This window comes from Rhinopithecus roxellana, chromosome 2 (genome assembly GCF_007565055.1).
Source record: "Rhinopithecus roxellana isolate Shanxi Qingling chromosome 2, ASM756505v1, whole genome shotgun sequence".
Lineage (NCBI taxonomy): Eukaryota > Metazoa > Chordata > Mammalia > Primates > Cercopithecidae > Rhinopithecus > Rhinopithecus roxellana.
This window is the reverse complement of record NC_044550.1, coordinates 181,469,833-181,541,921: the sequence shown is the minus strand read 5'-3', so window position 1 is coordinate 181,541,921 and position 72,089 is coordinate 181,469,833. Positions and strand designations below refer to the sequence as shown.

The 72,089-nt window shown below is 37.6% G+C and overlaps 1 protein-coding gene across 1 annotated transcript; it reads right to left on the bottom strand.

Annotated features, from left to right (window-relative positions):
• Positions 1 to 33,853: 33,853 nt before the first annotated feature.
• Positions 33,854 to 58,780, bottom strand: LOC104664126 (UDP-glucuronosyltransferase 2B20). The gene is made up of 6 exons (XM_010365559.1): positions 58,020 to 58,780; positions 56,182 to 56,330; positions 53,359 to 53,490; positions 44,433 to 44,520; positions 43,276 to 43,495; positions 33,854 to 34,572 (listed from the first exon to the last, which is right to left on the bottom strand). The coding sequence occupies exons 1-6, from the start codon at positions 58,741 to 58,743 to the stop codon at positions 34,293 to 34,295; spliced, it is 1,593 nt and encodes a 530-aa protein (XP_010363861.1). The 5' UTR covers positions 58,744 to 58,780; the 3' UTR covers positions 33,854 to 34,292.
• Between the last annotated feature and the right edge of the window lie 13,309 nt (positions 58,781 to 72,089).

Sequence of the window (72,089 nt, the reverse complement as noted above, 5' to 3'; positions counted from 1 at the left end):
TGTGGTGATTACTCAAAAAACTAAAAGCAGAACTACCAGTTGACCCAGCAATCCTATTACTGGATATATGCCCAAATGAATATAAATCATTCTACCATAAATACACATGTACATGTTATGCCCAGACCGTTTATTCCCCGAAGAAGACCACCAGAGTCCAGAGTCAAAGTCAAGTGGCAAGGATCTTTAATGCAAGTTTGAACTTGGTCCCCCCGTTCTACAACATACAAGAGGGCCTTGAACAATGCGTGCACTTGCTTTTTATAGCCTAATGTAAACAGGACTTGTAAAGTTGCAGAGGAATGAGGGAATTCTCTAGGTTACAGCATTACAATTGGTTAACATTTTAAGTTTATACATTTAGCAGTTTTCTATTGGTCCCCGCGCTTTCACAAATGGCTGTGTCTTTATCAGGGACTTTCCAGGTGGTGTCTTTCTAAAGTTGAGATATATGGTAGTCTTTGAGTTGAAAGATATATGGTGGGGAGACATATGGTGGGATGTGCTCAGGAAGTTGAGAGACATATGGAGGGGAGACATATGGTGGGATGTGTTTATACGGGGCTCAGGAAGTTGAGAGATATATGGCAAGCACTGGTAATTAGAACAGAAAAAGAACAAGACAGGGACTTTCACAATGCTTGTCTATACAACGTCTGGAATCTATAGATAACATAATCGGTTAGGTCCGGGGTCAACTTTTAACTAGGCTCAAGGCGCTGCCTGGGCTGTCTGCCTGTGGATTTCATTTGATCTCTTTCATACATTTATGTTCGTTGTAGCACTGTTCACAATAGCAGAGACAAGGAACCAACCTAAATGCTCATCGGTGGTAGATTGGATAAAGAATATGTGGTACATATATACCATGGAATTCTATGCAGCCATAAAAAAGAATGAGATCATGTCCTTTGCAGGAACATGGAAAGAGCTGGAGATCATCATCTTTAGCAAACTAACACAGGAACAGAGAGCCAAATGCCACATGTACTCATTTATGAGGGGGAGCTAACTGATGAGAATGCATGGATGCAAAGAGACAACAGACACTAGGGTCTACTTGAGGGTGGAGGGTTGGGGGGAGGAATAGGATCAGAAAAAAATAACTGTTGGGTCCTAGACTTTGTATCTGGGTAATGAAATAATCTGTTCAACAAACTCCCATGACAGGAGATTGCCTATATAAGAAGGCTGCACTTTTACCCCTGAATCTAAACTAAAAGTTTTTTAAAAAAGAATCTGTGTGTGTATGTATGAGCAATAAAGCTTTTAAATCACCTGGATGCAGGCAGGCAGAGTCCAAAAAGAGAGTCAGTGAAGGGAGATAAGGGAGGGGCTGTTTTATAGGATTTGGGTAGGTAAAAGAGAATTACAGTCAAAGGGGGGTTGTTCTCTGTCGGGCAGGAGTGGGGGTCACACAGTGCTCAGTGAGGGAGTTTTTTGAGCCAGGATGATCCAGGAAAAGGAATTTCACAAGATAATATCATTGCTTAAGGCAAGGACCAGCCATTTTCACTTCTTTTGTGGTGGAATGTCATCAGTTAAGGCGAGGCAGGGCATTTGCACTTCTTTTGTGATTCTTCAGTTACTTCAGGCCATCTGCGGGTATTCATGCAAGTCACAGGGGATGTGATAGCTTGGCTTGGGCTCAGAGGCCTGACATTCATGCCTTCTTATATTAATAAGAAAAATAAAACAAAATAGTGTTGAAGTGTTGGGGCAGGGAAAATTTTTTGGGGGAGTGGTATGGAGAGATAATGGGTAATGTTTCTCAGGGCTGCTTCAAATGGGATTAGGGGTGGTGTGGGAACTTACAGTGGGAGAGATTAAGCTGAAGGAAGATTTTGTGGTAAGGGGTGAGATTGTGGAGTCGTTAGAAGAAACGTTTGTCATATTGAATGGTTGGTGATGGCCTGGATGTGGTTTTGTATGAATTGAAAAACTAAACAGAAGACACAAGGTAAGAGAAGGAGAAAAAACAAGGTAAGAGAGAGAAAAAAAAAAAATGAAGGACTAAGAATTGGGAGGACCTAGGACATCTAATTAGAGAGTGCCCAAGGAGGTTCAGCATAGCCTTGTCAGCAAGGATTAGTTATTTACTTTAAGAGGGAATTTAGAGTGGCAGTTTGGGATAGGACTAGGAGATATCAGTTGTGATGGCTTGGAGAAACAGTGTAAACCGGCAGTGTAAACATGAGCAGGGCATTTATGAGTAGTTGAGAACGGTGAATAGGAGTATGACTAGACAGAAGACAGTAGGGATGAAAGTTTTTTGAGGTGCAGTCTAAGTTGGTCTGTGTCTGGAATGAGACTGGGACTTAATAAAAGGGGTGTCCATACAGGAGCTCAAATGGGCTAGAACCTGTAGCGTTCCGAGGACAGGACTGAATTCTGAGAAGGGAAAGTGGTAAAAGTATTGTCTAGTCCTTTTTAAGTTGGTGACTGAGCTTGGTAAGGTGTGTTTTTAAAAGGCTATTAGTCTATTCTACCTTTCCTGAAGATTGAGGACGGTAAAGGATATAAAGGTTTCACTGATTACCAAGAGTCTGAAAAACTGCTTGGGTGATTTGATTAGTAAAGGCTGGTCTGTTATCAGACTAGATAGAGTTAGGAAGTCCAAACCATGGAATTATGTCTGACAGAAGGGAAGAAATGATTGCGGTGGCCTTCTCAGACTCTGTGGGAAAGGCCTCTACTTATCCAGTGGAAGTGTCTACCTAGACCAAGAGGTATTTTAGTTTCCTGACTGGAAGCATGTGAGTAAAGTCAATTTGCCTGTCCTTGGCGGGGGGGGGGGGGGGGGGGGCAAAACCTCCAGCTTGATGTGTAAGGAAGGGAGGGAGCCTGAACAATCCCTGAAGGGTAGTAGAATAACAGATGGAACACTGAGAAGTGATCTCCTTGAGGATAGATTTCCATGATGGAAAGGAAATGAGAGGTTCTAAGAGGTGGACTAGCAGCTTGTAACCTACATGGAAGAGGTTATGAAATGATGACAGAATAGAATGGGCCTGTGAGGTTGGAAAGAGATATTCTCCTTGGTCTAAGAAACATTTACCTTGTGTGGGAAGAGATTGATAGGTGGAAGTTTCAGCGGGGGAGTAGGTGGCAGTGTCCGATATGAAGGAGAAAAACTACCATGAGGGATAGAAGTTGGAATGATAGCTGCTTTTTTATCTAACTTGTCAGCATAAGCATTGTCCTGAGCGATGGTTGGGGGAAGAAAATAGATTTTGGAAGTTATGAGAACTGTAGAGAGTTGAGCATAGTTTGTGATTTTTAGGGCCTCTAACAGTATTAAAGCAGTGGCAGCTGCTGCATGCTGACATGAGGGCTAGGCTGAAACAGTAAGGTCAAGTTGTTTGGACAGAAAGGCTACAGGATGCAGTCCCAGCTCGTGTGTAAGAATTCTGCCTGCATTAACCATGCTTAGGAAGGAAAGGAGTTGTTTTGTAGAAGGGATTCGGGTTTGGGAGACTAGCCGGACATGATCAGCAGAGAGAGTAAGGTGTATTTATGATAATTATGTTGAGATAGATAACAAATCAGGAAGAAATTTGGGCTTGACTGAAGTAATAGGGGCTGTCTGTGAGGCCTTGCAGAAGCACAGCCTAGGTAATTTGCTGACCCTGATGGGTGTCAGGGTCAGTCCAAGTGATAGTGAAGAGAGGATGGGATGAAGGGTGTAAAGGAATAGTAAAGAAAGTATGTTTGAGATCCAGAACAGAATAATGGGTTGTGGAGGGAAGTATTGAGGATAGGAGAGTATATGAGTTTGGCACTATGGGGTGGATAGACAAGACAATTTGGTTGATAAGGTGTAGATCTTGAACTAACCTGTAAGCCTTGTCTGGTTTTAGGACAGGTAAAATGGAGGAATTGTAATGGGAGTTTACAGGCTTTAAAAGTCCATGCTGTAGCAGGTGAGTGATAACAGGTTTTAATCCTTTTAAAGCATGCTGCGGGATGGGATATTGGCATTGAGTGGAGTAAGGGTGATTAGGTTTTAATGAGATGGTAAAGGGTGCATGATCGGTCACCAAGGAGGAAGTAGAGGTATCCTATACTTGTGGGTTAAGGTGGGGGGATACAAAGGGAGGATGTGAAGGAGGCTTTGGACTGGGGGAAAAGGCAGCAATGAGGTGTGGCTCTAGCCTAGGAATAGTCAGGGAAGCAGATAATTTAGTTAAAATGTCTTGACCTAATAAGGGAGCTGGGCAGGTGGGGATAGCTAAAAAAGAATGTCCAAAATGGCATCAGAGTTGGAGAGTTTTAAGAGGTTTAGAAGCCGGGCCATCAATACCCACAACAGTTATGGAGGCAAGGGAAATGGGCCCTTGAAAAGAAGGTGATGTGGAGTGGGTAGCCTCCATATTGATTAAGAAGGGGACGGACTTACTCTCCACTGTAAGAGTTACCCAAAGCATCTGTGATGGTCCGGAAGGCTTCTGAGGAGATGGGGCAGTATTGATCTTCAGTTGCTAAGCTAAGAAGGTCTGGAAAGAAGTCAGTCAGAGAGCCTTGGGCCAGAGCAAAAAAAAAAAAAAAAAAAAAAAAATCTTAAGAAAGAAACTTAAAGCCAAAAGTTTTGAATATTATGTCAAAATTACATGCTCACCTTTTTATTGCTGTTCCTTTTTTAAAAAATGCATTTTTTTCTCTCTGTAAAATAATGGTGTTCCCTTCCCATTGGAAAGATACTTTCAGATCCTAATCATTGGGGTAAACATTCTTTTTAAAACTCTTGTTTACAATAATAAAAACCTACTTTGTCCATACAGATCATATATTGCCAGATATTTTTCAAAAACTTAATTTTAACCCTATGACATCAGTTTTAATAGCAGTCATTATACTATTATTCCAGGAGATTCATGGGGCACCCGGGTACTCTGTGTAATTGCAGTGATCTGTAGCCACATTTAATATGACATGTTCAATGTTTTATCTCACAGCCTCACTGCTTAGAGTCTTCTTCATCCACCCAATATTGAAGTAATGAAATGGCCATTAATAGATCCATCACTGATCTCATTCTGTGACATCTTTATCAGAATAATATAAAACCAATGTAAAGAATTTTGTGAAATTATGAAAATTTAGAAAAAATTAAATTTCATTTATAAAACCTGCATGCTTTCATTATGGTTTTATTCTATTTATATAATTCAATGTACATATATTACATTTATATAAATTTTTTTATCTCATTGCATGTGCCTTTTCTTCTGACACAAAAATTGTGATGTTGTTCTGTTCATCATTTTGTTCTGTAGTATCCAACAATACCTGTACTATGGCTGACAGTGTAATTTAATATTTTTTGACAAAATAATTGTGATGGCATGGTACACATATTGTATACATTTTTAATCATTTCTCAATGTAAGATATTTGAATTACCACCAGTGTTTATTTTATGAATGTCTGTCACAAATATTGAATCTGACCATCGTGATTTAGTTGTTCTCTGTATAGTTTCTTCTGAGTATATTTTTAAGCCAATGGCTATATGCATTTTATAACACTTAATACTTTTCCCCAAGTGTCTTATTCTTTTAACATATACAAGCATTATCTGAGAATCTAACACATAATGGAAAAGCAAGCAAATTTGTGGCAACAATTATTTTATGTAAGAAAGAATTAGAGGACAGACTGCACAACTATTGACTTGGATTCAAACCTACCTTCTGCAAATGAATAACAACAGCTAGTACTAGTATTTATCAGTATTGTACTACTAGTCATTCTTGCCCTTGTCTTCCTTCTCCACCTACTCTCTTCCCCCTTCTAACAGCATCATCACTTTCCTGTAATGTGAATGGGGAAATTTTTTGAGAATAAGGTTAGAGTGCATAGAATTTTCATTGGTCTTACTTCTGTCTTTGTCCTTTGAGAAATTACCACATAGAGCCTATGCAATTTTCATTCAACATAATCACTAGGATTTAACTCAGCTAAGATTTCAGTTTTTCTGTTGAATAAGAAGGTAGACAAAAAGATCTCTTAAGGATTATATAATAAAGTGATGAGGAATGCTTACGTTCTACTTATGTCTCAAAAGAATGACATTAAAGTAAAATACATGAGGTTCTTTTGTTTCTTCATAAGGAAGGTCATCCTATACCCTGATAGAACTCTTTTGTAAATCTAAGGGTAGTTTTCAGATGCAAGTGGTAGATATTATTTAGAGCTTATTATACATGCGTTGTTCATTTTTTTGGTGCTTCTCTCTCAGGCAACTGTGAGGATGAGTCCCAAGTTTCCCAGAGATTATTACTGAGGCGTCCTATAGAGTTGGCATAAGGCAGGAAACATTAAAAGGGTAAACTGACCCGTTTATGCTCTAAGATATAAACCTCTGGGATCTCACTGATGAATGTTTTAAATGCTAGAGTGAAAACAAGTAAACATTGGCTGTCTCCTAATATTCTGGTGGCACACATTTATGTCATTGAGGAATAGTGTACCTTAAAAAGCCTCAACCTTTACACCGTTAGCATTTCATCTTGTTCATCTGACTGCCCAAATATCTATATGTATACAAGTCCACAGGGGATCTGTTCTCTAGGACTTTGCTGGAGGGTCTTGATGTGTTGGGAAACCTATTCCTATTAATAGAGGAATTATATCTCAAGTGGCTGGCATATGTTAACTAATGGATACTATTAATAGTAATAACAAAAATAAAAATCATTACAATATTAGTAATATTTGAATCACTATGTGCCAGAGACATTTTAAGTGTTTTATCTGTATTAAATATATTTTCAACACAACACAATAGGAAGTAATTACCATTATTATAGAAGTAGGCATAATTATCTCTATCAACACGCTAGTCCACTTTTCTATGATCTGTTGCATAAACTCATGCAAAATCTTCTAAAAGATCTGCAGTTTTCACAATGTGGCCTTTTTGCAATATAATCCATTGACAACATTGGGAGCTTTTTAAAGAAAGGGAATCTGATTATATCTCTCCATTTCTTAACTCTGTGCAGTAGCTCCCCATTGCCCTTAATAGACACTTCAGTCTCCTTATAATTATATTGCTTCAACTTGCCTCTCCAGCGTCATCTACTACTTTACTCAGCTTTTTCCTGCATACTAATTTGAAATCTTAGGAACTGCCTTTACTTTACTACCTACTTTTCTTTTTGTGTTTTCCTCCCCGCCTCATGTTTTCACCTACTCCTGCACATTATTGAGGGCTCACTTTATCAATGACTTTGAGATCTCTTCTGAATGTTCCCTTAGCATTGTGATCTTATAACACTTTTAGACTTTTCCTTTTTACTTGCTTATAGTCTATCTTTCAAAGTACAATGTAAATCATGAGGGAGCAGACTTATTAACTATTGATTAGAAACTAGACTTACCTAGAACTTCACTGTAAAACTTTTTCCACTTCTTGAATCAAACGTTTGAAACCAAAAGTCAAAATAAAGCACATGTATTAGATTTTTTAATCCTCTCCATGAATGTCATTTGATCACTTAATTCTGATGGAACAACAGGTATGTGGAAGTGGGGAATAGAAGTTCTCAACTATACTTCTCAAGTGTGTTGCCAGGAGACTGTCAACAAAGGGCAAGTATTTAACATGCCTTTAACATGCTCAGCTAGCAGTTCACCACAGGGACCAAGGCCATCTGCAAGAACGACATCAAACTTTGATCCTTGTAGTTTTGCCATAATTTTCTTGTTCAAAACTATATCTTTATAGAGGTTATTAACACAGTTGGTCAATTCCCAAAAGAGTTCTTGTGCTTGTGAAAAATATGACCAAAATGCATCTTTTGGAAGATAATATATCCATCTATTGATCAGTTTCACAAAAAGACCCTCACAATTATTTTTAGTTAGAGATGTTGCATAAACTTCAAATTTAATAGCAGTTGATTTACTGGGGTCAATAATAATGGAAGCCAAAGGTGTCAATACAGTCATCTTATGGCCTCTCCAAACAAGTTCATCTAGGATTGTCTTTATATTCATCCAATGGCTGTATTCTGTGGGCCACACCAGCACCTTTCCACAACTCCCAGAGCTAAAGTAACAACTGAGTTGTATCAGCAGAATACCTGACATTGACTTCATAGTCCTCCTGGTGCAATGAAATGCTTCTTTTCAAATTGCTGTTTCTTTCTGTCATTTCTCATACTTATATCTGAGGATAAATCAATCAAGTTAAAGTATAACTGCTCCAATTCAAAGTAAGTACATAATATTAGTGGTCTGAGTATGTGCTTGCTAAGGAGACAAATAAAAGGTAGTTGACCTCATATTTACTCCAGTGCACTTAATGTTTCTTTTATGTTTATAACTACTATAATTAAGCTACAACTTATGACCTTGCATATATAAGTTATCAGTCTTATGCAATTATTTTATAATACTGTCAAGAACAGTGGCAAGTGAGAGGCTTCTATGTCTTCAGTCCACTTGACACAGAACAGGAGATGAATAATTGTATCACTGAATCAGCATTTTTGCATATCATGGTTCAAGGAATATTTCATGAGACTTTGTTGACATGTCATTCATATACCATACTATTCGCTAATTATTGTGTAAAATTTAATGTTTCATTGTATATTAACAGAATTGTGCAGCCACCAAAATAATCAATTTTATCTCCCTCCCAAAATTCTACTCATTAGCCTTTATCTCCCCATCCCAAATTTCTGCATCCACCCTTTCCTAGGCAATCACTAATCTAATTTCTGTCTCTATAGATTGTCATTTTCTAGACTTTTAATAACATCAATAAAATTACACAACATGTGATCTTTTGTGACTGGCTTCTAGTACTTAGCATAATGTATTAAAGATTCATCCATGGAACAGTATATATAAATGCTTCATTCCTTTTTATTGTCAAATAGCATTCCATAGTATGTATACACACATTTTATGTATTCGTGTATCAGTTGATGGACATAGATTTTTTTTTTTCCCATTTTTTGGCCACTATGAATAATGTTGATTAACATTCATCTATAAGCTTTCTGTGGACATGTTTTCAATTCCCTTGGGTATATAACTAGAAGTACAATTACTGGATTAGATGGTAACTGTCTGTAACCATATAATTTCTAGATTGTTTCTTTCTGTCATTTTTCATATCTGAGGATAAATCAATCAAGTTAAAGTATAATTGCTACAATTCAAAGTAGCAGTTACCATATAATTTCTAAATTACCATAGGAATTGTCTGTTAGCATATAATTTCTAAATTACCATAGGAATTTCCGGATTTTTTTTCACAGTGATTGCATCATTTTCCATTCTCAACAGCAATGTATAAGAATTTTAATTTCTTCACAACCTTGCCAACACTTGGGGTTATATTTCTTTTGATTATAGCTAGTGTGAATGAAGTGATATCTCACTATGCTTTACCTTTCCTTGATATGAAATTATGTTAAAAATGTTTTGCCTAATTTTGATTGAATTATTTGTCTTCTTATGGACTTGCGTTATTAATATATTTTTGATATAAGAACCTTACTGCATGTATGATGTTTTTTTTTAATTATTTGGGCTATCCTTTTACTTTTTTTTTTCTTTTTTTTTTTTTTTCTTTTTATTATACTTTAAGTTCTAGGGTACATGTGCATAACGTGCAGGTTTGTTACATATGTATACTTATGCCATGTTGGTGTGCTGCACCCATCAACTCGTCAGCACCCATCAATTCATCATTTATATCATGTATAACTCCCCAGTGCAATCCCTCCCTCCTGCCCCCTCCCCATGATAGGCCCCAGTGTGTGATGTTCCCCTTCCCGAGTCCAAGTGATCTCATTGTTCAGTTCCCACCTATGAGTGAGAACATGCGGTGTTTGGTTTTCTCTTCTTGTGACAGTTTGCTAAGAATGATGGTTTCCAGCTGCATCCATGTCCCTACAAAGGACGCAAACTCATCCTTTTTTATGGCTGCATAGTATTCCATGGTGTATATGTGCCACATTTTCTTAATCCAGTCTGTCACAGATGGACATTTGGGTTGATTCCAAGTCTTTGCTATTGTGAATAGTGCCGCAATAAACATACGTGTGCATGTGTCTTTGTAGTAGAATAATTTGTAATCCTTTGGGTATATACCCAGTACTGGGATGGCTGGGTCATATGGTACATCTAGTTCTAGATCCTTGAGGAATTGCCATACTGTTTTCCATAATGGTTGAACTAGTTTACAATCCCACCAACAGTGTAAAAGTGTTCCTATTTCTCCACATCCTCTCCAACACCTGTTGTTTCCTGACTTCTTAATGATTGCCATTCTAAATGGTGTGAGATGGTATCTCATTGTGGTTTTGATTTGGATTTCTCTGATGGCGAGTGATGATGAGTATTTTTTCATGTGTCTGTTGGCTGTATGAATGTCTTCTTTTGAGAAATGTCTGTTCATATCCTTTGCCCACTTTTTGATGGGGTTGTTTGTTTTTTTCTTGTAAATTTGTTTGAGTTCTTTGTAGATTCTGGATATTAGCCCTTTGTCAGATGAGTAGGTTGCAAAAATTTTCTCCCATTCTGTAGGTTGCCTGTTCACTCTGATGGTAGTTTCTTTTGCTGTGCAAAAGCTCTTTAGTTTAATTAGATCTCATTTGTCAATTTTGGCTTTTGCTGCCGTTGCTTTTGGTGTTTTAGACATGAAGTCCTTGCCCATGCCTATGTCCTGAATGGTACTACCTAGATTTTCTTCAAGGGTTTTTATGGTGTTAGGTCTAACATTTAAGTCTCTAATCCATCTTGAATTAATCTTCGTATAAGGGGTAAGGAAAGGATCCAGTTTCAGCTTTCTACTTATGGCTAGCCAATTTTCCCAGCACCATTTATTAAATAGGGAGTCCTTTCCCCATTTCTTGTTTCTCTCAGGTTTGTCAAAGATCAGATGGCTGTAGATGTGTGGTATTATTTCTGAGGACTCTGTTCTGTTCCATTGGTCTATATCTCTGTTTTGGTACCAGTACCATGCTGTTTTGGTTACTGTAGCCTTGTAGTATAGTTTGAAGTCAGGTAGCGTGATGGCTCCAACTTTGTTCTTTTGACTTAGGATTGTCTTGGCAATGCGGGCTCTTTTTTGGTTCCATATGAACTTTAAAGCAGTTTTTTCCAATTCTGTGAAGAAACTCATTGGTAGCTTGATGGGGATGGCATTGAATCTATTAATAACCTTGGACAGTATGGCCATTTTCACGATATTGATTCTTCCTATCCATGAGCATGGTATGTTCTTCCATTTGTTTGTGTCCTCTTTGATTTCACTGAGCAGTGGTTTGTAGTTCTCCTTGAAGAGGTCCTTTACATCCCTTGTAAGCTGGATTCCTAGGTATTTTATTCTCTTTGAAGCAATTGTGAATGGAAGTTCATTCCTGATTTGGCTCTCCGCTTGTCTGCTACTGGTGTATAAAATGCTTGTGATTTTTGCACATTAATTTTGTATCCTGAGACTTTGCTGAAGTTGCTTATCAGCTTAAGGAGATTTTGGGCTGAGACAATGGGATTTTCTAAATATACAATCATGTCATCTGCAAACAGGGACAATTTGACTTCTTCTTTTCCTAACTGGATACCCTTGATTTCTTTCTCTTGCCTGATTGCCCTAGCCAGAACTCCCAACACTATGTTGAATAGGAGTGGTGAGAAAGGGCATCCCTGTCTTGTGCCAGTTTTCAAAGGGAATTTTTCCAGTTTTTGCCCATTCAGTATGATATTAGCTGTGGGTTTGTCATAAATAGCTCTTATTATTTTGAGGTACATTCCATCAATACCAAATTTATTGAGCGTTTTTAGCATGAAGGGCTGTTGAATTTTGTCAAAAGCCTTTTCTGCATCTATTGAGATAATCATGTGGTTCTTGTCTTTGGTTCTGTTTATATGCTGGATTATGTTTATTGATTTGCGAATGTTGAACCAGCCTTGCATCCCAGGGATGAAGCCCACTTGATCATGGTGGATAAGCTTTTTGATATGCTGCTGGATCCGGTTTGCCAGTATTTTATTGAGGATTTTTGCATCGATGTTCATCAGGGATATTGGTCTAAAATTCTCTTTTTTTGTTGTGTCTCTGCCAGGCTTTGGTATCAGGATGATGTTGGCCTCATCAAATGAGTTAGGGAGGATTCCCTCTTTTTCTATTGATTGGAATAGTTTCAGAAGGAATGGTACCAGCTCCTCCTTGTACCTCTGGTAGAATTCAGCTGTGAATCCATCTGGTCCTGGACTTTTTTTGGTGGGTAGGCTATTAATTGTTGCCTCAATCTCAGAGCCTGCTATTGGTCTATTCAGGGATTCAACTTCTTCCTGGTTTAGCCTTGGGAGAGTGTAAGTGTCCAGGAAATTATCCATTTCTTCTAGATTTTCTAGTTGATTTGCGTAGAGGCGTTTATAGTATTCTCTGATGGTTGTTTGTGTTTCTGTGGGGTCAGTGGTGATATCCCCTTTATCATTTTTTATTGCGTCTATTTGATTCTTCTCTCTTTTCTTCTTTATTAACCTTGCTAGCGGTCTGTCAATTTTGTTGATCTTTTCAAAAAACCAACTCCTGGATTCATTGATTTTTTGGAGGGTTTTTTGTGTCTCTATCTCCTTCAGTTCTGCTCTGATCTTAGTTATTTCTTGCCTTCTGCTAGCTTTTGAATGTGTTTGCTCTTGCCTCTCTAGTTCTTTTAATTGTGATGTTAGAGTGTCCATTTTAGATCTTTCCTGCTTTCTCTTGTGGGCATTTAGTGCTATAAATTTCCCTCTACACACTGCTTTAAATGTGTCCCAGAGATTCTGGTATGTTGTATCTTTGTTCTCATTGGTTTCAAAGAACATCTTTATTTCTGCTTTCATTTCGTTATGTACCCAGTAGTCATTCAGGAGTAGGTTGTTCAGTTTCCATGTAGTTGAGCGGTTTTGATTGAGTTTCTTAGTCCTGAGTTCTAGTTTGATTGCACTGTGGTCTGAGAGACAGTTTGTTATAATTTCTGTTCTTTTACATTTGCTGAGGAGTGCTTTACTTCCAATTATGTGGTCAATTTTGGAATAAGTGCGATGTGGTGCTGAGAAGAATGTATATTCTGTTGATTTGGGGTGGAGAGTTCTATAGATGTCTACTAGGTCCGCTTGGTGCAGAGATGAGTTCAATTCCTGGATATCCTTGTTAACTTTCTGTCTCGTTGATCTGTCTAATGTTGACAGCGGAGTGTTGAAGTTTCCCATTATTATTGTATGGGAGTCTAAGTCTCTTTGTAAGTCTCTAAGGACTTGCTTGATGAATCTGGGTGCTCCTGTATTGGGTGCATATATATTTAGGATAGTTAGCTCTTCCTGTTGAATTGATCCCTTTACCATTATGTAATGGCCTTCTTTGTCTCTTTTGATCTTTGATGGTTTAAAGTCTGTTTTATCAGAGACTAGTATTGCAACCCCTCCTTTTTTTTGTTCTCCATTTGCTTGATAGATCTTCCTCCATCCCTTTATTTTGAGCCTATGTATGTCTCTGCATGTGAGATGGGTCTCCTGAATACAGCAGACTGATGGGTCTTGACTCTTTATCCAGTTTGCCAGTCTGTGTCTTTTAATTGGAGCATTTAGTCCATTAACATTTAAGGTTAATATTGTTATGTGTGAACTTGATCCTGCCATTATGATATTAACTGGTTATTTTGCTCGTTAGTTGATGCAGTTTCTTCCTAGCCTCGATGGTCTTTACATTTTGGCATGTTTTTGCAATGGCTGGTACCAGTTGTTCCTTTCCATGTTTAGTGCTTCCTTCAGGGTCTCTTGTAAGGCAGGCCTGGTGGTGACAAAATCTCTAAGCATTTGCTTATCTGTAAAGGATTTTATTTCTCCTTCACTTATGAAACTTAGTTTGGCTGGATATGAAATTCTGGGTTTAAAATTCTTTTCTTTAAGAACGTTGAATATTGGCCCCCACTCTCTTCTGGCTTGTAGAGTTTCTGCCGAGAGATCTGCTGTTAGTCTGATGGGTTTCCCTTTGTGGGTAACCCGACCTTTCTCTCTGGCTACCCTTAAGATTTTTTCCTTCATTTCAACTTTGGTGAATCTGGCAATTATGTGTCTTGGAGTTGCTCTTCTGGAGGAGTATCTTTGTGGCGTTCTCTGTATTTCCTGAATTTGAATGTTGGCCTGCCCTACTAGGTTGGGGAAGTTCTCCTGGATGATATCCTGAAGAGTGTTTTCCAACTTGGTTCCATTTTCCCCCTCACTTTCAGGCACCCCAATCAGACGTAGATTTGGTCTTTTTACGTAATCCCATACTTCTTGCAGGCTTTGCTCATTTCTTTTTCTTCTTTTTTCTTTTGGTTTCTCTTCTCGCTTCATTTCATTCATTTGATCTTCAATCGCTGATACTCTTTCTTCCAGTTGATCGAGTCGGTTACTGAAGCTTGTGCATTTGTCACGTATTTCTCGTGTCATGGTTTTCATCTCTGTCATTTCGTTTATGATCTTCTCTGCATTAATTAGTCTAGCTGTCAATTCTTCCACTCTTTTTTCAAGATTTTTAGTTTCTTTGCGCTGGGTACGTAATTCCTCTTTTAGCTCTGAGAAGTTTGATGGACTGAAGCCTTCTTCTCTCATCTCGTCAAAGTCGTTCTCTGACCAGCTTTGATCCATTGCTGGTGTTGGGCTGTGCTCCTTTGCAGGGGGAGATGCACTCTTATTTTTTGAATTTCCAGCTTTTCTGCCCTGCTTCTTCCCCATCTTTGCGGTTTTATCTGTCTCTGGTCTTTGATGATGGTGACGTACTGATGGGGTTTTGGTATAGGTGTCCTTCCTGTTTGATAGTTTTCCTTCTGACAGTCAGAAGGACTGTCTGTTGGTGTGTTGGAGATTGCTTGAGGTCCACTCCAGACCCTGTTTGCCTGGGTATCAGCAGCAGAGGTTGCCGAAGATAGAATATTGCTGAACAGCGAGTGTACCTGTCTGATTCTTCCTTTGGAAGGTTACTCTCAGGGGTGTACTCCACCCTGTGAGGTGTGGGGTGTCAGACTGCCCCTAGTGGGGGATTTCTCCCAGCTAGGCTACTCAGGGGTCAGAGACACACCTGAGCAGGCAGTCTGTCCGTTCTCAGATCTCAACCTCCGCCTTGGGATATCCACGGCTCTCCCCAAAGCTGTCAGACAGAGTCGTTCGCGTCTGCACTGGCCCCCGCTGCTTCCCCTGTTGGTCTGCAGCTGTGCGCTGTCCCCAGAGGTGGAGTCTACAGAGACAGGCAGGCTTCCTTGAGCTGCTGTGAGCTCCACCCAGTTCAAGCTTCCCAGCGGCTTTGTTTACCTACTTAAGCCTCAGCAATGGCGGGCACCCCTCCCCCAGCCTCGCTGCTGCCTTGCGGATAGATCGCCGCAGACTGCTGTGTTAGCAGTGAGGGAGGCTCCGTGGGTGTGGGACCCTCCCGGCCAGGTGTGGGATATATTCTCCTGGTGTGTTTGTTTGCTTAAAGCTCGGTATTGGGGTGGGAGTTACCCGATTTTCCAGGTGTTGTGTGTCTCAGTTCCCCTGGCTAGGAAAATGGATTCCCTTCCCCCTTGCGCTTCCAGGTGAGGTGATGCCTCACCCTGCTTCAGCTCTCGCTGGTCAGGCTGCAGCAGCTGACCAGCACCGATTGTCCGGCACTCCCTAGTGAGATGACCCCAGTACCTCAGTTGAAGATGCAGAAATCACCGGTCTTCTGTGTCGCTTGCACTGGGATTTGGAGACTGGAGCTGTTCCTATTCGGCCATCTTGCTCCGCCCCCTCCCCTTTTACTTTCTTAATGGTGTTCATTGAAGCACAAAAGTATTGATTTTGATGAAGTCTAACTTATCAATTTTAATTTGGTTGCTTTTATTTTTGATTTCATATCTCATGAACCATTTCCAAGTTACACAAATTAGTACCTGTTATTTATTTTTAGAGTTTTACAGTTCTAGTGCTGACATTTAAGTTTTTGATAACCTTTGAATTAGCTTTTGTAAGTGATTTGAGGTAGAGGGTCCCAAATTAATTATTTTGTATATGGATAATCATTTTCCCACTTACATTTGTTGAATAATTATTCTTTCCCCCATTAAATTGTTTTGAAACTTTTGTCAAAAACTTTAAATTCATGGGTGTATTTCTATATTCCAAAATCCATTCCATTGATCTCCACATCTAGCTGTAGGCCTGTATCACACTCTCGTGATTATCGTATATTTGTATTTGTCTTTACAAGCAGGAAATCTAAATTTTCCAGCTTTGTTTTTTTATTTTAAATTGTTTTAGTTTCTTTTCTAATTTTCTTTCTTCTTGCTTTTTTTCTTTAAGAGGTAGATGTCTTACTATGTTGCCCAGGCTAGATTCAAATTTCTGGGCTCAAGCAATCCTCCCAACACAGCCTCTTGAGTAGCTGGAATTACAGGTGTGTTTCACCACACCTAGCTTCTTTTGGCTATTAGTATGTCTCTTGAATATGTACATAAATTTTAGAATCAGCTTGTCTGTTTTTGCAAAGAAATGATCTGTGATTTTGATAGGGATTGCACTGACTTTGTTTATCAATTTGGGGAGCAGAGTATGGTCATTATCACAATATTAGGTCTTTCAATAAATGAAAATGAGATGCCTTTCTATTTATTTAGATGTTCTTATGTCCACAGTGTTTTGTAGATTTTGTTACAGTGGCTAGCTAGTCAGACACAAGCAGGGCAGAATAGGGCTCCCACACCCTACCAGGAAAGTTAGGTGACCATCAGTTAATGGTCAGGCAGTTATCACAGTGTCTCTCTAAAATAATAATTGATTGCAGCCAGCCAGGGAAAGGCAGCTTTCCTATAGATAGAAAAAATCAAATCTGGTAATAAGCAGCTTCCTGATAAGATCTCAGGAGTTGGGCGAGTGGGCTCACACATGCACATTAAGGGGCCAAATGGTGGAGTACGACATTCCAGGGGCACCAGAAAAGAGAAGAATGCCTCAGGGGAGCATGCATATGTCTCTAGTAAACATACTGTGCATTCTCATGTCCCAAGTGCTAGCAGGCCATCATGCATGCCAGCAAGTCACCCTAAGGAAAGAATCAAGGAAAAGGGAAGCAGGACCCTGGAAGTACGCCAACATATAAAACCCTAAATCAAAGGTCAAACACGGCACTTTACCTTCAAAATGGCCACTTGGATCTATCCCAAGTGTACTTTCCTTTCTTTCCTGCTGTAACCTTTTTTAATGAATCTTCACTTCTGTTCTGAAACTTGTCCTGGTCTCCTTTTCTGCCTTATGCCCCTCAGTCAAATTCATTCTTCTGAGGAGGCAATAATTCAGGTTGCTGCAGAACCATAAAGATTTGCTGCCAGTAACTTGGGTAACCACCACTGGTAATAATTTCACAGTGAGAGTTGTACAATTTTTTGTTAAACTTATTGCTAAGAATTATATTTTTTCACGGTATTATAAGGGTGACTGTTTTATCTTTATTTTAGTTTAAATTTCTGTTGCAATTGTGTAGAATTTTTTGTTTGTTTGTTTATTGACCTCGTATCTCCAAAACTTGTTTTATTGGTTTACTTGAATATTTTTTAGTGGAGTTGTAAAAATTTTCTGTTATAAGATCATGATATATGCCAATAGAGATAGTTTAACTTCTTTCTTTCTAATGTGGATTCCTTTTATTTCATTTTTTCCCCTATTTATTGGCTGAAAGTTCTACTGCAATATTGAGTGGAAGTGAGAAGAGTCAATTTAGTGTGATGTTAGCCTTGTATTTTTTTTTTTTTTATAGATACTATTTATCAGCTTTAGGATGTTTCCCTTTACTTCTAGTTTAAGTGTTCTTATGATGAAGAGTATTGAATTTCATTAAATATGTTTTTCTGCAGTTATTGAAGTGATTATACAGTTTTTTCCTTTGTTCTAATGATGTGATATATTAGTTGACTTTTTTAGATATTGCCATAATTTTGCATTCCTGGAACAAAATTCGTTTGTTTATGGCATTTAAGCTTTTTGTGTGTTCCTGAATTGTGTTTGCTAGTGTGAAAGGAAAGTAAAAATCTTGAGACATTAAACTCACTACGTCAAAGTAAAAAGTTAATCTTGGGAAATGAAGCATGTAAAACTGGCTCCCATTTTGTTCCTAAATAGATAGCTGCAAAGATAGAAGGCCACATACCTCCCCAGAGGGCCTCCTTCCCAATTTACTCACAAGGAAATTCACAAGGTCCTAAAACAGAGTTCTCTTGAATTTTACCCTGACAGTATAAATTAACATTTTGTATTCGCAGATATATAAAAGACAGGACTTGAAGCCTTTGTGTGGTTTTTAGCATAAGGGCTTAACTGAATGTTGGTTATGTTTTCTTCTCTTTTATTTTTTGGAGGATTAAGTGTTTTAAATAATTGATAGAAGTATAGAGCTTTGATATTTTCTACTCTACCATTTCCAGTTATTATCCCACTATGTTTTACTGCATAATATTTCATTAGAAGCCATCAGACATTGGGATTTTCTTTTATGGAAGACTTTTTATTACAGCTTCAATCTTGTTACTTGTTATTAGTTTGTTCAGGTTTTTTATTTCTTGATGGGTCTATCTTGGTCGGTTGTATGTGTCTAGGAATTTGTTAATATCGTCTAGGTTTTCCAATTTGTTGGTATATAGTTGTTCATAATATTCTGTAATAATTTGTGTTTCTGTAACCTCAGTTTTTATGTCTCCTCTTTCACTTCGGATTTTATTTACTGGATCTGTTCTCACTTTTTCTTACTTAGTCTAGCTAACAGTTTGTTGAATTTTGTTTACTTTTACAGAGTTTACCTTATTGTCTATGGCTGCTTTTGTACTACAATGGAAGAGTCCAGTAGGCACAAGAGTCCAAAGGGCTTGCAAATTCCAAAAATATTTACCATCTGAGGCTTTACAGAACCTGTTCTGATCTCTGCTCTATATTAAGCAGGTTTGTTTTTTCCTTTAATCTTTCTATATATTCAATGCAATTTTAATAAAACAATATAGATTTTTAATGAGTGAGCCAGATGTTTATATTTAATTATGTTAATAATGAGTTAATAAATTAATCTATTTGCATTTCCATTCTATTTAGAATAGGTGAATTTGTTATATGGAAGGGTGCTTCTGTTTTACCTGTTTTGAGAAATCTTTAAACTGCTTTCCACAGTAGTTCAACTAATTTGCATTCCACCAACAGTGTGTAAGCATATCCTTTTCTCTGGATCCTCACCAGCATCTGGTATTTTTTTTTTTAACTTTTTAATAATAGCAGTTATGAGTAGTATGATGGTCTCATTGTGGTTTTGATTTGCATTTCTGTGATGATTATTGATGTTGAGCATTTTTGTCATATGTTTGTCGGTTTCTTGTATGTTTTCTTTTGAGAAATACCTGTTCACATCTTTTGTCCAGTTTTTAATGGGGTTACTTGATTTTTGCTTGTTGAATTATTCATGTTCCTTATAGATTCTAGATATTAGACCTTTAACAGATGAGTAGTTTGTTAATATTTTCTTCCATTCAATAGATTGCTTTTTCACTCTCTTCATAGTTTGCTGTGCAGAAACTCTTCAGTTTACATCTCACTTGTGAATTTTGAGTTTGTTGCAATTGTTATCAAGGACTTAGTTATAAATTCTTTCCCAAGGCTGATGTCCAGAATGGCATTTCCTAGATTTTCTTCAATGATTCTTACAGCTTTAGGTCTTATATTTAAACATTTAATTCATTTTACATTAATTTTTGCATGGTGAAAGGTAGGAGTCCAGTTTCGTTTTTTTTCTTATGACTGGTAAGTGATCCCACTATCATTTATTGAATAAGGAGTCCTTTTCTCCATTGCTTATTTTTGTTGACTTAGCTGTTAGATGAAGTTGAAAGAATAGATGACTATATGTCTATTGCTGTATTTCTGGACTCTGTATTCTGTTTCAATGATTCATGTGTCTGTTTTTGTAACACAACCATGCTGTTTTGGTGTCTGCAGCCTTATACCTTAGTTTGAAGTTGGGTAATGTGATGCCTCTGGCTTTGTTCTCTTTGCTCAGGAATGCTTCAGCTATTTGGACTAATTTTTGGTTTTATGTAAATTTTTGAACATTTTTTCTAATTCTGTGAATAATGACATTGTCATTTTAATAGGAATAGCATTTAATGTGTAGATGGCTTTGGTTAGGATGGTCATTTTAATGATATTCACTCTTCTAACCCTGAGAATAAAATGTTCTACCATTTGTTTGAGTCATCTATGATTTATTTCAGCAGTTCTTTGTAGTTCTTGTAGAAATCTTTTGCCTCCTTAGTTAGAGGTATTTTTAAGTATATTTTGTTTGTTTGGTGTAAATGTGATTGTGTTCTTGATTTGACTTTCAGCCTGAATTCTTATTGCTGTATAGAAATGATATTAATTTTGTACATTGATTTTGTATCTTGAAACCTTACTGAAGTAATTTCTCAGTTCTAGCAGGCTTTAGGCTGTCTTTAGGATTTTCTAAGTATAGAATCATATCATCAACAAAGAGAGATACCTGGAATTCTTTTCCTATTTGGATGCCTTTTATAGCTTTCTCTTGCCTAAGTGCTCAATTAGTACATTATTGAAATAGAAAGTGCTGTTATTCTAATCATTTATATTTGAAAAATAAATTTTTAAAAATACATTAGCTTATGTTGAGTCCAAATTCATTGTGGAAATGTACTTATCAATTTAATAATAATAATAGTAATAGCAAATTGAATTTTGCTACATACAGCAATTATATACAGCAACTGTTTCAGCTTCAAAAATGCTATTAAGTAGGTAGTGCCATTGCCTCATCTCCATTTCACTGGAGGAGAATGTGTGGTATAGACGTGATAAGTAATGTGCTTAACCATATGTGATTCTGTAATGGTTTTGCAAAGATTATATAGGTTATCCGGATTCAGAGAGCAAACTCTTACTCACCATCCTATGCTAACTCCTCTTTCTAGGCTACAGGTAGTTACAAAATGTAACATAGATTCACATTTTTTTCATAGGTATACATTAATGATAATATTATTACAGATGCATAATTCAACCATGTAAAAATATTTTTTTCTGGTTGTCTATCACTGCATAACCAACTGCTCTCAAATGAATGTGTTTAGAACAGCAGTATTTTATCGTCACCTGTTTTAATTCCAGGTTGTTGGCCAGGCTCAACTAGGTGTTTATGGCACAGCATTTCTCAATTGGTTACTGTCCTAAGGTGTCTTGGGCTAGTTATCTGAAGGTTAATCACTCACATATCTGGTGATTAGTATTAAAAGTCTCAAACTACTGGAGTGATGGACCAATTGTGACTTCTTAGGCATACATATGTAGTTCTACACCAAATGGTGTATTTCTCCTGGGGACTGTGGATATGGCACAGGGCTCCAGAGTGAGTGGAGAAACAGAGAGAAAGGCAAAAAGAATGACAGAAATAAACACAGAGAAAAGGACAGAGAGATAGACAGAAAATGTATTAACAAATCTTTCTGAAGTTTGGAAATTAAGATCCTCACTTCCACTGTATTTTCTTTTTTGAGACAGCCATGAAGTTTGCTAAATTTCACAGGAGGGGTATATGACTTGATGAGAGGATTGCCAGTATATTTATAATCACATCTCAAAATTACTGCAAATATAACCTTAAAAATTAGAAGAAATCACTAAACTACTGTAAAATTCATAAAATGTTGATATAAGTCACATTTTAAAAATTGATGTGTTTAAATTTTAACCATGATTAAAAATTTTAATTAACATTCTAATATATTTATTCATAAATATTTAAAATATCAAGTAGGTGTCCCAAAACAGACTGTAAATTTATCAGATAGAGAGTATCAGATTCCTGGTCAATTTATGTTTTCTAAATGGCACTAATAGTTTGATAATATTATATTAAAATATGAGAACATGCTATCTTAAATAAATATGTTTATTTCACTAATTAATTTTTAAAACTATATAATAAATATATAAAAACAAATTTGTGAAAGGATAGTGAATGAAGTATATAGAATCAAGATTAAATGTAGAGTCTTCTATGTTTATACAGATTTACAGATTCTTAATTTTATTTCAAAGAAGAATATTATACTTATTTTTTTCTGGAACTTGTTTTTCATTTAGCAATGTGATGTGGGGAGAATTCCATGATATTGTATGTAATATGCCTGTTCTCTGTAATTGCTGCATACATTCTACCTTTTGTGGGAGATATGTGTGTTCATTGACTGATGGCCATGTAAGTGATGGAGGGAATGTCCTGTGCGTACATGCACTCAGGTGCAAGTATATCTGGATGGCAGATGACTAGATGTAGAATTGCAGAGTGAAACTGTATGTTTAATTTTTTTAAAAAGGGTTATTTCACATTATACTCTCTCACAAACTCTTCTCAGATTCTTATGTTTGATCAATCTTCTGTGGGAAAATAATCCATTGACTTTTTATAGCTACATAGTAATCCATGATGTATTCATACTGCACTTTCCTTATTCAGTCTATCATTGATGGACATTTAGGTTGATGCCACATCTTTGCTATTGTGAATAGTGTTGCAACGAACATATATGTACATATGTCTTTTTAATAGAATGATTATATTCCTTTGGGTATACACCCAGTAATAGGATTGCTGGGTCAAATGGTATTTCTGTCATTAGGTCTTGGAACAGACAAACAAATGCTACACGGTCTCATTTACAAGTGGAAGCTAAATGATGAGAACACATGGACACCGAAAGCTAAATGTTGAGAACATATGGAACACATGAACAACACACACTGGGGCCTATTGGAGGGTGGAAGGCGGGAAGGGGAAGAGGATCAGGAAAAATGAGTAGTGGATATTGGGCTTAATACCTGGGTGATGACACATATTTACCTACGTAATAAACTTGCACATGTATCCCTGAGCTTAATAAAAGTTAAAAAAATTCATTGACTTAACATTATTGACGTAATAAATTACAGTGTCCAATTTTCTAGTACAAGTAACTTTTGCCATTTTTTTATGTGATTGACCATGTTTTACTTCTGTGAATTGTCAATTCATATCCTTCATCTATTTTCATATTGGTCTGTTTGTCTTTTTGGTTGGTGATATATAATAGCTCTCACTATACAAGGGATACCAGTCCTTTATCTATGTGTTGCAGGATAGGCTTGATGTAAATTACTTTAGGTTTGTATGTGTGATTTAACAATATTATCTACTATGACACTATATTCATTCAATTTTTCTTTAAAATATTTCATTTATCTAGATATATTTTATAAAAAAGTCTGCTGCAGTCTCTTCCAATAATTTCCTTAGCATCAAAGTTTTAATTTATTTTTAAAATACATTCATGCCATAGGTCATAGAGTGGTTGTTGTGAGACTTGGATGATGATCTTCTTACCAATAAAGACACATAGGTTTTTGTTAACCCATATTACTTTGATCAAAATTGTTTCCTTGATGTGTAGCTTTTAGGAGGGCCTTGAGAATTCCTGAGATTTTCTTATTTGCCATTTTTTTTTTGGTAATTTTTGTGTTATTTTTATTATTATTGATTATGATTAGTTGCAGTGTGCTTACATTTTTAAAAATGATTATCTTATTTTCAGTCATGCTAAATGGCTTACGTTTTCATATTAGTGTTATGGGATGAATAGAGCTACAGGCTTCTGAGGAAAGAGAGAAACATGAGACATCCTTATATAAAATAGGGTTATATAGAATAATTATCATTTTAACTGTCTTCTACAAACACATTCAGTTTCACAAACATCTGTAAGGTAGCTCAATAATTCTGTGCCTTGTTTTGGAAGAAGGACACATATATACATGTACATTTGTGATAATCAAAATCGGTAAGTCCCCTTAAAGTGCTGGTTCTATATTATCACAGCCTACAATTCAGACATTTTATCCGCTATTGAAGTTTAAAACTAACCATGAAAGCAACCAGTTGACGCTTTATAAAAGTTCATGGGGACAAGAGAATTAGCTTGTGAACAAAGGTTTTCCCAAATAAATTTTGTAGTATTTGTCAGGTAGGAGTCATTCGATCTCTAATTTCTCATATATTATGCTTTTGATCCTTGAACAACACGGAGGTTTGAACTGAACCTCTGGTTATATGCAGATTTTCTTTGGCCTCTGCCACCCTGAGATAACAAGGCCAACTTCTCTTTCTCTTCCTCCTTTGACTACTTAACGCAAATATATGAAGAAGAAAACCTTTATGATGATCCATTTCTACTTAATAAATAGTAAACATATTTAACCTTCCTTGTAATTTTGTTTGTAACATTTTCTTTTGTCTAGCTTACTTTATTGTAAAAATATAGTATACAATACATACAGCATGCACACTATGTGTTAATTTACTGTTTATGTTATTGGTAAGGCTTCTAGTCAACAGTAAACTATCCGTAGTTAAATTTTTTGGAGTCAAAAGTTATAAATGGATTTTTGGGGGTGTGATAGGAGAGCTTTGCCCCTACAACTGCTGCTGTGCAAGGGTCAACTTTACTGCAAAATGATTTAAGGTGGCAGAAGCCAAATGCACTGCCATATTTTTTTAGAAAAGAGGTGATGTCGTAGCCAGATGCACATTAAGGACTAGCAGCACTACTTGTCTCCCAACCCACAGCGGAATACGCTGGTGCCAGATTTTCAATTTTGTTCCCCAACTCCAATTCTCTGAGTCCCATTATTTTGCTCTTCAGGCCCTGAATTTGGCATAAAGTGTAGTAGAGGCAGAGAGTGTTGTCTCCTGTGCATCACTGTAGTTTTGCGATGAAATTCTCAATATGGTCAGCTCCTGCTGCTGCAGAAGTTGAGACTCTTTAAACACTGCCAAGAACATCTGACTTACATAGCATATTTTCATTTGATATTTATTCAAACTGACCCTACCTTTTTTTCTTTTTACAAGCTCTCTAAAACTGTTAAAAGTCTTCAATTTATAAACTGTGTATTTATCATGATCTTTATACTGTTGATAAAGCAATGGTTCACTTTCTCTGTGTCTTTCACCTCAATTCTTCAGTGCCCTGTGTGAATTGTATCCATTTTGATCGAAGTGATTTTACTGAATGCCAAGAGTTATCACCTCTCAAGTGTAATTGGCAATGAGATTGTTTTTGCCAGTTATCAGTGAGTTATTAAATTCCCATTTTGTGGGTTTGCTTTTTTAGTGCCACTTGCGCAAGCTGCAATAGTCTGCTTCTCTCAGAAAGCAAAGCCTGAGATAAGAATTAGAGCACAATAACTTAATTTGAGAAATGTTCTTAGCATACAGGAGTAGGGGACAGGAAAGGGTGAAACAAGAAGGGAGAAAAGTCAGTACAAGAATTTGTTACCAAGCTAATCATCACTGTGAACTGCTGGGACTTAAGCTTATGCGGACCCGGTAGAAAACTGTGTGGATGTAAAGCATGATCATTAACCATCACTTTCTATTGTTCACACTGCCAGGTAATGCATATGTGAGTGAGTGCTAGCTGAGTTTCTTTGACGGTTCCATGAAGAGATGTTAAAAGAAGCCTGGTGAAGAAAACGAGAGACCTGTCCTATCAGAATATGACTGTACAAAGCTCCTTGACACAGCTAAGGCTAGAAAAAAAAAAAAAAAATTAGCTGAAAAAATATGATGTGCAACCTAATTTGATCAAATGTATTAGAACCTCCTTTTTCTCTTTTGTTTCATTTTCACAGTGTATTACTTTTTATATGATTAAATACTGTACATTTTCTCAGGTTTCTGATAAAGCTATGCCTGTGATACAGGAGCTAGAAAGAAATTATTTAGGCAGATAGTGAGGGTGAGAGTCCTCGATAAGGTTTCCTTTTAATAAAAAGCAGCCCCCCAAACCATTTCCTTGCTAACAAAAAGCAGCCTGAAAAATCAAGCTTCAACATAGATAAACAAGCTTAAAGCTTGCATAGGTAAATGCTGGCAACTGTGTCAATAATTCCTCAAGGATCTAGAACCAGAAATACCATTTGACCCAGCAATCCCATTACTGGGTGTATAACCAAAGGATTCTAAATCATTCTACTATAAAGACACATGCACATGTATGTTTATTGCAGCACTATTCACAATAACAAAGACTTGGAACCAACCCAAATGTCCATCAATGATAGACTGGATAAAGAAAATGTGGCACATATACACCATGGAATACTATGCAGTCATAAAAAAGATGAATTCATGTCCTTTGAAGGGACATGGATGAAGCTGGAAACCATCATTTTCAGCAAACTAACACAAGAACAGAAAATCAAACACCACTTGTTCTCATTCATAAGTGGAAGTTGAAGAATGAGATCACATGGACACAGGGAGGGGAACATCACACACTGGGGCCTGTTAGGGGTGGGGATCTAGGGGAGGGATAGCATTAGGAGAAATATCTAATGGAGGTGATGGGTTGATGGGTGCAGCAAACCACTGTGGCACATATATACCTGTGTAACAAAACTGCATGTTCTGCTCATGTACCCCAGAACTTAAATTATGATTTAAAAAAAAGGAAAGAAAGAAAGAAAAGGGATGGGATAGCTTGAAGCCAAGTATATTCAACATGGAGATTCCCTCTTTCCTTTTCTTTGTCAACCACATGTGCAGTAAAGAAGCAGGCAACATGGCACTGGCCAGGTAGAGAAAACATTTGCGTAATAGAAGATTAGGGTGGGGCAACCAGCTTCTTCTTACACTATGTAAATGGTACACCTGGTTCCACCAATCCTTTGGGCCCTATATAAATCAGACACTGCTTCCTCAAGCTCATCTATAAATGCCTGTGGATTTCACCATGGAAGTAGAAGATCCATTCGGGAGCACCTTTCCGCAGTAAAGAGAGCTATTTTCTTTTCTCTTTCCTTCCCTTATTAAACCTCCATTCTTAAACTCTTGTGTGTCTGTGTTTTCAGTTTCCCTGGAGTGAGATGATGAGTCTTGTGTATTTACCCCGGACAATGATGCTGCTTCACCTGTTACTTTTATTTATTCTTATTTTTCAAATTTTTATTTATTTTTTATTTATTTTACTGTAAGTTCTGTGATACACATACAGAACGTGAAGGTTTATTACATAGGTATACATGTGTCATTGTGGTTTGCTGTACCCTTCAACCCATCATCTAGGTTTTAATTTCTGCATGCATTAGGTGTTTGTCCTAATGCTCTCCATCCCCTTCCCCAGACCCCCTGACAGGCCCTGGTGTGTGATGTCCTCCTCTCTGTGTCTATGTGTTCTTATTGTTCAACTCCCTCTTATGAGTGAGAACATACAGTGTTTGGTTTTCTGTTCCTATGTTAGTCTGCAGAGAATCATGGTTTCTATCCATATCCTTGCAAAGGACATGAACTCATTCTTTTTTATGGCTGCATGGTATTCCATGGTTTATATGTACACATTTTCTTTATTTGGCCTATCATTGATAGGTATTTTGGTTGTTTCCAAGTCTTTCCTATTGTAAATAGTACTGCAATAAACATACGTGTGCATGTGTCTTTATAGTAGAATGATTTGTAATCCTTTGGGTATATATCCAGTAATGGGATTGCTGGGTCAAATGGTATTTCTGGTTCTAGATCCTTGAGGGATTGCCACAAAATCTTCCACAATGATTGAACTAATTTGCACTGCCATCAACAGTGTAAAAGTGTTCCCATTTCTCCACATCCTCTCCAGCATCTGTTGTTTCTTGACTTTTTAATGATTGTCATTCTAACTGGCATGAGAAGGTATCTCATTCTGGTTTTAATTTGTATTTCTCTAATGACCAGCGATGATGAACTTTTTTTCGTATGTTTGTTGGCCATGTAAATGTCTTCTTTTAAGAGGTGTCTGTTTATATCCTTTGCCCACTTTTTGATGGTGTTGTTTGTTTTTGTCTTGTAAATTTGTTTAAGTTCCTCGTAGGTTCTAGATATTAGACTTTTGCCAGAAGGATAGATTGCAAAAATGTTCCCCCATTCTGCAGGTTGCCTCTTCCCTCTGATGATAGTTTATTTTGCTGTCCAGAAGCTCTTTAGTTTAATTAGATCTCATTTGTCAATTTTGACTTTTGCTGCAATTGCTTTTGGTGTTTTAGTCATGAAGTCTTTGCCCATGCCTGTATCTTGAATGGTATTGTCTAGGTTTTCTTCTAGGGTTCTTATGATTTTGGGTTTTACATTTAAGTCTTTAATCCATCTTGAGTTAATTTTTGTATAAGATGTAAGAAAGGGGACCAGTTTCTTTTTTCTTCATATGGCTAGCAAGTTTTCCCAGTACCATTTATTAAATAGGGAATCCTTTCCCCATTGCTTGTTTTTGTCAGGTTTGTCAAAGATCAGATGGTTGTAGATGTGTGGTGCTATTTCTGAAGCCTCTGTTCTCTTCCATTGGTCTATGTATCTGTCTTGGTACCAGTACCATGCTGTTTTGGTTACTGTAGCTTCGTAATATAGTTTGAAGTCAGGTAGAGTGATGCCACCAGCTTTGTTTTTTTGTGTGTGTTTTGTTTTTTGCTTAGAGTCATCTTGGCTATACAAACTCTTTTTTGGTTCCATATAAAATGTAAAGTAGTTTTTTCTAGTTCTGAGAAGAAAGTCAATAGTAGCTTGATTTAAATAGCATTGAATCTATAGATTATTTTAAGCACTGTGGTCATTTTCATGATATTGATTCTTCCTATCTCTGAGTATGGAATGTTTTTTCATTTGTTTGTGTCCTCTCTTATTTCCTTGAGCAGTGGTTTGTAGTTCTACTTGAAGAAATCCTTCATGTCTCTTTTTAGGCATATTCCTAGGTATTTTACTCTCTTTGTAGTGCTTGTGAATGGGAGTTCACTCATGATTTGGCTCTCAGTTTGTCTATTATCAGTGCACAGGAATGCTTGTGATTTTTGCCCATTGATTTTGTATCCGGAGACTTTGCTGAACTTGCTTATCAGCTTAAGGAGTTTTTGGGCTGAGATGATGGAGTTTTCCAAGTATAGAATCATGTCATCTGCAAACAGACACAAATTGACGTCCTCTCTTTCTATTTCAATACACTTTATTTCTTTCTCTTGCCTGATTGCCCTGGCCAGAACTTCCAATACTATGTTGAAAAGGAATAGTGAGAGAGGGTATCCTTGTCTTGTGCTGGTTTTCAAAGGGAATGCTTCCAGCTTTTTCCCATTCAGTATGATATGGGCTACAGATGTGTCATTAATTGCTCTTATTATTTTGATATACATTCCATCAGTACTTAGTGTATTGACAGTTTTTGGTGTGAAGCCATGTTGAATTTTATTGAAGGCCTTTTCTGCACCTATTGAGATAATCATGTAGTATTTGTGATTGGTTCTGTTTATGTGATGGATTATGTTCATTGAGTTTTGTATGTTGAACCAGCCTTGCATCCCAGGTATGAAGTTGACTTGATCGTGGTGGATAAGCTTTTTGATATGTTGTTAGATGCGGTTTGCCAGTATTTTATTGAAGATTTTCGCATCGATGTTCATCAGGGATATTGGCCTGAAATTTTCTTTTTTTTGTCTTGCCAGTCTTCAGTATCAGCATGATGCTGGCCTCATAAAATGAGTTAGGGAGAATCCCCTCTTTTTTCTGTTGTTTGAAATAGTTTCAGAAGGAATGGTACCAGCTCCTGTTTTTAACTCTGGTAGAATTTGGCTGCAAATCTGTCTGGTCCTGGGCTTGTTTTGGTTGGTAGGCTATTAATTACTGTCTCAATTTCAGAACTTGTCATTTTGTTCTATTCAGGGATTTGACTTCTTTCTGGTTTAGTCTTGTGAGGCTGTATGTATCCAGGAATTTATCCACTTCTAGATTTTCTAGTTTATTTGCATTGAGGTGTTTTTGTAGTATTTTCTGATGGTAGTTTGTATTTCTGTGAGGTCAGTGGTGATATCCTATTTATCTTTTTTTTTATTGAGACTATTTTATTATTCTCTCTTTTCCTTTTTATTAACTTGGCTAGTGGTCTATTTTCTTAACCTTTTCAAAAAAACCAGCTCCTGTATTCATTGACTTCTTTGGAAGGATGTTTTATGTCTCCATCTCTTTCAATTCAGCTCTGATCTCAGTTATTTCTTGTCTTCTGCTGGCTTTTGAATTTGTTTGCTCTTGCTTCTCTATTTCTTTTAATGGTGATGTTAGGGTGTCAATTTTAGATCTTTCCTGTTTTATCTTGTGGGCATTTAGTGCTATAAATTTCACTCTAAACACTGCTTTAGCTGTGTCTTAGAGATCTTGGTATGCTGTCTCTTTGTTCTCATTGGTTTCAACAAACTTTGTTATTTCTGCCGTAACTTTATTATTTAACCCAGTAGTCATCCAGGAGCAGGTTATTCAGTTTCCATGTAGTTGAATGGTTTTCAGTGAATTTCTTAATCCTGAGTTCTAATTTGATTGCACTGTGGTCTGAGAGACTGTTTGTTCTGATTTCTGTTCTTTTGCATTTGCTGAGAAGTGTTTCACTTCCAATTATGTGGTTGATTTTAGAGTAAGCACTATGTGCTGCTGAGAAGAACGTATATTCTGTTGATTTGTGTTGGAGAGTTCCATAGATGTCTATTAGGTCAGCTCGGTCCAGAGATGAGCTCAAGTCCTGAACAGCCTTGTTAATTTTCTGTATCATTGATCTGTCTAATATTGACAGTGGAGAGTTAAAGTCTCCCACTATTATTGTGTGGGATCTAAGTCCCTTTCTACATCTCTAAGAACTTCTTTTATGAATCTGAGTGCTCCTGTATTGGGTGCATATATATCATGATAGTTAGCTCTTCTTGTTGCATTGGTCCCTTTACCATTATGTAGTGGCCTTCTTTGTCTGTTTTGATCTTTCTTGTTTTAAAATCTGTTTTATCAGAGACTAGGATTGCAACCCCTGCTGCTTTTTTGCTTTCCATTTGCTTAGTAAATATTCCTCCATACCTTTATTTATTTTGAGCCTATGTGTGTCTTTTCATGTGACATGGGTCTCCTTAATACAGCACACTGATGAATCCTGACTCTTTATCCAATTTGCCAGTCTGTGTCTTTTAATTGTGGCATTTAGCCCATTTACCTGTAAGGTTAATATTGTTATGTGTGAGTTTGATCCTGTCATCATGATGCTAGCTGTTTGTTTTTCTCATTAGTTGATGCAATTTCTTCAGAGTGTCATTGCTCTTTATATTTTGGTGTGTTTTTGCAGTGGTTGGTACTTGTTTTTCCTTTCCATATTTAGTGCTTCCCTCAGGAGCTCTTGTGAGGCAAGCCTGGTGGTGACAAAATACTCAGCATTTGCTTGTCTATAAGGATTTTATTTCTCCTTCACTTGTGAAGCTTAGCTTGGCTGGATATGAAATTCCATGTTAAAAATTCTTTTATTTAAGAATGTTGAATATTGGCACCCACTCTCTTCTGTTTTGCAGGGTTTCTGCAGAGAGATCCACTCTTAGTCTGATGGGCTTCCCTTTGTGGATAACCTGATCATTCTCTCTCTCTGGCTGCCCTACATATTTTTTCCTTTGTTGTAACCTTGGAGAATCTGATGATTATGTGTCTTGGGGTTCCTCTTCTCAAGGAGTATGTTAGTGTTGTTTTCTGTATTTCCTGGATTTGAACGTTGGCCTATCTTGCTAGGTAAGGGAATTTCTCCTGGATAATATCTTGAAGAATGTTTTCCAACTTGGTTCCATTTTCCCCATCACTTTCAGGTAAAACAATCACTCCTTATTTCATTAAGTTGACCTTCAATCTCTGACATCTTTTCTTCTGCTTCATCAGTCCAGTTATTGCTACTTCTGTATGCTTCACGAAGTTCCGGTGCTGGGTTTTTTAGCTCCATCAGGTCATTAATGTTCTTCTCTAAACCGGTTATTCTAGTTAGCAGTTCCTGTAACCTTTTATCAAGGTTCTTAGCTTCTTTGCATTGGGTTAGAACATGAGTTCCCCTCTAGCTCAGAGGAGTTTGCTAATATCCACCTTCTGAAGCCTACTTCTGTTAACTCAGCAAACTCCTTCTCCATCCAGTTTTGTGCCCTTGCTGGAAAGGAGTTGCAATTATTTTGAGGAGAAGAGGCATTCTGGTTTTTGGAATTTTTTTTTTTTTTTTTTTTTGTATTTTTATGCTAGTTTTTCCTCATCTTCCTAGATTTATCTACTTTTGATCTTTGAGGCTGATGACCATTGGATGGGGTTGTAGGGTGGGGGACTTTTATGTTGATGTTGATGTTATTACTTTCTGTTTCTCAGTTTTTCTTCTAACAGTCAGACCCCTCTTCTGTAGGTCTCCTGCAGTTTGCTGGAGGTCCACTCCAGACCCTGTTTGCCTGGGTATCACCAGTAGAGGCTGTGGAACAGCAAAGATTGCTGTCTGCTCCTTCCTCTGGAAGACTTGTGCTGTGGGGGGTGGGGAGAGGGCCTGATGCCAGCTGGAGCTCTCCTGTATGAGGTGTCTGTCAACGCTTGTTGGAAGTTCTCTCCCAGTTAGGAGGCATGGGGTTCAGGGACCCACTTGAGGAGGCAATCTGTCCCGTAGCAGAGCTCAAGCACTCTGCTGGGAGAATCCTCCTTGTCAGGATCCACTATTCTCTTCAAAGCTGGCAGACAGGAAGGCTTAAATCTGCTGAAGCTTTGCCCACAGCTGCTCCTTCCCCCCGGTGCTCTGTCCCAGGGAGATGGGAGTTTTATCTATAAGTTCCTGACTGGTGCTGCTGTCTTTCTTTCAGAGATGCCCTGCCCAATGGGGAGGAATTTAGAGAGGTAGTCTGGCCACAGACGCTTTGCCATGCTGTGGTGAATTCTGCCCAGTGTGAATTTCCTGGCCTCCTTAGCACTGTGAGGGGAAAATTGCTTACTTAAGCCTCAGTAATGACCCCTCCCCCTACCAAGCTTGACTGTCCCAGGTTGACTTCAGATTGCTGTCCTGGCAGCGAGAATTTCAAGCTAGTGGTTCCTAGTGTGCTGGGCTCCATGGGAGTGGGACCTACTAAGAGACACCACTTGGCTCCCTGGCTTCAGCCCCCTTTCCAGGGCAGTGAATGGTTCTGTCTCACTTGGGTTCCAGGCACCAGTGGGGTACAAAACAAACAAACAAAACAACAATAACAACAAAACCCCTGTAGCTAGCTTGGTGTCTGCTCAAACAGCTGCCCAGTTTGGTGCTTGCAACCCAGGGCCCTGGTGGTGTTGGCAGAGAAGGAAATATCCTGCTCTGCAGATTACAAAAAAACATGGGGAAAGCATAATATCTAGGCTGGATAATACAGTCCCTCATGGCTTCCCTTGGCTGTGGGAGGAAGATCCCTGGCAATGCAGAAACACCCTGCCTTCTGCATTGGTCCCACTGAGAGCTGCAGACAGGAGCTGTTCCTATTCAACCGTCTTGCCAGATCTCCATCTTCTGGAAGTTTTACTGTTTCCAGTCTTATGTTGCCATCTTTCATCCATTTTGAGTTGATTTTTGTGTATGATAAAAAATAAGGGTTCAGTTTTTTTCTTTTGCTTGTGGACATCCAGTTTTCTCAGCACCAGTTTTTGAAGAAACTCATCTTTCTTCATTGAGTATATTTGAGACTCTTGTTGAAGATCAATTAGCTGTTTGAGACTCTTGTTGAAGATCAGTTAGCTGTATATAGTCACGGATTTATTTCTAGGTTTTCTAGTTTGTTATGTAGATCTGTATCTATTAATGTGGCATAACATATGTGTTAATTTTTGTATGTTAAACTATCTTTCATTCTAGGAATAAACTTTCTATGTCTTTTAGGAAAGAAGTGATGCTAAGTCTGAATACACAGTAAAAGCCAGGCAGCACTACTGGTATTGCAATCTCAAAAGAATGAGTGAGACTTTTTACATAATTTTATTCTTGAAAATTTCATTGGCAAAAGTAAAAACAAAAACTTCTGCTCAAAATGAAGCCAAAATGTTCTGAGTATTTGCAAAACAATGTTGATACTATGAGTGGAGTTCTTAATGTTGTTGTGTTCAAATACAATGTGTGAAACATAATGAAGCTCAGTGACTTTTGTGTGTAACTTTTGGATTAGAATAAGAAATTTCAATACAAGTCCATAAGGTTTTATATTGTTGTTATTTTTCATAGTTTAAAAATCATTGACAGAGAATTATTCCAACTAAAGTACATATTAAATCCCTGGAAAATAAATTTTGACTTAACGGAATAAGTTGTGAAAAGATGTTTTGTCACAAGAAAAAGGAAATCCTCCATTTAAAACCCTCCATGCCGGAATAAAGGAGGAGTCCCATCTTTCGGTCATTCCACTTCAGGCTTTTGATATAACTAATCCCATTTCTTCTTCTTTCCTGTTTTGGCAAGCTTTTGGAAGCAAAACAGGCAACATTTTGTGATGATAAATATCACAGTTGCCACGCAGGCCAACAGGAATGCTATCACATCCAAAGAGTGATACTGGATCCAGGTGAGGTCGTGGGCTGCGACCCGAAGGTGCTTGGCTCCTTTGTGGCGCATAACAAACTCAATCCAGAAGACTGCTCGATCCAGGGGCTTCATTGGTTGATCATGATGAATTCTTGATAATTTCATGGCATTCTCTTTATAGCTGAAGGAGGAACATAAAGATATCAACATTAAAAATAAATTTATTGCTTAAGCATATCAAATCTATGTATGGTCTTTGAAAAGTGTCACACAAATAATTCAAAGTAAGTGTCATTGAATTGACATAAAATTTGAATGTTTTCATATATGTCGTTACAGAAAGTTTGGTTTTTAAATTGGAGTTTTATAATTGACAAATACCTTTAAAAATGAAAAATGAAATTTTAGGTGGGAAAGTTAATGTCTTTCTAGGACAGAAAATATTGTGAGCTGCACTCTAAGTGCTATAAGTAAGATAGTGAAAATGGAATCTAGGAACGATCATTTTGGTATTTTCAATTTTTAAAAAAATTTTTTTGAGACAGGATTTTACTCTATTACACAGGCTGAGTGCAGTCACATGATCATACCTTTCCCTTTTGGTCTCAAGTAATTCTCCACCTCAGCCTCATGAGAAGCTGGGACTACAGCTGTGCACCACTATCCCTGGCTATTTTTTTATTTTTTACTTTTTTAGATATGAGGTCTTGCTGTAGTACCCCTACTGGTCTGGAACTCCTGTGGTCAAGTCATTCTCCTGCCTCTACCTCCCAAAGTGTTGGCCCTACAGGCATGAACCACTGTGCTCAGCCCATTTTGATATATTTAAAGAGGAATTGTGTCACAACTGGTGAAATGCCTCCTAACTAGTTTCTCAGCTTCTACTGTAATCTTCTGTCTTCTACCGCATTTTCTTTCTACTAGCCAGAGTATTTTCTAAATTAATATCAAATTATGACACTCGCCTGTTAAGATTTCCATCTAGTTTCTTGTTACATTAAGAATAAAATCCAAATCTGACTTTGGTCTGTAGAACTTACAAAGGCACCTACTTGTTCTAACACTTACCCCTATACACTGTCTTCTAGAGACAATGGCCTTCTGTTCTTTAAACTCCTGAAGGTGTTTTCATGTTAGTCCCTTTACACTTTTTGTCCCATGTCTCTCTCATTGAGCATTCTTTCTTGCAACTACTTGAGGTTTGCTTCTATTTCTTTTTGAGGTTTCTCTTTAAATGATACCTCTTAGGCTTTTCCTGGCCACACTATAGGCACCCATAGGATTTCTCCAGTGCTTCATGCTTATTTTGCTATTTGATTTCTGGAACTTTAAAATATGCTATATATCTTCCACAATAAAACTTTGAGTAGGAAATACATAGGATAAATGTATATACACTATGTGACTATCTCAAAATTTTAAGATTATCCTAAACATTATCCCAAAGTGAAGACACCAATTTATCACAAACTGCATGGAAGAACTCTCTCCTCCTGGGCCATTTTAGTCACTACCTTTATCCTCAAATTAAGTATCAACCTGAATTCTAATATCATAGATTAATATTGACTGTTTACCTAATTGAATTAAATAATACATATTCATTTCTGTCTTTGTTTAGCAGTTGTTTAATTGCACTGGTGTAAAGTATTCCGTTGATTGACAAAGACCACAGATGATCTCTTCATTTTATGATTAATGGATATTTGTGTGGTTAACATTTTTTTATCCTACTAATAATTGTGGTATTAAGATATATGTATATTTTACTAGGTGTACATATTTATTCATTTTTGTTGGATGTATACTTGGAAGAATAGTTGATGAGAGAATGGTACATTTATAATTAGAATTTTTTGTTGACTGAATTTAAAAAAATATTTTTTTATTTTAAAGAATTAGAGATTTTTTTTAGTTTTAGTTTTCAGTTTTTGGATTTATAATTTATTTCTAGTATAACTAGAACATATAATTTTTATGAATTGGAATCTAATACAACTTACTTAGCATTTATTTATGGCCCAGCATATGCTCAATTCAGGTAACCGTCTATTTCATATAATCTTTCCTTTTTTTTTTTTTTTGAGACAGAGTCTCTCTCTGTCACCCAGGCTTGAGTGCAATGGAGCAATCTTGGCTGACTGCAATTTACATCTCCTGGGTTCAAGTGATTCTCATGCCTCAACCTCCTAAGCATCTGGGACTACAGGTGCTCATCCCCCACACCTGGCTAAGTTTTGTATTATTAGTGGACACAGGATTTCACCCTGTTGGCCAGACTGGTCTCGAACTCCTGACCTCACATGATCCTCCCACCTTGGCCTCCCAAAGTGTTGGGATTACAGGTGTGAGCCACTACACCCGATCTCCATATGCTGTTTTAAAAATATTTATTTTCAGTACACACACACACAACCAGAGAGATACATGGATACATATATACACATATATGTGCAATATATATATACACACACACATATATAAAACATAGGTTACATTTAATTGTATACTTCAAATGTTTTATCTCCTTGAATAAAAGATTTCAAAGATCATTATTTTGTCTTTATTTTTGGTCTGTTTAAATTTAATGTGAGTACTGGTAGGTTCAATTTTGTTTTTTTTTGAGATGGAGTCTCGCTCTGTCACCAGGCTGGAGTGCAGTGGCACTATCTCGGCTCACTGCAACCTCTGTCTCCTGGGTTCAAGTGATTCTCCTGTCCCAGTCTCCCGAGCATCTGGGACTACAGGTGCACATCACCATGTCCAGCTAATTTTTGTATTTTCAGTAGAGATGGAGTTTCACTATGTTGGCCAGGAGTATGGTCTCGATCTCTTGACCTCGTGATCTGCCCTCCTCGGCCTCCCAAAGTGCTGGGATTACAGGCGTGAGCCACTGTACCCGGTCGGTTTGCATTTTTTAAAACAGTTTTATTGTACTTTAAGTTCCAGGATACATGTGCCAAATGTGCGGGTTTCTTACATAGGTATACACATGCCATGGTCGTTTGCAGCACCTATCAACCTGTCATCTAGATTTTAAGCCCCTCATGCACTAGCTATTTGTACTGATACTCTCACTCCTCTTCCATGCCCCAAATGGCCCCAGTGTGTGTTGTTCTCCTCTCCGAGTTCATGTATTCTCATTGTTCAACTCCCTCTTATGAGTGAGAACATGTGGTGTTTGGTTTTCTGTTCTGTGTTAGTTTGCTGACGATAATGGCTTTGAGTTGCATCCATGTCCCTGCAACAGACATGATCTCATTCCTTTTTATGGCACATAGTATTCCATAGTGTACATGTATCACATTTAATTTTTTAAAATGTTTTTATTATACTTTAAGTTCTAGAGTATATGTGCAAAATGTGCAGGTTTGTTGCATATGTATTCATGTTCCATGTTGGTGTGTTGCACCCATTAACTCATCATTTACATTAGGTATATCTCCTAATGCTATCCCTATTCCCTCCCCCCACCCCACAAAAGGCCCCAGTGTGTGATGTTCCCCTTCCTGTATCCAAGTGTTCTCATTGTTCAGTTCTCACCTATGAGTGAGAACATACAGTGTTTGGTTTTCTGTTCTTGCAATAGTTTGATGAGAATGATGGTTTCCAGCTGCATCCATGTCCCTACAAAGGACATGAACTCATCCTTTTTTATGGCTGCATAGGATTCCATGGTGCATATGTGCCACATTTTCTTAATCCAGTCTGTTGTTGATGGACATTTGGGTTGGTTCCAAGTCTTTGCTATTGTGAATAGTGCCACAATAAACATACGCATGCTTGTGTTTTTAAAGCAGCATGATTTAAAACCCTTTGGATATATACCCAGTAATGGGACTGCTGGGTCAAATGGTATTTCTAGTTCTAGATCCTTGAAGAATCGCCACACTGTCTTTCACAATGGTTGAACTAATTTACAGTCCCACCAACAGTGTAAAAGTGTTCCTATTTCTTCACATCCTCTCCAGTACCTGTTGTTTCCTGACTTTTTAATGATCGTTATTCTAACTGGTGTGAGGTGGTATCTCATTGTGATTTTGATTTGCATTTCTCTGATGGTGAGTGATGATGAGCATTTTTTCATGTGTCTGTTGGCTGCATAAATGTCTTATTTTGAGAAGTGTCTGTTCATATCCTTCAACCACTTTTTGATGGGGTTGTTTTTTTCTTGTAAATTTGTTTGAGATCTTTGTAGTTTCTGGACATTAGCCCTTTGTCAGATGAGTAGATTGCAAACATTTTCTCCCATTCTGTAGGTTGCGTGTTCACTCTGATGATAGTTTCTTTTGCTGTGCAGAAGCTCTTTTGTTTAATTAGATCCCATTTGTCAATTTTGGCTTTTGTTGCCATTGCTTTTGGTGTTTTAGACATGAAGTCCTTGTTCGTGCCTATGTCCTGAAAGGGTTTGCCTAGCTTTTCTTCTAGGGTTTTTATGACTTTAGGTCTAACATTTAAGTCTCTAATCCATCTTGAATTGATTTTCATATAAGGTGTAAGGAAGGGATCCAGTTTCAGCTTTCTATATATGACTAGCCAGTTTTCCCAGCACCATTTATAAAATAAGGAATCCTTTCCCCATTGCTTGTTTTTGTCAGGTTTGTCAAACATCAGATGGTTGTAGATGTGTGGTATTATTTCTGAGGGCTCTGTTCTGTTCCATTGATCTATATTTCTGTTTTGGTATCAGTACGATGCTGTTTTGGTTACTGTAGCCTTGTAGTATAGTTTGAAGTCATGTAGTGTGAGACCTCCAGCTTTGCTCCTTTGGCTTAGGATTGTCTTGGCAATGTGGGCTCTTTTTTGGTTCCATATGAACTTTAAAACAGTTTTTTCTAATTCTGTGAAGAAAGTCATTGGTAGCTTAATGGGGATGGCATTGAATCTATGAATTACCTTGAGCAGTATGGCCATTTTCACAATATTGATTCTTCCTATCCATGAGCATGGAATGTCCTTCCATTTGTTTGTGTCCTCCTTTATTTCACTGAGCAGTGGTTTATAGTTCTCTTTGAAGAGGTCAGTCACATCCCTTGTAAGTTGGATTCCTAGGTATTTTGTTTTGTTTTTGAAGAAATTGATGTATCACATTTTCTTTTTCTGGTTTATCATTGATGAGCATTTGGGTTGGTTCTATATCTTTGATATTGTAAATAGTGCTGCAATAGATATACATGTGCATGTGTCTTTATAGTAGAATGATTTATATTCCTTTGGATATATACCAAGTAATGGGATTGCTAGGTCAAATGGTGTTTCTGGTTGCAGATCTTTGAAGAATTACCACACTGTTTTCTATGATGATTGAACTAACTTACATTTCCACCAACCATGTAAAAGCTTTCGCATTTCTCCCCAGCTTCTCCAGCATCTGTTGCTTTTTGACTTTTTAATAATTGCTATTCTGACTGGCATGAGATTGTATATCATAGTGGTTTTGATTTGTGTTTCTCTAATGATCAGTGATATTGAGCTTTTTTCATAAGTGTGTTGGCTGCATAAATGTCTTTTTTATGAGAAGTGTCTGCTTAGGTCTTTTGTGCACTTTTTGATGGTGTTGTTTGATTTTTTTCCTGTAAATTTGTTTAAGTTACTTGTAGATTCTGGATATTAGACCTTTGTCAGAGGGATAGATTGCAAAAATGTTCCCCCATTCAGTAGTTCACCTGTTCCCTTTGACGATAGTTTATTTTGCTGCGCAGAAGCTCTTTAGTTTAATGTGATCTCATTTGTCAATTTTGGCTTTTGTTCCAATTGTTTTTGGTGTTTTTATCATGAAATTTTTGCCCATGCCTATGTCCCGAATGATATTGCCTAGGTTTTCTTCTAGGGTTTTTATGGTTTTGGGTTTTACATTTAAGTCTTTAATCCATCTTGAGTCAATTTTTGCATAATGTGTAAGGCAGGGGTCTAGTTTCTGTTTTCTGCATATGGCTAGCCGGTTTCCCTAGCACCATTTATTAAATAGGGAATCATTTCCCCATTTCTTGTTTTGTCAAGTTTGTCAAATATCAGATGGTTGTAGATGTGTGGCATTATTTCTGAGGGCTCTGTTCTATTCCATTGGCCAATATCTCTGTTTTCGTTCCAGTACTATGCTGGTTTGGTTACTGTAAGGTGTAAGGAAGGGATCCAGTTGCAGTTTTCTTCATATGGCTAGCCAGTTTTCCCAACACCATTTATTAAATATGGAATCCTTTCCCTAATTACTTGTTTTTGTCAGGTTTGTTAAAGATCAGATGGCTGTAGATGTGTAGTGCTATTTCTGAGGCCTCTGTTCTGTTCCATTGGTCTATATATCTGTTTGGTACCAGTACCATACTGTTTTGGTTATGTTCTTGTAGTATAGTTTGAAGTCAGGTAGCATGATGCCTCCAGTTTTGTTCTTTTTGCTTAGAATTGTTTTGGATATACTGGCTCTTTTTTGGATCCACATCAAATTTAAAGTAGTTTTTTTTTTTTTTTTTCTAATTCTGTGAGAAATGTCAATGGTAATTTGATGGGAATAGCTTTGAATATATAAATTACCTTGGGCAGCATGGCCATTTTTACAATATTGATTCTTTTTATCCATGAGGATGGAAAGTTTTTCCATTTGTTTGTGTCCTCTCTTAATTCCTTCAACAGTGGTTTCTATTTTTCCTTGAAGAGGTCCTTCACGTCCTTTGTTAGGCATATTCCCAGGTATTTTATTCTCTTTGTTGCAATTGTGAATGGGAATTTATTCATGAGTTGGCTCTCTGCTTGTGTATTATTGGTGCACAGGAATTCCTGTGATTTTTGCATATTGATTTTTGCATCCTGAGGATTTGCTGAAGTTGCTTATCAGCTTAAGGAATTTTGGAACTGAGATGAAGGGGTTTTCTAAATATAGAATTATGTCATCTGCAAACAGAGGCAATTTAACTTCCTCTATTCCTATTTGAATACCCTTTATTTCGTTCTCTTGCCCGATTGCCCTAGTTCACATTTAAATCCACCATCTTATTCTATATATATATATTATTTTCTAACTTTAAAAAAATATACTTTAAGTTCTAGGGTACATGTGCACAATGGGCAGGTTTGTTACATATGTATTCATGTGCCATGTTGCTGTGCTGCACCCGTTAACTCGTCATTTACATTAGGTATATCTCCTAATGCTATCCCTCGCCCCTCCCCCACCCCACGACAAGCCTCAGTGTGTGATGTTCCCCTTCCTGTGTCCAAGTGTTCTCACTGTTCAATTTCCACCTATGAATGAGAACATAGGATGTTTGGTTTTCTGTCCTTAACCTGTTTTATGTTTCTTTGCTTTTTAACTGTTTTTGAAGTATTTTAAATCATTTCTCGTCTTACTAATTTTTTGGTAAAGTGTTTTTAATGTATTTCCTTAGCTGGTACCACCTTACATCATCATAATATTTGTAGGACTAGTAGACTCTGAACTGATGGTAGCTGGTCTAGGCATAGCATTTTCCAAATTATTTCCTTCAGATTATGGATAAATTAAGTATTACATATTTATTTTATCAATATTAAAACCTTTGTGTTTCAAAAGGCGTCTTCTAAAAAGTAAAAAAATCTATCTGTCCATAGTGGAAGAAAATATTTGAAAATCATATATTTGATAAGGGATTGTATCTATAAAATATAAATAATTCTTACGAATCCATAATAAGATAAATAGAAAAATGATGAAATGTTCACAAGATTAAAATAGAAATTTATCTAAGGAATATGTGTGAATGGCCAGTAAGACATGAAAAGATGGTTAACATCTTCAGCCATAAGGAAATGCAAGTGAATACCGTAATGAGAGACCACTTTACACACACTAGAATGGCTGTAATAGAAAGACAGATGATAACAAGTGTGGGGAGAGTGTGAAGACATTAGAGCCCTCATATCCAGCTGGTGGTAATGAAAAATGATGCAAATGCTTTGAAAAACAGTTTAGCAGTTCTTCATGAACAACAATTTCCCATACGCCTCAGCAATTCCACTCCTAGTGTCTCCTCAAAAGAAGTAAAAATATATTTTTACACAGAAAATATGTATAACAATGTTCATAAGTGCCAAAATTGGAAAGACCTAAAATGTCCATGACTTGATAAATGGGTAATTTTGGTATAAACATATCAAAGAATATTATATAGAAATAAAAATGAATGAGTTCTGATACATCCAACAACATAAATAAAACTAAAAATGATTATGCTAAGTGAAATAAGTCATTTACAAAACACCATAAATTGTATGATTTCATTTATATAAAATATGTGAAGAGAATAATCTATTGAGAAACAAAGTAAGTTGGTAGTTTTCTAGAACTAGAGGTTTATTGGGAGCAACTTCAGGCATTATGAGTTCATTTATGAGTTCATAAAAATGTTCTTTAGGGTTGTGGCTTTGTAACTATGTAAACACACTAAATATATTTAGATTTTAAATTTTAGTGAATGTTATGCTATGCACATTATAATTCACTATCAAATTTCTTAAAATAATGATAATAATAAAAAGAAATTTTTGAGAAAGAATATATTCATACTTTCAGAAATTTTAGGTATTGAATTGAAATATTTTATCATATTTCTCTAGTTACATTATTTCTTTTTATAGTGTATTCTATCATTAAAACTATTTAAAATAATTATCTACATATCTTTAATTTTTTTTTATTTTATAATTCATTGCAGTCATTGGTGACCCATTAAATCTATGGGGTTGAAATGTAACTTTGAAATAACTGTCTGGTGGAAAATAAGAGCAGATTTTACATTGGTTAAATCACTTTAATCCCTTCAAAATTAGTCTCTTAAAAAAAGGTTAAAACTCATATTCACTGTTGACAAAATAATTTATAAATACCACCTGGTCAAAAAATTGTAATACTCACATAGGATCATTAATGACTGACTTCAATGCATTGAGCAAATCTCTACTTGACATGGTCCTGATATCCACACTGAGGGCTGCTCCCTTGACTTTCATGTGAACAATGTTATCATGTTGATCTGCAAACAAGGGAATGCCCACCATAGGGATCCCATGGTAGATCGCCTCATAGATGCCATTGGTTCCACCATGAGTTATAAAAGCTTTGGTTTTGGGATGACCTAAAAGTGGATGAATTTTAACAAAAATATTAATTGTAAGGCACAGGAATTCAATAAGAAATGCACAATATAAGGAACTTTAAGCAACAGTGTTCCCTAGGTAATATTCTACCCACAAAACTGCATTGAAATTGTTTTCAAATTTTGGAGGAAGAAGCACCTACTTTTGCTGGAAAGGTAAGTGAATGCTACATGAAAAGGTCATGGTGTGTGTGTCTTCACAGTGGAAATATAAATTTAAAAGATTGCCAGGTGAACAAAATGAAAAAGCATATTCTTAACTAAAAAATATAAATGTACGAAAGAGAAAAGTATAAGTTTGGGTATAAAAGAACATGGTCTCTTAAGTGTTATAAAAATGTAGTCACATTTATGTATTTAAAAATATTGAAATACTTAAAATATTTAAAATATTTAATTTTTTTTTAAAGGCAGCAGGGTAGTAGGCAGTAGCCTGGAGGTAGTGCTGAGGAAGGACCGGTTACACATCATCACAAAATGTGTTATCACTTTATGATAAAGATTGGTGATTTATTCCCATAGAAAATAGAGACACTGGTAATAGAATAGTGTCTGTTATTTTTCAGTGCCTGTTGAAATAGCCTTGCAGTAGGGGAAAGAACAGATGTAAAGCTGTAGAAATAGGAGACAGACAGAAAATCCAGGATGTTATTTAAAACCTGTGAGAGGTAATTACACCTGAATAAAGAGATTTTTATTCTGACCGTAAAGAATGTGACTGTATGTAATAAAATGCCAACTACTATAGTGTATTCTTTTTATACTAAGACTGGAAAATAAATATAAAGTAGTTAAATTTGATTTTTTTTTTTAGTTTTCTGATAATAAATGTTAAATATGTTTGTTTTATGTTGAACAATTATCACTCTAATTGACTGTTACTAATATATTCAGTATTTGTTCTCCAGAGTCTTACCAAGAAGGTCATTCTGGGGTAACCACTTGTACAGTCGAGTATTGGAGCCTAAAGTATTTGGCTTCTTGCCATTAAATTTCCATAGAACCTGTTAGGATAAGGAGAATATCTTGTTAAATGAATAGAACTCTAAAAATATAACGTGTCAAAATTCTGAAAAGATTAATAATCAGTTAATCCATATAAAAGATGAAAAAATAAGAATTGATGTCAAGTAATGAGAACTATTAAAATTCTGAGGTAAGTTGAATAACCACATTTAATGTCTTTACTTTTATAATCAAATTGGTATATAAAGAAATAATGGCGTTTCCAACATAATAGCTAGACACGTGAGATTGTGAAAGGAAAATAAAATAAATCTTGGTGTTCCCAAATCTATGCTAAAGGATAAAGTTAAGCTGCTCAGGGCAAACCTACCTCCCATTCTATTCAAAGTCACCGCTCAGCTCACTGAGATAAATGCATATCTAATTGCCTCATTGGAGAGGCTAATCAGAAACTCAGAGGAAGTCAACCATTTGTCTCTTATCTACCTATGACCTGGAAACCCCTTCCTTGCTTCAAGTTGCTCCGCCTTTGCTTCTAGTTGTCCACCATTTCTGGACCGAACAACTGTTCATCTTATATGTTGATTGATGTCTTATATATCCCTAAAATGCATAAAACCAAACTGTCACTGCACCACCTTGGACACATGTCATCAGGACCTCATAAGGCTGTGTCATGGGTGCACATTTTCAACCTTGGCAAAATAAACTTTCTACATTAACTAAGACCTGTCTCAGATATTCAGGGTTCACATTTTGGTAACCATGAAGACATTGTGAGTGGAGGTTCCCTGACCTTTGGCAAGTGTCCTATCAGTGCTTGGTACCAGCCTGAGCTAACTTTATCGCTCAAAAAAATAAGACAATTGACTGAGGTCTGGAAGCAATCCCTCCAGAGAATCCCTGATACCTGAAAATTCAATCAAGATCTAAAATTTATTTTGCTGTACAACTCCTTTTTTTTTTTTTTTTTTTTTTTTTTTTTTTTGGAGTTTTGCTTGCTTCCCACAAGAAAGGAAAGATTTCCTGTTTCCATGACAATGGAAGGCAGGTAACTCTATGGAGTTCGAGCTGGCTCCCAGGAGGGAGGATCAGTTTGAGGTTTCTTTCCTGCTTCTAGGATGGCAGAGGACAGTTTTAGCCTGAAACCCATCCTTAGGTAAATAGCTGAATTGGGGTTTGTCTGGGCAGAGGACAGTTTTAGCCTGAAACCCATCCTTAGGTAAATAGCTGAATTGGGGTTTGTCTGGGTTAATGTTTAACAACAAGCCTGTCTTAATTTCTCCTTAACATTACAGTGCTTAGTGATCACATTTTTGAGAGTTTTTTTTTTTTTTTTTGTACGTTCCAGTATTTCTCCCATCAGATTTGATGAACTTTACCTGATTTGATCAAATCTGAGTGAGAATTCCAAATTGTGGGTAACAAAGCCTGTCTAATTTGGCTAAAATTCTATGCAGATGCAAAAGAGGAAACAAAACAAAACAAAACTTAAAAACCATGTGTTTGGTTTCTGTGTTTGCTTCCTGTCTTAAAAAAAAAAAAAAATGTTCTTTTGTTTACTTTTCTTCCACCCTATACTTCCTTTCGCCTTTTGCCATTTGCAGTACCAAAAATCTAGAGAAGGCTTCTAATGACTTGAACTCTTTTAAAGAATTCAGAACAAAAGCACCCCTCACCCCTTTGGGGGTGTTCTGTTTTCTTTGTGGAGTTTCAAGAGTTGTAGGCAGATTTTTGCTGAGGTCCAAAGCTCTGTTTTCCTATGTTGAATGACCTGATCTCTTTGGCTTTGAGATTACCACAGATTACCTGGTACTGTGAGAGGATTTTGCCTTGGCATGTGTAATGGTAGATGAGAGTTACAAAGTAGGGAGTGGTTGAGTACAGTTTACAAGAAGTGGTATTGACCGTTGTTATTATTTTCCTCCTAGGAAGTTGTTGTTTAAGAATCCTAATTCTAGTTAGGAGATGAATTGTAAAGGGTCTCCTCTATTGTTTTTATTCCCAAAATTAATCTCAATTTGGCTTGTCTGTGTGGATTTGCGTGAGAAACTGAACTGTGGTTTACATAGGTAAATGAGAGACTGAGTTTTCTCAGCTCCAAAGAGAAAGGGCATTTGCTCCTCCCAGTCATATGTCACCCCTAAGTGAAGGAGGGCCTTGTGGGAGTGTCTGGGGGTTGACCCCCTGTGACATGGAGTGACCCTGCAGAGAAATCCCCAATAAAAATTAACTTTTTTTAAAAAAAGGCTAATCCAGGAAACACATATTAGGGTGGATCACCCCACATTTTGAGCCCTTTCAGAGGTCATAGACCTCTGGAGAGAGAAAATGAGTCATGTAAGAGGGTGGAAACAACTCAGTGGTGACACACTGTGGAGTACTGCCCACCAGCAGCACACATTGATTCACTACATGTAAACCCTGGGCCACAGCTCAGCTCCTCCTTTTAAGAAAAAAAGTGGGAAACAATCTAAGAATGAGGAGAAAACAAGAAGAATGACCCCCTGATATCTCTTGGTAGGTTTTATGACACCTGTACTTGGCAGAGTTTATGAAAAATGAAAGTAATATGGTCTTTGTGCACATATACATTAAGAACCCTAAAGTTGTCCTGCAAACTATAGAGTTCCTAAATTCTCTCTTTTTAAAAAATTTTCTTTTCTTCTTGCTTTAAATTTGTTTTTATTTTTCTATTAAGATACAAACCACTGTTTGGATTCAACAGGCTTTTGTCTGCAAGCTGGTGAATTTTTTTTATCTCATGGCTAAAGTTCTGAAGTAAAAGCCATAAAATCTTTTGTGTATGTGTGTGTATATGTGTTTGCATATATTTAAAAGGCCATTATAATTTCTATAATTTTATGTTTAATTGGCAATTAAATGCAATTAAATCCATTTTACTTTCCTTCTAGCACACCAATTTTTTTCTCTCTGTACCTTATGATGTAAATTTTGTTTTTTGATTTTCACTTGAAGGGTTTCTTTTAATATTCAAATGTAAGACTATTTAGCTTACAACTGCCTATGATGATCAAGTATTCATACAGATTACCTATTGAAACAGGTTATCAAGAATTTGAAAGTTTAATATGGCAAAAAGTAGTTTTCATATATCTATAAGATGTACTTCTGTTGGCATGCTTAATACATCTACATATTTATGTGTTTTGTACACAATGTTTTACTACTGAAAATATATAAAAGAGCTCTAATTGGCTTAAGAAAATAAAAGTGTTTGAATTAAATACTTTGCCAGAAAAAAAGACTACTCAAATGCTCTTTCAGGTTTGTGTAACTTAAGTAAAATCTTTTATAAATAAGATAACTTTACAATTATTGCTAAAGTATAATACTAGAAATATCTTAAGAACTGCCAGCATACATTTTTGTTTGTATTTATTAATCAAGCAATTTCATACCTATTCTTGCCAAATATTTTAAGTTGTCAAAATTTGACATAGGAGTTACAAAACTGTAACCAATCCCAAAGCAGAATGATCTTTGTCTAATTTTTAATAAATGAGACATTAATAATTGGTTTAATGAAAATAGCTACATATTGAATTAAGTTAGATTATCATAACTTCTAATCTTGCAGCCTTAAGCAATCTAGTCCACAGGCAGTAAGGTTTGTTTTGGGAAAAGACTGTTATCATTTTTTATTTCAAAGTTAAACTATAAACTAAGTTCCTCCCTAAGTTAGTTTGGTCTACACCCAGAAATGAACATGGACAGCTGGGAGATCAAAAGCAAGGTGGATTTAGTTAGGTCAGATATTTTTCATTGTCTCAGTTATAATTTTGCAATGGCAATTCCATAAATTTAAATGATAACTATCACAGTTTTCATAAATAATCTAGGTAAATGACTAAATAAAGTAATTAGGTAAATGTGATGGGAAAAATACTTGTAGACAAACTCATAATTTAGAATCTAAAGTTATATTAAATTAAATAATAGATATTTCATTGTTTGGGTAATTTCCAAAAAAAAAAAAATTGGTAGGAAAACATTCTTTCTAAAAAATAGTGTGTATTTTTTTAAAAAGGTGAAGAAGTGTTGTCTAAATCAAAGCTTATTTAAAAGTTATGTATAAAACAAGGTAAAGGAAGCAGGAAATAAGAGACATGTAAAGAAAATTATAAAAATAAAAAGCTTTTTGTCTTTGTAAAATGTTTGAAGAGAAATAATTTTATATGAGCAAGAATCTTGTATGGTAAATTTAGTTCTAGAATAAAATTACAAGTTGTGTAAGAAAGAAGGGTGTTCAGGACAAACCAGAAAGTCCAAGCATATCATGAATGATCTGTGTAAGTCACAATAAGAAGATTAAAAAAACTTTTATATGATCAAGTTGTCTATAATTAATGGTCTTTCTACAGATTGGGCTTGATATAAATAAAAGCACTATGACTAAATAATTGGTTAGGATAATAAAATTTTCTTAAGGGATTGATTTACTCTTAAAATATTATAAGATATTTTATTTCTTTTAAGCCAAAGTTTAACTTTTATTGCATCTCACTGTTTTTGGTTTTCTCTCCCCTTTTGAAGGGTGTGAAATAGTAACACTCTCCTTCAACTCATTTTCAACTGATATAAGCCTTTTTCCTCAAGTTCTGTTTGTTGTGGCATAATGCTAACAGTGTTTTCTAAAAGCTATTCAACGCCTCAAGGTCCAGGGACTATCACAGAAGAGGTGGGTGTGTGAGATTGCAATAACTGATACTGAGTGATAAAATAAGTTCAGTTTATCTATAAATTAATCATTAACATCAAAGGCACACTAATGCATGACCAACATATGGGCCCCTGTGTCAGATTAACAAGGTTTTCTTGAAGAATAAACTGACTTCTTAATAAAGATTATAAAGGTTATGAAAAGCTCAGGAAAGTTATATCTTATGGTCAATATTATAATTTTATAGATTGTTCATAAAATTTTGAAAAACATACTTATTTGACTTTATGCTGTTTTATTAGGGCTTATGTTTGGAAAATTGAGTCTCCTCTCTCAAAAGATGAAGATTTTTCCCTTTTTTTGAAATCCTTGAAATCCTTGAGTTACCACTTTCGTCAAATTAACGATTTATTTTACCTGTGATATCAAGTGTTTTAAATGTTTGATATTTGCCAAATTTTCCAAAATCAAATTATAAATTATGTTTTTTTCTGACCTAAGTAATCCTTTAAGTTATTAGTTTCCCTAAAGTCCAAAAATGACATAATTTGGCTTATTTGGTATAAAAATCATACAGGAAACATTATCAAATATGAAATGATGTTTGGTCTTTTTGAGCTATATTTATATAAATATGTTGTTGGTATGTCTTCCAAAATTATGGGAAACTTCTATAATTCTGATATGACTTAGTGTGTGCATTATCAGTAATAATTATATTTGTTACGTTAAATTATTGTGTGCCACAGAGGTAACAAATTTCCTTGTCCATTGTGTCTTTGACTGAGGCTGCCCTAAAACTTTTGTCATCCACAGACAATTGTTGTCTCACTTTGGTCCTCTTTAGAAGGTGGTTTTATAATCAGCTATAAAATTCTAACAGGTGTCTTGAATAAGTTTTTATAATTTTGGAGGTGTGACATTAGAATAGAAGAAAAACTTTCAGGACTCATGGAGAACTAAAATATTCATGAATATCAAGCAGAACAGGAATTAACTACATGGACTGAACTAATAGAAAATTAAGTGATCTTTTTGACTTTGCTTAAAACATTGCTGATCCTTTTTTTTTTTTTAGAGTCAGCAAGGAATCTTTTTTGAGCTGTTAACAGCTTTTAGCAATTTAATATACTCCTATGAACAAAATTTAGAACATATTTGTTTCCCTCTACTGATTTCTTCAGAATTTGGAAACTATTTGTGAGTATTTTTTACTTTTGTCAATACAGTTATTTGCATAAGTGCAATAATTATCTATTTTCATCTATAACAAAACACACTTGGAGAAACTGGTTATTTTACCAAGGCTTTAACTGGAATGGTGTGCTTTCCTTTAGGGAATCAAACTTGACTTATACAGCCAACAAAAGCCTCTTGGGAAAACTGGCCTCATACCTTCATCTATAAGGGTTCCTTACCTGTGGTAAGCAAAGAATGTAACTTTCTGACAGGCCCAGGAGCTCCAAGTTTATTTTGGAATCCCAAGAGTACAGGAATTCGCCCAACCCATAGGTATTTGATGGTACAAATCTATGGCTTGCCTGAGCTTTAAAAAAGTCCTATCTGGGATTCTTTCTATAAGAAAAAGTTCCATCAAAGCCATGTTAAAAGCCTATGTAAATAAAAAAATATTCTTCCTCCTCTGTATACAAATAATCAGGCCAAGTATAATAAAGCAAATCAGTTCTACCATGGTTTGTCTTTAGTCTTTAGTCAAATTGGGAAACTGAAGAAAGAAAAATTATGTTTCAAAAATTACAGTACACCTGTTGTTAGATTCTAGTCTTGCCTAATGTTTTTTTCAATTTTTAATACAGAATTGTCTACAGTTTGGACTGAATTCTAATTTTTCATGGCTACAAGTCTTCAAAATAGTGTCTTCAGATTTTTTTCCTCCCCCTCTCACCATCTTTCCTAATTTGGAGTCACTGTAAACTAAGCCATGCTTTCATAAAGTCCTACAAATTAAGCTAGACAACTTAAACTTCAGAAGAAAATAACAGCAACCAATTTACATACATAATCCACTTTCATACCTGCCTACTGATTTATGGGCTTCAGAGTAATGTGGCCTATATTAATTTTACAGAATTGTTCTTCTGTTTGTTTTTGTTTTTCTCCCTTCCTTCCTTTATTTTGTCTTCATAGGACAGGAGACTTCACAACCTACTAAAGATGAACTTTCCTAATAACTCAGAACCTGCTTGTCTAGGAATAAATCATCCTTGCCATTAGACATCAGATGAAAACCTGACTTCAGAGACTTATTTTCTTCTAAAATGCTTTCTCTAAAAGATTTTTTTTAAAAAGGGGGGGAAATATAAAAGGAAAATAAGCCTTGGGGCCCCAAAGTCACTAAGCTAATCACTGCCTCCTATTCTATTCAAAGTCATCCCTCTGCTCACTAAGATAAATGCGTATCTGATTGCCTCCTTTGGAAAAGTTAATCAGAAACTCAAAGGAATGCCTCCTCCCTGCTTTAAGTTGGCAAAATAAACTTTCTAAATTTACTGAGACCTGTCTCAGATATTTGGGGTTCACAAGATTATCAATGAAATATTCAAATATTTAAGAATTTTTAGGCAGTCTTAATTCTAGTAAAAAAAAGTAGCAAATTAGTAATAACCTATACCTTTATTTTACATCCTTTATACTAGCTGTAATCTTCCAAATTTAATATAAATTTATTAATTTTTGAGTGATATTGGAAGAATTTACTTATATCCACTTTTCTACTACTCATAAGTTATTTTATGAATTTGATATCATTGATTACAAAAGACTAAATCTTTAAACTGAGCCTATGGTGAGAAATAAATCAATGCTACATATGTAGTATGTGTAATTTCTTTTAATTTGCTAATTATCAAGTGCTACTTTCAAGAAAAATTTCAAGTGGCAGCATTTTACACAAATTGAGACTATTATCAGTATTGCCAGTTTTGTAAATGCTAACAATGTAGGAAAAAGGAGCCCATTGACAATTTGTGATTAACAATACAGATGCTGAAAATGTATAAAATTATATTTTGCTACATTTTGCTTAACTGATCATTCACACTTAGATGATATCCTACATAACATTGATGGCACTGCTATATTGTCAGCTATAGCCAATCATTGTCATGTCTAGTACCAAACTAAGGTACTGATTTTAGAATTCCCAAGCAGTCTTTACAAACTGGAGTAGAAGTTACAAATGTTGACCTTGTATTTGATATTTATTTATTGTATTTGATATGAGAGTGTTAAAGTAACTGTGTTTTCAGCAAAAACTTTCATTGGTCATTCAGAGAGGGCTATGTGAGATAAGAAACTAAAGCGTAAATTGAAAATACACAAAGATTGTAGGTATATCCTGTAGATTAGAAAATAAATTCCTACCCTGTTTATTTCTATTTCCTGCTGCTTCTTCAATCTGGAGAAGGCACTAATCTGATTCTTAGAGCATAGTCTTTGTTGGGCCCATTTAATAATGCACACAGTCTCCCCTAAAAGCAGGATTCTATCTCCATTCTTTTCATTACATTTTTCTGCTTAAGACATTAGCAGCACCCAACTCAACAGATCAGACAAACTTTTCTTTTTCTCTAAATCTACTTGGCTAGGTGGGTACCTCCAGAGTAGTAGTTTGTCTGACTAGGACATTCTTTCACTGAGTGGCACCCTGAACAGAACACTAAATAGACCTATTCCAATGCATGGGAAGTAAAAGCAGCCAGATTGCTTGGTAAGCTGAAGATGTATGATGCATTTCAAACTTTTTTCAATACCTGCTTATTGTTATTGTGATAGTAGAGTAGCTTATTAAAATGTAACTGCTTTTTGATAATATCTACAGTGTATACAGTACCTTCTAAAATCCTGTAAACCAGAGGGAGCAAATAACAGGGCAGAATTTAGTGATTTCTATGTACATGCCTACAATACCATGATAATACCAAACTTCACTAGCACCTCTTAAATGTATTTCCTTCTGATCACAATATTAATGCCAACATTATTATCAACCAAAATCCTTCTCTTTATGATTTTAAGATCTTCCATATATGTTTTTGTTTTGAACAGATGTCTGAGATAATTAGAACTATCATAGCAGTTAAATTTTCAGGCAGAACATTTCTGTAATAGACACTTGAAGAGTTAACAGATTCATTTAGGAGCCATCCACAATTAAGGCACTTTATCTAACCTTTTGTGGGATCTGGGCAAGGGCTGATGCAATCATGTTGGCACTTTCTTCTGAGATGTTACTGATCATCGACCCCAGAGAAAACACCACAATACCATTTTCTCCAGAGCTCTGGACAAACTCTTCCATTTCCTGTGAAGAAAGAATTTGTTCTATCAGAAAAGAGCAACAGCACGGAAAACACTATTGACAGGATTGTTACAAACATCTAAGAAGAGAAAGTCAGAAGCTATTGGAGTAATTTTTTTAAACTGACCCAATCATCCAGTTTCTTTGAAAGATGTCTAATATAACATATATGGAATCTTTTATGCAAATTTGTGTAAATATGTTTGCATATGCATGTATGCATGTGTGTGTAGGGAAGAAATGAAGCAAAGCTATGACACTGCGGTAGGAGGAGATAATGCTAGAAAATATTACACCCAGACTCTTTCTTTATAATATTACAATTACTAACATAGGTTATTGGAAGGTGGCTTTACTTGGCTTTAATTATATATATATTTTTTGTAGTTCTACTAAATCTCTTATGTTTATTTGGGACAGTTTTATTTTATTTTTTTCTGTTCAGAGTTTTTAGTTAGGAGTCATTGGAGCCATTACATGACTATGAGCAATGAGGAAAAGTTAGTTACAATAAGAATGATTTTATATCTACGTTTCTTTAGCTTCTTTAGCTCTCTAACCCTTAATATTTCACTTAAAGTTAGAGTTTCTTAGACTTACCCTACTACCGCTCACTACCCCCCGACCCCCCCCCCCCCAACAAAAAAACCTTAGAAGCTGAAGTATAAGAATCACTGACATTCAGCAGTCTGGTATTGTGGTTTGGAATTTCTGGGAAATAGTTCTGAGAATTCCATTTATAATACAGTATCATATACTATATAGTTACATAATTGAGTGATCTTATTTCTCAGGTCATTGTTTAGGTATGACTCGGACATCTTTGTCCTGATATCACACTGTGAAATTGATGTGCTGATTGGTAACTGAATGTGAGGGACCCTCATCATCACTTTGCTGTGTCTCACAGGGAGCAGTTGTATCACAGTGGGAGAGGTCACCAGGCCTTTCTCCAGTGGAGACCTGCTCACCCTGTAGAGTAGCTCCCTCACACTATATGAAGCTCCTGGTGATTAAGTGTTTGCTTAGAAATGATTGAGAATTATTCTGACTTGTGTTTCCGGATGTGTTCCTGTTTTTAAACTTAAATCCATTCTAATTCCACATCGCTCAATGTATTCTTTCTCACACACGCGCGCGCGCACACACACACACACACAAAGAGAGAGAGAGAGAGAGAGAGAGAAAGAAATGTAGACCCGTACATTTCCTGGATATCATATCAAAATTGTATACCCATCTTTTTGTTGCTGTTGTCCCTTTTGTTCTAAATTCTTTTTTTCTCAGTAAAATAATGACCAACCCCTTCTATCATAACAAATATACTTTCTGGTCCTAATCATTGGGGTAAATTTCTTTATAAAACTGTTTACAAATAAAAAAATTCTAAAGTATGTCAGTGCAGACCAAATATTGGTATTTTTGAAAAATGTAATTTAACTTTATGACATCTTTTTTTTTTTTTTGAGATGAAGTCTTGCTCTGTCATCCAAGCTGGAGTGCAATGATGCAATCTTGGCTTACTGTAACCTCTGCTTTCTGGGTTCAAGCAATTATCCTGCTTCATCCTCCTGAGTAGCTGGGATTAAAGACATCTACCACCACAACTGGCTAATTTTTCTGTCTTTAGTAGAGACATGTTTCACCATCTTGGCCAGGCTGGTCTTGAACTCCTGACCTTGTGATACACCCACCTTGGTCTCCCAAAGTGCTGGGATTATAGGCATAAGCCACTGCACCTGGCCTGACATCAGTTTTAATTGGAGAGTCAGTGTATAGCTATTAGAGAGAATTCACCAGGCATCCAGGAACTCAGTGTAATTGCAGTTGCCTGTAGCCACATTTAATGTAACTTGAGTTCAATGTTTTATCTCATTCACTGCAAAAGCCTTCTTCATCCACCCAGTATTGAAGTAATAAAATATTTGTTTATAGACAGATCAGCACTGATCTCATTCTGTGATGTCTTTAGGAAAGTAATGGTAATAGAAGATCAATGTAAGTAGTCTTGTAAAAGTGTGAAAATTTAGAAAAAGAAAATAATTTTACCCATATCTCTGTCTAGAGATATCACCAACTTAAAATGAGTACCATTTCATTATAGTTTTAATTCTATTTATATAACCCAATGTATATACATGATGCTTATTTAAAAAATTTTAATCTCATTGTATATGCCTTTTCATCTTACAAAAAGTTGTGATCTTGTTCTACTCATCATTTTGTTCCTTAGTTTCCAACTATACCTGTACTATGGTTGACAGAGTAATTAAACATTTTTTTGAAAAAAGGATTGTAATGGCATGGCATGCACATTGTATAAGTTTTTAACCATTTCTTAATGTAAGATATTTGAATTATTTCCAGAGATTTTTAGGTGAATATTTGCTGCTAATATTGAATCTTACTATCATGATTTATTCTCTGTATAGTTTCATGCATAAAGGAAATGCCTATATGCATTTTTAACCAACCCTTTTTTCAAAATCTCCCTAGTAATCCTCTTCAGTCTTTAATGATAATAACATTCACATACTTGTGATAGTGCAGAAATATATAATTTTCTAACGGCCAGTCCTTTTTTTTTGACCTCCCATATTCCCCCCTCACTCTGAGTTAAACACTCTGAATGAAAAATATCCTGCCATTCCTTCTGAAAATGTCAAGCAAACAAATCAAACAGGAATACATTACCTTAGGCAGGGGTTTGGCTGGTTTACAGTGAAGTCCTCCAACAAAATCAACATTTGGTAAGAATGGGCGAGGAAATTCAAAATCCCAATAGGTTCGAATGAGCCACATTTCAGCTTTCCGCATTGTCTCAAATAATGTAGTGGGTCTTCCTAATGGAAAAAACAAAACAAAACAAAAGGTAGCTAACACAAGAATTGTTATTTGAATATGCAGGTATTTTCCTGAAAGGACTTGGAATGACACACCAAAAGATATATAAAATGTCTGTGCATTGATAAAATATATATACATACATTTATATATAGTCATAATTTCATTTTTATGTATTGCATATGTTGCTCATATGTATATATAAGGAAGGCAAAGTATTCAGAGATCTGTAAGAAGAAATTACATCTTTAATGTAACATCAGTATATTCACAATCATAAATAATTATTAAAATAAGTAATTAATATGGTTTGGCTGTCCCCACGCAAATCTCCTCTCATCTTGAATTATAATCCCCAAAATTTCCATGTGTCCAGGGAGGGACCAAGTGGCAGCTGATGGTATCATGGGGTGAATTCCTCCATGTTGTTTTCATGATATTGAATGAGTTCTCATGAGATCTGATAGTTTTATAAGTGTCTGGCATTTCCCCTGCTTGCACCTCTCTCTCTTGCCGCTAAGTGAGAAGATCCAAGCTTACTTCCCCTTAGCCTTTCACCATGATTCTCAGTTTCCTGAGGCATCCCAGCCATGTGGAACCATGAATCTATTAAACTTCTTTTCTTTATAAATTACCCAGTCTCAGGTATTTCTTTATAGCACTGTGAGAATGGACTAATGTAGCCACTATGAACTTAAATACACACTTGTCTTCTCTCTGAAGCTGTAATAGTAACAAATATACATTTAGACAACTCTTTCAGTTCCACAATTAATTCATCTTACCCATGAAAATAGCTTTCCAGGAAGTACTCTAGTCTCTACAATTTATTAAGCTAGTTCCTTGATCCTTGGTTCTCCAAGTAAACCATGAGATTTTTTAGAGCAACACTGAAATCTTCATACTACTACATCTTGGTTCATCTTAAGGTCTTACTATAATTAGATTTTTAAAATAAATATATTTACAAATGAGAATTAAAATTTTTTCAGAATTTATTGACACAGAGATATGTGCTCTTCCTTAACTTGGCCCATATTTTATTTGATGGAGAGATGCAGTTTAATAAAACACAGATTAAAACTTAGATGTTCACTTTCAACAAGATTTCAGTTTTTGAAAGAAATAATTGTCAAGCTGTTAGTGAAGGAATGTATAAACATTAGAAATCTCAAGTTTTAGGCTTCTGCTTCTGGAGTAGAGTCACTATATTTCTCAACTGTGAAAGAATTCTTGTTATATGAAAAAAAAATTAATTTCTAAGTGAGAAAACTGAGGTACTCAAAGAGAAACAAATTCCTCAATCCTGCATTGCTAATTTTTCTAGAAATATGTGTAAATACTAAATTTATATGTCTGCCTTCATGAAGATGTTTTTTGAGGTATCTATTGATTTTTTTAAAGATGAAACAATGTATAGCAAAATGATATGTGATGAAATCATAAGCGCTTTACATTGAAGGTTTATGATTCTTTGGGTGTCCTGTAGTAGTGATGGTCCCAGGGTTCTAATTGATTCTATAAGGTCAACATTCTATAATATTTTTGAGATTGATAGATCATCTTACATTTGCAATTTGTAATTTTCCTTAAAAACACTATCTTCTGGCATAGTATTTGTATAAGCTCACTTTCAAAGGCACAGAAAAGTTAGGACTTAATAAGCACTAATTGGACACATGACTTACCTAGAACTTCACTGTAAAACTGGTCCCACTTCTTTATATCATGTATTTGAAACCAAAAGTCAAAATAAAGCTTATGTATCATATTTTTTATCCTCTCTGTGAAAGTCATTTGATCACTTAATTCTGACATAACAACAGGTACATAGGAAGGGGGGAACAGAAATCCTCCACCATTCTTCTCAAATGTGTAGCCAACACTGAAGCGGAGGCTGTACAGAAAGGGTATGTTCAACAGCTCAGCCAGTAGCTCCCCACAAGGATTAAGAGCATCTGCCAGAATGACATCAAACTTTGACTCTTGTAGTTTTGTCATAAGTTTCTTGTTCAAAACTGCATCTTTACAGAGCTTTTCACTATAGTAATAATATTCCCAACACAATTCTTGTACTTTTGAAAAATATGTCAAAAGTGTACTGTTTGGAATACTATATATCCAAATATTGAGCAGTTTCATAAGAGAATCTTCCATATCATTTTTAGTTAAAGATGTAGGATAAACTTCAAATGTAATAGCAGATGATTTACTGTCATTGACAAAAGTAGAAGCCGAGGATGTCAACACAGTCACTTCATGACCTCTCCGAGCAAGCTCTTCCAGGATTGTCTTCATATTTATCCAATGGCTATATTCTGTGGGCCACACCAGTACCTTTCCACAACTCCCAGAGCTAAAATAACAACTGAGCTGTAACAGCAGAAAGACTGACGTCCATTTCAGAGACATCCTGGTCTCATGCAATCCTTCTTTTCCAGTTGCTGTTTCTTTCTGTCATTTCTCATACTTAAATCTGAGGATAAACCAATCAAGTTAAAATATAACTGCTAAAGTTAAAAAGAAACACATAATATTAACAGACTGAATAGGTGCATGCCAAGGAGACAAACAAAAGATAAATGACCTCATATTTATTTTAGTGTGTTAGGTGTTCTTTTGTGTTTACAACTACTCTAGTCAAACAATCACTTTTATGACCTAGCATATGTAATATGTAAGTAATCTCTCTTATGCAATTATTTTATAATGCTGTTAAGAACAGTGGCAAATGAGAGGCTCCTGCAACTTCAGTGCCCTGGACACAGAGAGATGAAGTAATTATGCAACACAAACAGCATTTTTAATATCATGGTGCAAGGAATGTCTTCTAAAACTTTGTTGACATATAATTCATATACCATATGATTCACCAATTAGTGTGTAGAGTTCAATGTTTCCTAGTATATTCACAGAATTTTACATCCACTACAACAATCAGTATTACCTCCAAAAAATTATATACAATAGCCTTTAACCCCCCGCTCTGAAATTTTGCATCCATCCTACCCTAGGCAACCACTAATCTCATTTCTATCTCTATAGATTAGCATTTTCTCTACCTTTCAAAAAATAAATGAGGATTTTCCAGCGATCATGGCAGATGGGATGAAATTTCAGCTCTAGACAGAGCAGCATGTGGAGGCTTGCTGCAGATCAACTGCAAGAACAGACCAGCAATTCTGAGAGGACCCACAGACCCTCTGCAGTAAGTGTACTGCTCCTGCAGGACCTGGGAGATATACCAAATACTGTGAGTGCCCCAACAATGGAAGTGGCAAAGGGATAGCCCCCTCTCCCGAATACACATCCCCACTGGAGAAGCTGAAGGTCTGTTTGTGGGAGAAGTTCCTGACTTTACCTGGAGCTGAGTCAAGTTAGAGAACCAAGCCAAGCAAAATACAGGGGTAGAGGAAGTAGCAGAAAGCCACTGGGAGTTCTCTGGATACCCAAGTGGCTCATTCCTCCCTGGCGCCACAGGAATCCATCATGAGGGTGACTAGCGGAGCAGGGGGTTCAAAGATTCTCCTGAGGGCCCGAAAGCCTGAAAGGATGAGTAACTCCTCCCTTCTCAGGCCCAGACCCAAGACACAAGACCACTTGCATCAGCAGCGTGTGTCAGCAAGATAGAAGCAGGAAGAGAGCCGGCCAGAAGACACTTACCCTGGCTGGAAGACATGTACCCCTGAAGATCAAGAAAGAGGCTGTCCAGGTACTACATAGCAGTCACATCAGAGTGGGACACTTACTGTTTACAGAGGACTGTAAAACCCCTGTCCCATCCTCACTTGGGACTGATGCCACTTTAGCCCTGAGCCCACCTGCACCCAGGCACTCATTAAAGCTGCATATTGCTCCACACAGCCTCATGTTGTCTGTTGGCGCACTCTGGGGGTTCAAACCGATTCAAGAACCTTACATCTGGTGGGAAAACCCTGGAGGAGCTCAGGTCTGTGTTGCTCGCAGACCTACCCATTCTCCCCAGAGAGCAGGCCACAGCAACCAGACAAAGGAAGCTCCTCAGCCTCCAGTTGCCTCTCTGTGCATGCACATTGGTCACTGATCTCGCCTACTGGTAAGTTTCCCTGGGAGCCCAGTTAACAGGGGAAAATCTGCATGGCCTCTCTTGGTTTCTCTGGTCCAAAAATGCAGCATTGACCCAACAAGCTTCCAGCATGTGCCAGGCACTCACTGATCATCTGGTCTTAGGGGGGATGCCACTAAGCCATTTGATCCCTTTCCAGGAACCAAAAAGGCAGCGGTGATGATAGCTCCTTTTATCGTCTCCTTCCAGCTGTCCAGGACGGTCTCCTTTTTCCCTGTTCTCCTGAGCCTACTCTTTGATATGGAAAACTCCTGGTCCTCCATTCCAAAAAACAGCCTTCCAGGCTGCCTCATAAAAATTCTGCAAACCTTACACCTCAGGCAAGACATCCGCCCTAAGTGCCTTATCTTTTTTATACAATAAAGCCTGGTCAGACTATGAATTAGATTAGATAACGAGTCCAAATGGCCCACAAATAGATCATTCTACTTTACAATTTTAACTGACTTAAGCAGTTATTGCCAGCCACTGGAAAAATGGGGAGAAATTCCTTGAGTCCAGGACTTTTTGTACTCAGATCACGAACTGACCTCCGCAATTCTTGCTTACCTGTTCAATTCCTTCTCTATTCTCATCTCCCTCATCACCTTTCTCCTCCTGACCCTACCTCTTTCCCTCATTGGATCCAGCTGACTGCTGTCCACCCCTCCCAGCCCCTACCCCTCCATCTCAACCATCTTCATTAACTCCCCAAGCTTCCTCATTGTCTTCTCAGCCATCATCTTCCCAGCCGGCATCACCTCTAAAATTAACCACTTCTTTTCCTACACCGTGCTCTCCTCAGGACAACTCTAGCATTGCTTGTACTCGTTCTCCTTCCTCACTGCCCTCTCCTGAAGCCCGTAAACCCATCAAGTCACCTTACATCCCTATCTGTCCTCCACTACCTATCAACTCAACCCCCCCTTTCCCTTCAAACCCTCAGCAGGAACCCCTTCTGGCTTCTTCCTTCTCTCCTGCCCACACCAGCATATGCACCATCTTTGGCCCATGCACCACCCGTACTTCAGCGCTGGTGCTAGAATGCCCCCTTCAGGAAGTAGCAGGAATTGAAGGTATTGTTAGAATTCATGTTCCCTTCTTCCTCACTGATCTCTCTCAAATTAACAAAAGACTCAGTTCGTTTTCAGAAGACCCTACCTCTTATATTAGGGAGTTTCAGTACCTTATACAGTCTTATGAACTAACCTGGTATAACCTCTACTTATTCTCTCTTCCACCCTCACCCCAGAAGACCGGGTCCATATTTGGACCCTAGCTCAGGTGCATGCTAATACAATTCATCACCAAGCTCCTGCCCAGCCTACTGGCACAGGGGCAGTCCCGAACCAGGAATCCCAACAGGATTGTCAAGACAGGTCCTCTGGACACTGCCATCAAAACCACATGATTGTGTGTCTCCTTGCAGGACTCAAAAAGGGTTCCCATAAAGTGGTAGACTATGGAAAAATTTTCAGAAATCACCGAAGGTGCTGACTAAAACCCAACCCTTTTTCTCTCCTGTTTGACTGAAGCCATGAGAAAATATACCAACCTAGACCCAGCCAGCCCAGAAGGAACCACTATTTTAAACCTTCGCTTCCTCAACCAATCTACCCCTGACATTTGGCACAAGCTTCAGAAGCTTGACTACAGCTCTCAAACCCCACAATGAAACCTTCTTAATTTAGCCTTCAAAGTCTTTAATAGTTGTGATGAGGAAAGTAAAAGAAAAAAAAAAAAAGGACAGTTTCAAATGCTTGCCTCTACCATCAGGGGCCCTGTAGGCCCACGGGGCTGCAGCTCCACACAGAGTCCTCCTAGCAATCCACCTCCACCTAGTGCGGCAATGAAGGCCACTGGTCCAGGCAATGCCCAAACCCAGGTAAGCCCACCAGGCCGTACCCCCTCTGCAGAGGACCCCACTGGAAGTCAGACTGTGAGGGGTCCCAGCAAGGACCACCCCCTTGCCTGCCCCAGCCGGCCAAAACCTCCTTCTCGGATCTCATCGTCCTTGCTGCTGAAGACGGAGGGTGACCTGGAACAGACGCCCCAGCAACTACCATTGCTTCATCTGAGCCAAGGGTAACCCTGATGGTGTCAGGTAGGCCAGTATGTTTTTTGAAAATTAATATCGGGGCAACTTATTCTGTTTTAATTAAATTTTCAGGACCCAGCCAGTCCTCCCAAGTCTCTGTTGTGGGAATCAATGGACAAGTCTCCAAACTGCAAGACCCCCTCCACTTTTCTGCTCTTTGCACAGCTTTTTCTTCAGTCACTCTTTCTTAGTCTTGCCCTCATGCCCAACTATGCTCCTAGGCAGAGACATCTTTTCAAAACTCCACACTGCTCTCCACTTCCACATTCCCCATAGTACCCAACACATCAACCCAGACCCCTCCAAGTCTTCTAACTTTTTTCTACTCCTCTGACTTCCCACCCTAAAACATCCAACTTTTCCTTATCCCCCATCTGTAGTTAACCCCACTTTTTGAGATACTTCTACACCCTCAGTCACAGAACACCACACTCCCATCCACAGCACCCTTAAGAAGTCCACTCAGTTCCTATCACAGAAGCAGTATCCCATCCCCCAAGCAGCTCTCACAGGCCTAAAGCATATCATTTCTCTCCTCCTCACCAGTCACCTATGCAGCCCAACAAACTCTCCTTTTAACACACCAGTTCTACCCATTAAAAGCCAGATGGAACTTATCACTTAGTCCAGGACCTCAGTCTCATTAACCAAACTCTACTCCCAGTATGCCCAGTAGTTCCTAACCCATATACTTTACTTTCCACAATTCCCTCCAATACCACTCATTTTTCTGTTCTAAACCTAAAGGATGCCTTTTCGCAATTCCTTTACACCCTGATTCCCAGAACTTCTTTTCCTTTACGTGGGAAAGCCCCGACAGCCACCTTTCATGTCAGCGCACCTGGTGTGTACTATCTCAAGGTTTTAGAGACAGCCCCCACCTTTTTGGACAAGCCCTTGCTAGTGACTTCGGTACTTTATCCCTAAAATCGTCCTCTCTCCTTTAATATGTTAATAATCTGCTCCTGTGTAGCCCCTCTCAAAGAAACTGCAACACCCATACATACTATCTCTCTTTTAATCTTCTTGGCAGAACGGAGGTATCAGGACTCCCCTAAGAAAGCACAAATATGCACCCCCCCAGTCACCTATCTAGGCCTAGCTCTTACCCCCTGAACCCAAGGTCACACAAGAGACCACATATCCCTCCTCCAGTCCCTCCCACCTCCACAAACTAATCAAGAAATTATCTCTTTTCCAGGATTAGTAAAATATTTTAGGCTCTGGGTTTCCTCCTTTGATCTACTTGCCAAACCGTTTTACCAAGCTGCTAAAAGCCCTCTCCATGAGCCTTTAAAACCTGCACAGCCTATTATCCAACCTTTCCATCTACTCCAAAAGGCTCTTATCTCAGCCCCCATCCTCACTCTCCCAGACCTCACTAAATCTTTCTCCCTCTATACTGATGAATGGCATGGAGTTGCACTAGGTGTTCTAACCTAGTCTCTGGGACCCACCCCCCAAGGTTGTTGCCTACCTCCCTAAACAGCTTGAAGCCACAGTTATTGGATGTCCTGCCTGCCTCTGAGCATTGGTGGCAGCTGCTGTCCTCTCTGTTAAAAGCCTAAAACTATCTCTTCATGCCAACCTAACAGTTTATTCAACCCATAACATCAAAGACATGTTAGCTCACTGCAGTGTACTAAGTCTTTTCTTTGCCCCACAGCTCCTCCAACTGTATGCTCTATTCATAGAAACTCCCCACATCACCATGCTAACCAGCTCCCATCTAAACCCAGCCATGCTCTTACCTGAGGTTACAACCACCCAAAACTCTTATTCACACTCTTCTGTGTGAATACTCTTCAAACCTTTCTTTTTTTTTTTTTTTTTTTTTTTTTGAGGCGGAGTCTCGCTCTGTCGCCCAGGCTGGAGTGCAGTGGCCGGATCTCAGCTCACTGCAAGCTCCGCCTCCCGGGTTTACGCCATTCTCCCGCCTCAGCCTCCCAAGTAGCTGGGACTACAGGCGCCCGCCACCTCGCCCGGCTAGTTTTTGTATTTTTTAGTAGAGACGGGGTTTCACCGTGTTCGCCAGGATGGTCTTGATCTCCTGACCTCGTGATCCGCCCGTCTCGGCCTCCCAAAGTGCTGGGATTACAGGCTTGAGCCACCGCACCCGGCCTCAAACCTTTCTTATACCTTTTCCAAACCTAACAGACCAATCCCTTCCAGATGCCTCCTTCACTTAGTCTGTAGATGGCAGCTCCTTTCTACATCAAGGACACCGACATGCTGGCTATGCTATAGTGTCACCACCCCCCTCAACACTATTGAAGCCAATCCGCTCCTCCTAGGCACCATCTCCCAAAAAGCTGAACTCATTGCCCTCACTTGAGTTCTCACTCTAACATCTGGAAAACAGATCAATATATTCAAATTCTCGTTATACATTCCACGTAGTGCACTCACGATCATCCATCTAGAAATAACGAGGTTTCCTAACTGTAAACAATACTCCTGTCATAAGTGGCTCTCTCATCAACAAGCTCCTTCAAGCTGCCAGGCTCCCCCAGAAAGTTGCCATCGTTCCTCGCAGGGGCCATCAAACCCCAGACAATCCTAAATTGGATGGAAATGCCCTAGTAGATCAGGTAGACAAACAAGTAGCCCTACAACCTTGCAAAGGCTGGTTGCTATCCCTGTCCTTGTTCTCTCCTCTTTACTCCTCAGAAGAAAAAGAAAACTTCTGAGCCCAAAACCTTCAAAAGCAAGGACCTTGTTATGTCAAGGAAGGGTGCTTCGTTCTTCCTCACTCTCAAAGCCTTCCTCATCTCCACAGCCTCCACAATACTTTCCATGTTGGTTACCAACCTCTCTTGCAACTTCTCCACCCTATTCTCACTTGTCCTCACCATTCCAGCCACGTTCAAGAAATTATCCAGTCCTGCTCTATCTACCACTCAGTGTAACCCCAGGTTTCCCTCCAGCCTCTGCCTTTTCCTACCCACCAAGCCCAGGGCCAGATATCTGAGGAAGGTTGGCAAGTAGACTTCACTCATACGCCACATGATAAATGGCCCCGCTATCTTCTAGTCCTTTGTCGTACTTTCTCCGGGTAGGTAGAAGCATTCCCAACAACTTCAGAAGGTGCAAATATCATCACATAAACTCATCATGTATACGATTTCCCGTTTCAGACTCCCAACATCCATCCAGTCCGATAACGGTCCTGCTTTCATCAGTCAAATTACCCAAGGCATTTTTATATCCTTAAGAATAAAGTAAGTTCTCTACACACCCTACAGGCCTCAATCTTCAGGCAAGGTTGAAAAAATTAACTCTGTCCTTAAAGCCCAACTCACCTAGCTGTCTTTAGAAACTTGCCAGTCCTGGACAAAAAAAAAAAAAAAAAAAAAAATCTCCCTTTTGCCCTCATGAGACTTTGCACAACAGCAAGTCTTTTTATAGTCTCTTTGAAATCATGTATGATCAAATATTCGTCTTGGAGCCTCTACCCTTATCAGACTCTGAGCCACGCAGGAGTTACCTCCCCTCCTTAATCCAGTCATGGTCTTTCATTTATGAAGCAGCAAATGATGTCATGCCTCTCCCTGTTGACATCTCCTTGTCCTCTCAACCTAACTGTCTTGCAGGCACAGACATGTAACCAGATAATCCAGACGGTGCTCCTGCTACAACGACATGCTGGATACCAACCAGTTTCTCAAGAATACCCCCAAAATTAAGGTTTTCTTCTTCCAACGTGCCCATGCCAATCCCTATGTCATGCCTGAAGTAGTTATTGAGAAAGTCACCCCTTTTTCCTTTATTCTATAACCAAATAGACAGGAATGAAAGATTCTCCTTGGGGCCTGAAAGCTTGAAGGGATGAGTAACTCCTCCTCTCAGGTGCAGTCCCAAGATGCAAGGCCACTTGTGTCAGCAGCATGCATCAGCAAGATAGCAGAAGCAGGAAGAGAGCCAACTGGAAGACACCTACCCTGGCTGGAAGACATGTACCCCTGAAGATCAAGAAAGAGGTCGTCTGGATACTAGATAGCAGTCACATCAGACTGGGACACTTACTGTTTACAGAGGACTATAAAACCCCTGTCCCATCCTCACTTGGGACTGATGTCATTTTAGGCCTTAGTCTGCCTGCACCCAGGTGCTCATTAAAACAGCATGCTGCTCCACACTGTCTCGTGTTTTCTGTTGGTGCCCTCTCGGAGTTTGAACTGTCACAAGAACATTACGGGGTAAAAGTCCACAGTGAAAGGGACTTCTCTGCTGAACTTTGTAACAATTTGAACATGTGAGAAGCCTCCTGGCCAGAACTTGGAGGAGGGCATGAATCCAGCTTGCAGACTTCACAGGCAGGGGAAGAACTAAAGCCCTTTTCTTTGCAGCTGGGAGGTAGAAAACCTCAGGCAAATATTCAAGGCCAATTTGCCTTCTTCCTGGAAACAGACTCCGTACTGTTGCAGGGGCCACGGTGGAAGTGAGAGTGGCCTTTCAGTGTGCATGAGAGCTGGGTGAGGCCTGTGACTGCTGGCTTTCCCCCACGTCCCTGACAACCTCATAACTCAGTAGAGGCAGCCATAATCCACCTAGGTACACAACTCCAGTGACCTGAGAATCTCACCCCCATCCCCCACAGCAGGCAAAGCAAGGCCTGCCCAAGGAGGGCCTGAGCTCAAACACGCCTAGACCCGCCCCCACCTGAAGGTCCTTCCCTAACCCCCCCCACAACCCCATAGTAGAAGACAGAGGACCTATAATCTTGGGAGTTCTAGGGCCCTGCTCACCACCAGTCCCTCTCCACACTACTACAGCTGATGCTTTCTGGAAAGCACCACCTCCTGGCAGGAGGTCAACCAGCACAAAATAGAGCATTAAGCCACCAAAGCTAAGGACCCCCACAGAGTCCTTTATACCCTCCACCTGAACAGACACTGGTATCCACAGCTGAGAGATCCATAGATATTTCATATCACAGGACTCCGCAGACAACCCCTAGTACCAGCCTGGAGCTGGGTAGACTTGCTGGATGGCTAGACCCAGAAGAGAGATAACAATCACTGTAGTTTGGCTTATAGGAAGTCACATCCACAAAAAAAGGGGTGAGTACTACAACAAGGGAACACCCCGTGGGACAAAAAATGTCCGAACAGCAGTCTTCAGCCCCAGACCTTCCCTCAGACAGAGCCTACACAAATGAGAAGGAACCAGAACACCAACTCTGGGAATATGACAAAAGAAAGCTTGTTAACACTCCCCTGAAAATCATGCTAGTTCACCAGTAATTTATCTAAATCAAGAAGTCCCTGATTTACCTGAAAAAGAATTCAGGGGGTTAGTTATTAATCTAATCAGGGAGGGACCAGAGAAAGGCAAAGCCCAATGTAAGGAAATCCAAAACATAATACAATAAGTGAAGAGAGAAATAGTCAATGAAATAACTGAAAGACAAAGAAATAAAAAATTCAGGAAACTGAATACACTTTTAGAAATGCAAAATGCTCGGGAAAATCTCAGCAATAGAATTGAACAAAGAGAAGAAAGAAATTCAGAATTCAAAGACAAGGTCTTCAAATTAACTTGATCCAATAAAGAAAAAAATATATATAAAATATGAACAAAGACTCCAAGAAGTCTGGGACTACATAAAATGACCAAATCTAAGAAGAATCGGTATTCCTGAGGAAGAAGACAATTCAAAAACCTTGGAAATATATTTGGGGGAATAATTGAGGAGAACTTCCCCAGTCTTCCTAGAGACCCACACAAGAAGCACAAAGAACACCTGGGAAATTCATCGCAAAAAGATCCACACCTAGGCACATTGTCATCAGGCTATTCAAAGTTAAGATGAAGGAAAGACCGGGCGCGGTGGCTCACGCCTGTAATCCTAGCACTTTGGGAGGCCGAGATGGGCGGATCACGAGTTCAGGAGATCGAGGCCACCCTGGCTAACACGGTGAAACCCCGTCTCTACTAAAAATACAAAAATTAGCCGGGCGAGGTGGTGGACGCCTGTAGTCCCGGCTACTCGGGAGGCTGAGGCAGGAGAATGGCGTGAACCCAGGAGGCGGAGCTTGCAGTGAATGGAGATTGCACCATTGCACTCCAGCCTAGGCAACAGAGCAAGACTCCCTCTCAAAAAAAAAAAAAAAAAAAGATGAAGGAAAGAAGTCAGGCACGGTGGCTCATGCATATAATCCCAACACTTTGGGAGGCTGAGGTGGGCAGACCACCTGAAGTTGGGAGTTCAAGACCAGCCTGACCAACATCGTGAAACCCCGTCTCTACTAAAAATACAAAAATTATCCAAGCATGGTGGTACGCACCTGTAAGCCCAGCTACTCAGGAGGCTGAGGTGGGAGAATAGCTTGAACCCAAGAAGTAGAGGTTGTGGTGAGCCGAGATTATGCTGTTGCACTGTAACCTGGGCAAAAAGAGTGAAACTCCATCTCAAAAAAAAAAAAAAAAAAAAAAAAAAAAGGAAGGAAAGAATCTTAAGAGCTGTGAGAGAGAAGCAGCAGGTAACCTATAAAGGAAAATCTACTTGATTAACAGCAGATTTCTCAGCAGAAACCCTATAAATTAGAAAGGATTAGGACCCTATCTTCAGCCTCTTCAAACAAAACAATTATCAGCCAACAATTTTGTATCCAGTGAAACTAAACATCACATCATACATGAAGGAAAGATAGCCATTTTCAGACAAAGAAATGCTGAGAGAATTCGCCATTACCAAGCCACCACTACAAGAACTGTTAAAGGAAATCTAAATCTTGAAACAAATTCTGGAAACACATCAAAACAGCATATCTTTAAAGCACAAATCACACAGGACCCAAAAGATCATTCAAGGCTGCTATGAACACCTTTATGCACATAAACTGGAAAATGTAGAAGAGATGGATAAATTCCTGGAAAAATACAATCTTCCTAACTTAAATCAGGAAGAATTAGATACCCTGAACATACCAATAAGAATCAGCAAGATTGAAATGGTAATTTAAAAATTTCCAACAAAAAAAGTCCAGGACCACACAGATTCACAGCAGAATTCTACCAGACATTCAAAGAAGAATTGACACCAATCCTTTTGACACTATTCCACAAGATAGAGAAAAGAGGAACCCTCCCTAATTCATTCTATGAAACCAACATCTCCCTAATACCAAATCCAAGAAAGGACACAACCAAAAAAGAAAACTACAGACCTATACCCTTAATGAACATAAATGCTAAAATTCTTTTTTTTTTTTTTTTTTGAGGCGGAGTCTCGCTCTGTCGCCCGGACTGGAGTGCAGTGGCCAGATCTCAGCTCACTGCAAGCTCCGCCTCCCGTGTTTACGCCATTCTCCTGCCTCAGCCTCCCGAGTAGCTGGGACTACAGGCGCCCGCCACCTCGCCCGGCTAGTTTTCGTATTTTTAGTAGAGACGGGGTTTCACCGTGTTCGCCAGGATGGTCTCGATCTCCTGACCTCGTGATCCACCCGTCTCAGCCTCCCAAAGTGCTGGGATTACAGGCTTGAGCCACCGCGCCCGGCCAGTGCTAAAATTCTTAACAAGATACTAGCTAACTGAATCCAACAATGTATCAAAAAGATAATCCACCATGACAACGTTAGTTTTATACCAGGGATGCAGGGATGGTTTAATACACACAAGTCAGTAAATGTGGTACATCACATAAATAGAATTAAAAGCAAAAATCACATGATCATCTCAATAGATGCAGAAAAAGCATTTGACAAAATCTAGCATTGCTTTATGATTAAAATTCTCAGCAAAATCAGCATACAAGGGAATACCTTAATGTAATAAAAGCCATCTATGGCAAACTCTCAGCCAACGCAATACTAAATGGGGAAAAGTTGAAAGCATTCCCTCTGAGAATGGGAACAAGACAAGGATGCCCACTCTCACCACTCCTCCTCAACATAGTACTAGAAGTCCTAGCCAGAGCAATCAGAAAAGAGAAAGAAATAAAGGGCATCCAAATCAGTAAAGAAGAAGTCAAACTGTCCCTGTTTGCTAATAATATGATTGTTTACCCTGAAAATCCTAAGAACTCCTCCAGAAAGCACATAGAACTGATAAAGGAATACCACAAAGTTTCCGGTGCAAGATTAATGTCCTCAAATCAGAAGCTCTTCTATACACCAAAAGTGACCAAGCAGAGTATCAAATCAAGAACTCAACCCATTTTACAATAGCTGCAAACAAATAAAGTAAAATAAAATACTTAGGAATATACCTAACAAAGGAGTCAAAACACCTCCACAAGAAAAACTACAAATCACTGCTGAAAGAAATCATAGATGACACAAACAGATGGAAAAACATCCCATGCTCATGGATGGGTAGAATAAATATTGTGAAAATGACCATACTGCCAAAAGCAATCTGCAAATTCAGTACAATACCCATCAAAATACCACGATCATTCTTCACAGAGTTAGAAAAAACAATTTAAAATTCATATGGAACCAAAAAAGAGCCCACATAGCCAAAGCAAGACTAAGCAAAAAGAACAAATGTGGAGCCATCACGCTACCTGATTTCAAACTATACTCTAGGACCATAGTCACCAAAACAGAGTGGTACTCATATAAAAATAGGCACATAGATGAATGGAATAGAATAGAGAACCCAGAAATAAACCCAAATACTTACAGCCTACTGATCTTTGATGAAGTAAACAGAAACATATAGTGGGGAAAGGACACCCTTTTCAACAAATGGTCCTGGGATAATTGGCTAGCCACATGTAGGAGAACGAAACTGAATCCTTGTCTCTTACCTTATACAAAAATCAACTCAAAACAGATTAAAGACTGAAACCTAAGACCTGAAACTGGAACTATAGAAGATAACGTTGGAAAAACCCTTCTAGACGTTGGCTTAGGCAAGGATTTCATGACCAAAAACCCAAAAGCAAATGCAATAAAAACAAAGATAAATAGGTAGGACCTAATTAAACTAACTTTTGCACAGCAAAAGGAGCAGTCAGCATAGTAAACAGACAACCCACAGAGTTGGAGAAAATCTTCTTAATCTATACCTATGGCAAAGTACTAATGTCCAGAATCTACAACGAACTCAAACAAATCAGTAAGAAAAAAAAAAAAAAAAAAAAAAAAAAAGATTCCAGTAAAAAGTGGGATAAGGACATGAATAGACAATTCTCAAAATAAGTATACAAATGGCCAATAAACTTATGAAAAAAGTGCTTGACAACACTAATGATCAGGGACATGCAAATCAAAACCACAATGCAATACCACCTTACTCCTTCAAGAATGGCCATAATAAAAAAAAAAAAAATCAAAATACAGTAGATGTTGGCATGGATGCAGTGATCAGGGAACACTTCTACACTGGTGAGAATGTAAACTAGCACAGCCATGGTGGAAAACAGTGTGATGATTCCTTAAAGAACTAAAAGTTGAACTACCATTTGATCTGCCTATCCCACTGCTGGGTATTTACCCAGAGGAAAAGAAGTCATTATTCAAAAAAGATACTTGCACATGCATGTTTATAGCAGCACAATTCACAACTGCAAAATTATAGAACTAACCCAAATGTCCATCAGTCAACGAATGGATAAACAAACTG

Coding starts and splice junctions, on each gene's coding strand:
- LOC104664126 (XM_010365559.1), bottom strand. CDS start 58,743: ATGTCTCTGAAATGGACGTCAGTCTTTCTGCTGTTACAGCTCAGTTGT. Junction 44,521..53,358: donor TTGCCCAGATCCCACAAAAG/GTTAGATAAAGT, acceptor TTATCCTAACAG/GTTCTATGGAAATTTAATGG. Junction 43,496..44,432: donor ACCCCAGAATGACCTTCTTG/GTAAGACTCTGG, acceptor ATCCACTTTTAG/GTCATCCCAAAACCAAAGCT.